The sequence below is a fragment of the Macaca nemestrina genome, chromosome 1 (genome assembly GCF_043159975.1).
Source record: "Macaca nemestrina isolate mMacNem1 chromosome 1, mMacNem.hap1, whole genome shotgun sequence".
In the NCBI taxonomy this organism is placed as follows: Eukaryota; Metazoa; Chordata; class Mammalia; order Primates; family Cercopithecidae; genus Macaca; species Macaca nemestrina.
Window position 1 is genome coordinate 154,117,003 of NC_092125.1, and position 72,089 is coordinate 154,189,091.

At 35.8% G+C, this 72,089-nt stretch overlaps 2 long non-coding RNA genes and 1 pseudogene across 3 annotated transcripts; all 3 read right to left on the reverse strand.

Moving 5' to 3' along the window:
* Positions 1-4,873: 4,873 nt before the first annotated feature.
* Positions 4,874-8,139, reverse strand: LOC105482705 (uncharacterized). The gene is made up of 3 exons (XR_987792.2): positions 8,015-8,139; positions 7,062-7,278; positions 4,874-5,774 (listed from the first exon to the last, which is right to left on the reverse strand). It is a non-coding gene; the product is annotated as an uncharacterized lncRNA (long non-coding RNA).
* A 1,970-nt stretch (positions 8,140-10,109) lies between these two features.
* LOC105482703 (uncharacterized) lies at positions 10,110-14,368 on the reverse strand. 2 transcript variants are annotated; one of them, XR_987791.2, is made up of 3 exons: positions 14,220-14,368; positions 13,765-13,888; positions 10,110-10,220 (listed from the first exon to the last, which is right to left on the reverse strand). It is a non-coding gene; the product is annotated as an uncharacterized lncRNA (long non-coding RNA). The 2 variants fall into 2 exon arrangements; XR_987790.3 differs by lacking the exon at positions 10,110-10,220 and adding an exon at positions 10,456-11,033.
* A 2,716-nt stretch (positions 14,369-17,084) lies between these two features.
* LOC112426879 (cytochrome c oxidase subunit 7C, mitochondrial-like) lies at positions 17,085-17,541 on the reverse strand (annotated as a pseudogene).
* Positions 17,542-72,089: the final 54,548 nt, after the last annotated feature.

A 72,089-nucleotide genomic window follows, 5' to 3' on the forward strand; every position in this document is an offset into this window, starting at 1 on the left:
CATGACCACATATAGCTGTATGAAAAATTAAGAAATGTAATCTTTTTGGATAGACTAGTGCCCAAATAAAACTGGGATTCCATTACCAATGAATAAAGAAAGATTTATATTAAAAATTACTCTTTTCCATTTTGGAAGTCATACAAACTTATCATTGAATAATACCGGACCAAGAGGTTTTGGAAAACAGTATCCACTGAGTTTCATCTAGCCTCAAGCAGTATTGCATATTGAGAAGAATGTAGTAGCACACTTATGGGGACTCAAGAGACCTTGAACGTATTTCGTGAAATTTTCTTGATCTCAGGTTTCTTATCTGTAATGCAAGAGCAATACAGAACTCAGCAAATTGTCCATTAAACAAATACATATTGTTTACTGTGTTGTCTCTGCTTCCTAAAAACTCTGTATATTGCAAGTATCTCTATTTGTGCCAAATTATAAGTCTAAATATTGCAGTAGAGATGGAGAATCTGTAGGATCAATAATCATTTATTCTTATTAGTCAGAAATTAAGAAAAAAAAACATTCAATTTAATGTAGCTCCAGAAGGATGTTAGAACTCAGCATAGGCTCTTAAGTTCTTAAATTGAAGAGAGTACACGACTCTACTGGAAAAGCAAAACTCCTCCCAATTAACTTTGATGTCACTCAAAGTTGTTTTGCCGACTTCAAACCTGAGTTAGGCTTATTTGGAGGAAGGACCCAGGTTCATCTTATTTTTATTTTAATTTAAATAGTTTTGTGGTTCTCAGGATAAGTGTCATCGCCTTTGTAGTTTTTCTGTGTTGGATTGCCAGTGCAGGCTGGATAAATTTCCTCCTTTTAAGCATTAGTGCTTAAAAAGGAGTTGGAAGCCTTTTGGTTAATACACTGAAAAAGAAAATGTGAAGCCTGGTATTAACATAAACTCTCTGATCATAAGAGACATTGATCATTTGAAATAAAATTAACAGAGTTCAACATTTCAGTGTTGTTTTCCCTTGACTATAATGATAGTGTTTTAAATAATGTCATTTAGTAGAGTAATATTATAGTGCTTTCAGATTTTAATTTTACTTAGTAATTAACAATCATCTAGCCTAGTGCTCTGGATTACTATTAATTTTCCTATTATTAATATAGAGTGGTTCCATATTCAGAGAGGAAATAAAATAATTGCCTTGGTGCTGTGCTAAATTCTACTTTAGCTCTTTAAAAATATATACTGCTATGGATTTTTAATAATTATTTAATATGTATTTATTCAGATTTTTCAAACATGTAAAATTATTTTTGATACCATACGGAGATATTGAATAAACAGCTGCTTTATGATATTGTGGTATTTCCATAGTTGTGTATTTTATTCATATAGTATTATAGAAACTCAAATACCTGGAATTCATTCCTTATATGTATTTTATTTTATATTATGTTTTTCTTAACTATTTTAAGGGTGTTTGAAAATAAGAATGAAAAGACTAAATCTGTAAGTGTCCATCTAAATTTTTATTCCAAATATATATGAGATATAGTCCTTGGAAGAAAATTGCACAATTTTAACAATTCATTCAAAAGTAAATTAGGTTCTGTTATTGTTATCATTTGTCTGTTCTCTATATCTCTATGCTATGCTATGGTAAAAAATGTTGTGGTGAAAAACCAGGGTAAAACCCAGGTAAAAGAGAATTAGGACCAACAGTTATCACCCCTATACCCCCCAAATTTTGTTCATTTATAAAATGAACAGAAAAATTAAAAATCCCCAACAGCAATCCAAGGAACTCTTGCTTTTAGGATTATAAATATCATGTAAAAATGTGTTTCATGGTGAAATAAATCTCAGATTTAGAATTAAAGTTAATTTTCAAAAAAAAAGCAGAAAGTCTTAGAATCCTTATGCTAATATGAATGAGAAATCTCTGAGATGATGTTGTAATAGCATGCGGAATTTTGTAAACATATTGTATTAGTTTCCTAGGACTGCTGTAACAAAATACGACAAACTGGTTGCCTAAAAGAACAGAAACTTATCCCACAGTCCTGGAGTCCAGAAGTCTAAAATGAAGATATTGGCAGGGCCATGCTCCTTCCATACCCTCTAGGGGAGGGTGCAGGCTTTGCTTCTTCCAGCTTCTGGTAGCATTAGGCATTCCTTAGCTGCGGCAGCATAACTCCAGTCTCTGTCTCCATCTTTCCATGACCATCTTCCCCTGCATCTGCGTCATGGCATTCTCCTCTATTTGTCTTTGTCCAAATTTCTCTCCTCTTGTGAGAACACCAGTCGTGTTGGATTAGGACCCACGCTAATGGCATCATTTCAACTTGATTATATATCCAAACATCTTATTTTCAAGTAAAGTCACATTCATAGGTACCTGGAGTTAAAACTTCAACATATCTTTTAGGGGAACACAATTCAACCCATGATACTTGTTCAACCATAAAATATTTATTTTTGACGACTATCCTGAGCCCTATGTTCCACAGATCACACCTTTGAAATTGCCAGACTGGGTCAGTGTCTTTCAAACTGGTTCACAGACTGGTGCCTGTTCCTGAACTATTTCACTCATCCACAATCCACAATGTAATCTTTTCTGAATAAGATAAATTTTTATAAAAATGTGTCCTACTATTCTAATTTGATTCTATTAGTACATAGTTACCCTAGATAGCCTGCTTATGTCAGGATAATCAAAAGTGATAGTTCCCTGGTTATACAGTGGCCCACAAGTAGCTTATAGCAGAAAACACTGAACAAACTTACACAGGTGAGTAAACAGTGTGTATGCAAAAGTTTTTAGTTGAAAAATTTGCATACGGACACAGGCTGTTTTGCAGGATTCATTTCCAGTTTCCTGCTAGAAAGAGAAAATAGAAACTCTCAGCTCCTGTCTGCATAATAAGAGAAAGACCCAGTAGAGAGTTGGATTTTCAAAGCCCAGATTAGGCTGGAAAGATCTTTATTCTTAATGTACCAAGAGAGTATAGTGATAATAATAAATTATCGATGTGGATGACAAAGTAGCATTTAATTCTGGGAGGTATGAGGCAATTAGATTCTGACATCTTCATGAAACAGCTTTCAGTAAAGGCAGTCGAGAGAGTGACAAAAATGAAGACTGCCTGACAGAGAGAAAAATAGAAGGAAGTTTCTCTGATAGCTCTCTGTTTTTGTGGTTTGAGTTTCTCCTTAAGACTTGTCTGAATTCCTTCTCTGGAGGTTCATGAGACATGCTTCCATTCTAATAATAAAGCCTCCTTTTGGCATAAGATGGCTTCTGTCACAGGCAATGAAGGAACCTTGACTAAAAGAATACTTTCCATGTGTCACTCCATTCTCAAAACCTCCAAGAAGCGATCACTGCCTACAGCAGGGGTTCTCAATTTCAGCTAATGTTATTTGACACTGTGGACTGCATAATTATTTGTTGTAAAGGGCTGCGTCCTGTGCATTGTAGGATCTTTAGCAGCACCTCTGGCCTCCACCTTCCCAGTACCAGAAGCAACTCTGAGGTGTGACAGTCAAAGAAACCTTCCAGACATTACCAGAAAGACCTTCCACCCCTCAGGGAGCCAAAATTGCCCCCAGTTAAGAATCACTGGACTAAAGGATAAGCCTAATGCTAACTAACAGCGACCATGGAAGACTCCAATCACATATCCTTCTGGCATTTTTTTTTTCTATAATTTATTATTCTGCAAAGTTGAAGCCTCCTTATTGAGCTCATTCAAAGCCATGGAACTCAAAATACTGTCAGTTGCAAACCACGTATTCACTCAGTTTTGCTGGTTGCCTTCTCTGTCGACAGTCCTCTCAAAACAATGAGCCCACAGACCCTTCCTTGATACTTATACTTGATTCCCTGTTTTATGCTTTAGCTCTATATGTTCTTCTGCTTTTGATTTTTCACCTTGTTCATAATTAGGCTGGGAAAACTTTCATTCAACCATCACTTCCATGGAGACTCACAGGCACATATGCAGATAGTTCTTGTAATAGTGAACACTAAATTTGCACTCCATACTCTCCAAGGTTATTTCTAAAGGCTCTAGATCTCTTACAGGTATAGTTGTACGACTTAATCAATGGGCATTCGCATATGGCCCCAACTGGACTATCTTATTCACCTTTGGCTCTGCCCGAATGGCTGCAAAGAAATTAGATTAATTTCTTTAGATGAAACAGGTTCTAAAATTCTCCAGCTTATAAGACAGAACATATGCATTAAAAAGTAAGGTGCCACACGTGGTGACTCACACCTGTAATCCTAGAATTTTGGGGGCCAAGGCAGGAGAACCCCTTGAGCCCAGGAGTTCAAGACTAGCCTGAGCAATGTAGTAAGATCATGCCCAGCTAATCTGTATTTGTTTATTAATATTTTGTAGTCCCAACTGCTTGGAGGCTGAGGTGGGAAGATTGTCTGAGCCAGAGAAGTCACACCACTGTACTCCAGGCTGGGTGAAAGAGCAAGATCTTTTCTCCAAAAAAAATTATAAAATAAAGAAATAAAAAATAAGAAGAGAAATTTTTTTTTTCTGGTAAATAAAAGATGTGAAAGTAGAACCATGCAGGAGATCTATAAATAGTAATTCTTGGCCGGGGTGGTGGCTCACGCCTGTGGTCTCAGCACTTTGGGAGGCTGAGGCAGGTGGATCACCAGGTCAGGAGTTTAAGAATAGCCTGGCCAGGATAGTGAAACCCCATCTCTACTAAAAATCCAAAAAATTAGCTGGGCATACTGGCAGGCGCCTGTAATCCCAGCTACTCGGGAGGCTGAGGCAGAGAACTGCTTGAACCTGGGAGTTGGAGGTTGCAGTGAGCCCAGATCACGGTACTGCATTCCAGCCTGAGCGAAAGAATGAGAAACCATTTCAAAAAAAAAAAAAAAAAAAAAGGTAGTAATTCTTCCTGACCTCAGCAGGCTTTGCACTAAAAGGGTATCAGAAACACTTGGGATAATGTCTCCGGAACATCCACTCACTTATTTATTCAGCAAATATTTATTGGACATATGCTATGTGATAGATAGCATTCTAGGAATTGAAAATACAGAGTTGAAAACAAAAAAGAAAGACAAAGTTCTTGACTTTACAGAACTTAAATCCTCTAAAGAGAGTCATATATAAAATTTGCCAGCATATAAATAAATAACGAACCCCACCAAAACCCGTGAGTGGAGCTGGAAACATGCTGTTTGTATTTTAGATAGCGTAACCTTGGAGGGAGTTTTTGAAGAGGCAACAACTGAACTGAATCTCGATGTTGAGAAGCAGGTAGCCACGTGAAGATCTGAAAAAAGACCATATCAGGAAAACAGAACTACAATGCAAAATCCCTGATGTGTTTTCAATGTGGCTGGAGACTAGTAAATGAGGGACAGAGTAATAAGAAATGAGCTTGATGAGGCAGACAGGAGCCAGACCATGTGAGAAATTTGGGATTTATTCTGATTTCAATGAAAAGACATTAGAGGATTTTAAATATGTGATTGATAGAATTAGAACCACATTTTGAAACAGTTAATTTAGTTATGACTGATTTTCCAGAGATGAACTCACACACACACACACACACACACACACACACACACACAGAAGCTACATTTCTGTGTCCTTTCCTGACACATTTGTCCCCACTGAAATATTTGAGCAGCTGGTGTCATTCAGAAATCTCCTGTGTTCCCAACAGAGGTAGATCCTTGTTTGCAGAATCAGAATATCATGTCAACGTTGACTTTCCTGGATGAGACACTAGTTAAGCTATATTTGAAATCTCTTACATGCACCTGAATATGTTGTGAAAAAAAAATATGAGAAACTGGTTGACTTTTGTACCATAAAATTGAGGAGAAATAGATAAGAACAGCAAATTGGACCACAGTTCCTTAGCTGGTTTTACAGTCTAGTATTAGCAGTTTTGTCTTTTCTTTCTGTCAATAAAACAGTCTAGATATCTTGTTAGTATCAATTAGCTTTTCATTTCAAAGCACTGTATTTTTTAGGTAAAACAAATGCGCATAGCTAACAACACTTTATTTCTATTTTTGAAAATTTATAATATACAGAAAAGTGTCTAGCACTTCAATTCTTACAAATATTGTCAGACTAGGTATCCTGAAAATCATCCTAATACAAAATCTCTAATAATGATGATATATTTTAAGTGTATAGCTGAGCTCATATGACGACAAAGGTCGAAACCAAAAAGGGAGATCAAAACCAAGTAATACCATCATTGATGCTATGGCTGAACTAATCCTGGCAATCCAGAGCTAGAATTGTATTAGACATGAGGAAAGGATGTAAGTTTTGGCTCCTGCAATTTAGATTTGGATCAGATTCAAGCATGAATTTCAAACAGTTTAATGACAACACCATCAGAGACGATGTTCAGAAAAACCAAGCAGTCCAGCAAAAGAGATAATAAGGAAACAAATCTGTTTTGACCTTTGCTCTGAGTAGGAAAAAATGATTTGTTTGCAAATCTGTAATATCAAATCTGCCTTCATAGGAGTTTGGGGTCTAAGTCTTTGAGAAAACACACATACAATGGCATACACAGCAGTCCATGATCAGGAAATTACCATAAAGCCTTCTTTGATAGTTAGTCCCCATGAACCAGGGATATACAGTAAAAGCAAAGCATATCTCTTCTCGGGTCTCATTGAAGGACTTCAGAGAAAGCCCAATAAATACAAGTTTATAATCCAAATTGATATCTAGCTTATCTACTATTTTTTGGAATGTATCAATAAAGTGAAAAAAGAGAGACTATAATGGGGAAGCAAAAAAAGAAAGAAAAATAAGAAAGAAAAAAAGGAAGGAAGGAAGGGAAGGAAGAAAGGAGGAAGGAAGGGAGAGAGGGAGGGAGGAAAGAAGGAAGGAAGGAAGGAGGGAGGGAGGGAGGGAGGGAGGGAGGGAGGGAGAGAGGGAGGGAGGGAAAGACAGCAGGAGTTTATATTCAGACAGCTCATAGTAATATTGAAGAACTTCAGTGACAATGAGAAAACATTAAACTAGAGCATTAATAAGAAAAATTTGACAGAATTTATCAAAATTTAAATTGTACACACTTCTTTGTCTAAAAATAGTACCATCCTCAATTTTCTCTTTTTCTTATTGCACTTTTTTTTCTTTATAGCACTTATCAGCAGGCATATTATTTAAGCATAAACTTGTTTACTGAGTTTTGAAACCACTAAAATCTCAATTCCATGTTTGTTTATTTGTTTATTATTTTATTTCTGTTTCCATAGTACGTGGCACCTAGTATATTTTCGCAGTACAAATCTGTGTTGGAAATAGGTAGATGATAGATATACATAAGCATATATACATACATAAGCATATATGCACGTTTGTAAATATATATGTAACATATAGCCATACAACATATACTCACAACTATACTTCATATATTGGTAAGTATATAATATATAATATTCATAATATATGCAGTATATATTTTTAAATTTTTATTTTTATTTCAGTAGCTTTTGGGGAACAGGTGGTGTTTGGTTAGTGATTATTTCTGAGATTTTGGTGCACTCATCACATCAGCAGTGTACCCTGTAGCCAGTATGTAGTCCTTTATCCCTCACACACTTGCCAACCTTTATCCTTGAGTCCCCAAAGCCCATTATATTAGTCTTATTCCTTTGAATCCTCATAGCTTAGCTCCCACTTATAAGTGAGAACATAAATATTTGGTTTTCCATTCCTGAGTTACTTCTCTTAGGATCTCCAGCTCCATCCAAGTTGCTGCAAAATACATTATTTTGTTTCTTTTTATGACTGAGTAGTACCCCATGATGTATACATACCACATTTTCTTTATCCATTCATTGGTTGATGGTCACTTAAGTTGGTTCCGTATCTTATCAGTTATAAATTGTGCTAAATGCAGTATAGTTTTATACCACAAGTATTAAAAATATTTTAATCTAATATTTTTGCTACAGATGAATGTAGAATAACATACCTGTCTACAAATGGGAATTAAAGCATTGTGGTCATACTATTTTACCTGACACATTAGCTGGGTGTGGTGGCACACTCCTGTAATCCCAGCTACTCGGAAGGCTGAGGAAGGAGAATCACTTGAACCTGTGAGGCGGAGGTTGCAGTGAGCCAATATTGCACCATTGCACTGGACAACAAGAGTGAAATTTCGTCTAAAAAAATAAAAAATAAAAATTGATTCAAGATAACGCTGTCTGGGTAGAGACACGGGATCTGAAATTTATGGATGTTTTTCAGATACCTATCTTTGTAAACTTTGAGAACCACCATTCTATTAAAAATATGGAAGTTTTAATCCAGATTAGGGAAATGTCATATTTTTGTACCAAATGGAGCCTTCCTTGTGGTTCTTCAATGAAGTATCAGTTATCTCTAACTAAATATCTGCTACTATCAAAATATCCCAGTTTTCAAAAAATCCCCAGGGTTAATCCTTCACTTCAGTCCTGAGGCTCTAGGTTTCCAAATTTAAGTCCTTACTGTCAGCTCTGACAGTAAGGAGTGGCCTCAATGCTGAGTCTTAGACAATGAGAAGTCCTCTTAAAGTTCTGCATACTCTCAGCTGAAAAGTTCCAACATTAAACTTTATTTTCTCTAGACATTATCTTCATTTGAGTTCTTAGTACTATTGCTTACTACTTTTTAAAACACCTTGACATTTTGATCTAACTTATTATCATCATCTAGCCTTCTGTGATCACTTTTTCCTCCCTTCTCATAGACAAAAAAGGTTAAGAAAAGAAAAAAGTCTCATTCTTTTGATTTGTGTGCATTTTATATAAAACCCTGAGTTATATTCCTCAAAATGGAAAAAGAGAAAAAGGTGAACAGATTAGTATTTGAGCCCATGGCAATATCTTCTCTTTATTAACAGACTAATTAACTGAACAAATATTTCTTGAGTGTCCATGATTTGTCAGGTTCTGTGCTAGGTGTTGGGACACAACAGTGAATACGTCAAACCAAAGCTTCACCTTCAGGTGGTGGACATTCTTGGGAAGAAGAACGAACACATCAACCCTGAACGTGGTTCTCCCTGTCCACCTTGTGATAAGGCAGCTTCTCGGGAATGGCTTTGTTTTCATTGCTGTGTCTCCTAAGACTCTTGTGTTAGCTGCTTCTCTCTAAATTAAAAGCCGATAAACCAAAAAATGGGCATATATTAAATTAAATAGCATGTTCTTCTCTTAGAAAACAGCTTTATATTTCTCTTTTAGACATTTCCATTTTTTTAATTGTAGTAAAATATACATCACATAAAATTAACCATCTTAACTATTTTTTAAATGCACAGTTCCGTAGTGCTAAGATGATTCTCTTTGTAGTGTGACCAATCTCAGCATTTTGTTCAACGTCATTTTATTATAATGTAGATGAGAATACAAAAATCTATTCCTTGCCAGGGCCATGTGGAGTTTGCATGTTCCCTCCATGTCTGCATGGGTTTTTTTTCTCAGGTACTCTGGGTTCCTCTCACATCCCAAAGCTATGAACATTAGGTTCATTGGTGCATCTACGTGGTCTCAGCGTGAGTGAGTGTGGGTGTGTGTAATAGTGCACCCTAGGAGGCAATGGCCTCCTGTCAAGAGCGCGTTCCTGCCTTGGTCTCCGAGCCTCGGGGACTCATGATACCGAACTGAACCCATGACACTGAACTGAAATAAGTGGGTAAATAATGACCTTACTTGTTTGTACTAATGTCTTAAATGCATGTATAGCCCACATTTCATTCCAGTGTTTAATGTGAGAAGTGTTTGGGGACTTTATTGAGAAGTTTCATAATATTTCTGTGACCAGAAATATGCTGTAGGAAAGTCACCCCTTGTTTATATCTGTTAGCCCGTAGTAAAATTAGTTTCATTATCTTGTTTTGTGCCAAGTCACAGTTTCCAAGAACAATCTACGATGGTAAGTGAGGACTTACTGTGCAAGGGTTCCAACCTCTTTCTCTCCTTTTCAACATGTTATTTTCTATTTTATTGTTAGTAGTCATTCTGAGTATGAGGTAGCCTTCTCAATTTTTTATATATAGGTCTAAATACATATTAAACATACAATTAGTTCGAACAATATATTGAACATATTTCAATTATCTTTTACCTAGCTGTCCTTTTGCTTCGGGGAAGCTTTCATCTCAGTTTGCTGGACTGTGTCCTTCTCCGTCATTTTCATCACAGCTTAAACGAAAGACTCTCCTGAAGAGACCTTTCCTGCTTGGTGTAATATACAACAATTACTATTTAAACATCACCTTATCTTAATTATCTGCATAGCACTGACCTACTGTCAGAGTTTTGTTTATGTAAGTACTAGTGTGTATGAATTTTGTTTGCCTAGTTCAAATTTATTTTTAACTTAAAAACTATTACATTTAGATTTAAACTTAAATCCTCAATTACAATGTAAAATCATGAATGCAAAGGCTATGTGTCTTTTATTTATTGCCATATCCTCAGGGTCAAATGTTTGATAAATATTTTTTGAATTTGATTAATTATACCAGGGAGAAAATTTGAATAAATGGAGAGAAAACATTCCGATAATAGTATCAAAGTTTACACTTTGCTTTTGTAGTCATAGCTTTCGTACTTGAGGTTTTAAAATGGCACCATAGTTATTCTACAATTCCCAAAAAATTAAATCTCTAGATGCAGAAAAATAAAGGCCACAGTGAAAGTAATGGGTCATGTCCACTTTTAATAGAAATTATTTAATGTGTCCACCCCGTGATGGTTTTTATCTCTCTTTATAGTTAGAAAATACATAGAGTGTTACAATAAAGTAAGAAATGATTTAAATTGTCGAGTTAAAGGCTAGCTTTTTACTCTGCGAGTCTTTATTTTGTCACAATGACACAACATAAAGTTCAAAGCATATAATGGGGTGAGAAGAAGAAAGTCTTCCAAATACCTGAAAGGCATATCTTTCAATTTAATTCACCTGTCAGCCCAGGCAATGGTGAGTGAACCAATTATTGGCAGTCTTGTACCATAGTTACTTTCAGATTCTTACTCTCTTCCTGTCTACATAGAATAAGTCACCAAATCAGTCTCCACTCCGTCTCCTTGGAATTCTTTTTGAGATTTTTATAGTAAAAATCTCGATCAGAACAAAGTGGTGTGTCACTTTTCTCCCCTTTTGATAAGGAAGGATATTTAATCTTTGTAGCATTGAAAAATAAGCTTTTTAGCTTAAATACTTTATCAATTTTATTATAAATGAGAGGCAATCTACCTATGCTTGTATCATTCATCATAATGAAATAATCATCTCATTTATCTTACTTCATAAGACAGAAAGCAAGCAAGCAAAGAAGAAAGAACAAAAGAGGCTGAGAGGTTTACAGGAAACGAATTATTTTTCTGAGTCAGCCATTTTTCTTTCTCTGTGTGGGATAATGTGTTTGCTCTTTCTACTGTCTACCACAGCACCTGACATGGGCAAGCTCAAGTAGAGGCTCAGCTCATTAAAGATGTGTGCATCGAACATGTCCAAAGGTAGATACAACCAGAAGTGAGACTTGAGTGTTAAAGGGTAATTTTCTTTTTTTTTTTCTTTTTTTTTGAGACGGAGTCTCGCTCTGTCGCCCAAGCTGGAGTGCAGTGGCTGGATCTCAGCTCACTGCAAGCTCCGCCGCCCGAGTTTACGCCATTCTCCTGCCTCAGCCTCCCGAGTAGCTGGGACTACAGGCGCCTGCCACCTCGCCCGGCTAGTTTTTTTTTTATTTTTTAGTAGAGACGGGGTTTCACTGTGTTAGCCAGGATGGTCTTGATCTCCTGACCTCGTGATCCGCCCGTCTCGGCCTCCCAAAGTGCTGGGATTACAGGCTTGAGCCACCGCGCCCGGACTAAAGGGTAATTTTCGAACAAGGTAAGAGTCATGACTTTCATACCGATATAAAAATAATCAAATATTAAAGATATTTAAATAACTCACTAATGAGGCAACTGGTGAGGTGTTATAACCAGTTCAAAGGAGACTCCAAGGACAGACACACTTATAGACAGGAGTACTAAAATGAGTGTACAAATGGAGACAAGGATGGTAGTTCCTGGGGTGAGGGTTTCTTCTCTCCACTGGCCAGTATTCATTTGCATATACACATACACACACTATTTTGCATGGCTATCAGTTATATATAACTTTCAGAGTTGTAAAATGGCTACCATATAATTAGGATCAGATAAGCCAGAAAGGTGTGCTATAGACATTGCACCAATGTTTTTCTTCATAGATAAAATGTGTGTGTGTACTTTCCCTCGTCAGTACTACTCGCCCCTTTTTTGGTTCTTCTTTCTGCCCCTCTAATATTATCACCCCAGGAAACTATGTTCATAGAGAGTTATAAATTAAAGTGTCATAATTATCTGGGGGCAAAGAAACATTCTAATATGTGTTTATGAGAAGATTTGAAAGGGAAAATATTTTTAAGCAAAAATTATTCTTTTATTATGGTCTCATTTGGGTAACGGAAGAAATGCTCTGAGCTGAAGGCATTAACTTGCATTCCTCAATTCTTAATATATAAAAGTTTAGGTCTATAAGATAAAAAATAGTATTTCCCTTTACAGGTAAGGAAGTAGGAGTGTGAAAAAGGTTAAGAAACAGGTCATACACTAGTTGGTGGTAAACTCAGTTCCCCTGAGTTTACTTTTCCCTTTCTGTGAAAGAGATACATGCATGAGCACTGTTCCACAGGAGAATTCAGCCATGGTGATAATCGCTATGACTGCGATCCAGGAGGGAACAAGTGTTTATCTTGTACCTCACCCTGACTGGAAGCTTTCTTAGGGATGATGACATCAGGTGCAGACTAGGAGAGAGAAATAACAACTTTAAGCCTTATGGGAAGCTGACACAGCGTTCTTGCCAGTGTTACTTAAGATAATTCATAGAAAGTGCTTAGTATAGTGCTTGACACATAGTGAACATTCAACTGATATTAGTTAATATAGTGAAGATAATGAGTATCACCAGTATTGTAAAATATAATGAGAAAGAACACTATGCTGAAACTTTTTTCACAGGTTTCCCAATTTTTACATGACCTGGTGTGGCACCTTCAGGATGTGAGGCAGGGTATGGACTACATATCTTCACCTTACTCTAATCATGTTTTGCTTCTTATATTATATGGTTTAATTGTGCACTTCCTACACATGGAAGTCTACAGGTTGGCTGATTGCACACAAAGGAGGGCTTTGAATGTCCCTGGAAACACGTCAGAATTTCCCCAGAGAGGTTGTGATAGTCAGCCGGAAGTCAGATGTTTCCAGTGATCAGTGATGTCACACTCTCCTACCTGGTGAATAGGAACCTTCTTTCAGTAACCTCATCAGGGCATGGAGCAAGAGCAATGATGAAAACACACATAATCATTGTCTAATTCGACCATAAATACAGATCATCCATTCTGCCAAAGAATATCTATTCTGATTGCTATGAATGATACTGAAAATTAGTTTCTTAACAGAGAGTTATAAACTGTCAGAGGCACAATCCATCTGTAGCATTCAGCAGGAAAAACAAAAACAAAAACAAAACATATATATGCTTGTTTTTAACTTGTTATAATCAGAACCCCAAAGACCAGAGCTATTGAAATTAATAGGTCCGAACTTTCTACCGAGTCTACAAAATGGGCTTTAACCAAAAAGGAGATTTCTATATTCCTATGAAAATAAGAAAACAACAACACTTCAAAAGCGTTTTTGTTGTTGTTGTTGTTGTTCAAATATAAAGGAACGCTATGACCTATTCTGTTGTTAGGTTCTCCCACTTCTTTTCTTCTTTTTAATGAAATGTTACTCTGATTCTAATGTCATGCCGAAATTGGGTCCACTGAGGTATAAAATTCCGACCTCTCTTTGCTTGAGCTCTAAAGAAAAAAGCAGATATTTTAGTTCGTTCTTCAAACTTGTAAATGACACAACCACAAGCAAAAAATATCATTTATCCATTTGACAAAACTTTTCATTGTTCTTATGGAGAAAATACAAATTTCTCTTTCCTAGGATGATCCTGATAGATGCAGGAGGCAGATAAGCGAGGGTCTCGGGAGAATCTCTGATCCGCCCCGCAAGGGTTCCCATTAGATGCTCTTGTGCGGATAAGGGAACCTGCCCAGGACCTTGTTTCTGAGCGCCCACAAAGGGCTGGAGGCCCGCCAGCCCGTTGGGAGAGTTGGTGGAGGCACCGGGAATTCTCACCTAGTATAGCAGGGAGGAGCCTGGACGCTTCAGCTGTGTGTGGTCGCCTAGTATTCAATCTGTGAGGCGGGAGCCTGTTGGCCCGTTCCACTCTCTTTACCTTTCAATATTTCCGGGTGCCTGCCTAATTTTTCCGGGTCGTGTGACAAGAACCCGGATTTTAGCTGAACTAAGGAACAAAAAAAATCCTGCATCATTATCTCAAATCTTGCTAGATTTCCTTATGAATTTGCTCGCTGTGTCAAAAAGTCATTTTCATGATGCTCTTTGAAAGTATCAATTTTCCAGACCTCACTATTCCCATATATTGAAATTCGTTTCAATATAGATAACATAATTTTTTTTAGAAATAATATTTACAACATTAATTTTTCTTTAGTCCCATGAATAGTTATTACACAATTATACTGTGTTAGACAAAATATGGTCTCATTAATCCTAAGAGATTTTTATTTTAAATTAAATAAAAACACCTCTTCTTATCTGGTGTCTCCCCGCTGCCCAAACAAGGTAATAGGGAAATATTTTGTAGGGTAAGCTACATTGGGAGATTAAAGGAAAAGATTAAAATGAGAGCACAAACATCCAATCAGAGCACAAAGAGCTTTCTGAAGCATAAACATGATCTCATCTACTTAAGGACAGAGAAGCTTCAATAAATAAGATGAGGAAGATCGTTTGTGGAATACAAGCAGAGGAAACAAGACATCTTATACACTGAGTAGATCCAGAAAGATTATGAAGTTCGTTTCCAATACCACACCCACCACGCATGTGGGATTGGTTGGTGAGAAAGAAAAGGAAAGCTTTCAGAATAAGATAATCTTGTGCAACCAACAAACAGAAAGTTTAAAAATAAAAATAAAAAGTCAACTATGAGAGTACAAACTTCTTAAAAGCAGAAATGATTTCGGAAACAAAAAATAATTATTCGTGGTTATATTATGTTGCTGGTCCAAGGATAATGAAAGCTCCTTAATTGAAATATATATAAAGAAATGTTTATAGCAGATGTTGCTTTATTCGATCATCATATGTACCTCTACTCCCTACTCCTTAGAACAGAAACCAATTTTATTTTTTCCTGAGAGAATTAGGATGAGGTGTAGAGATGAAAAAGATTATATACTTTTCTGTCATTATGATAAACTTTGTAATTAAACTTAATTAAAGCTCATTAGCCACCAAGAGAGAATAAGAAATAAGTTTACAAAATACAAACTTTTCTTTAGACATATTTTAGAACCAAAGGACATATTTTCATTAAAAACTAATCTGCTTTATCAAGTTAATAGAAATGTCCTTAAAAATAATGTTGCATTGTTTGTGAAAATGCCATAAGGTATTAAACAAAGCTGTTCATCATCTGAAATTACCCAAGAATTACAAAAAGCACTAAACAAAAAACAACATTTTTATCTTCTTAAAACAATGTTTTTTTCTTGCTGATTTCCATGATATGCAGTAAAATAAATGTCAAGCTCTTCGTTTTTTAACTTCATTTAAGTACATTAACATTAATGTTTGACAAATTGTACAAGTGTATCTACTGTGTAAACATTGTGCTAATCAATATACAGAATATTTCTGTCATCCCAAAAATTTCCCTCATGCCTCTTCTCAATCCAAATGACTCCTATTCCTCTCTCCAAGCAAACATTGATTTGATTTCCATCACTTTAAATTAATTGTACTTGTTTAGTAATTCATATAATGAAATTTACAGTAGATAATCTTATGTATCTGGCTACTTTCACTTGGAATGTTTTTGTGATTCTTCCATGTTGCTGTATATCTTGGTAACTGATATAATTTCATAGATAAGTAGTGACCCATTATATGAACATACTAAAGTTTATCCATACTACAGTTTATCTTGTTGACATGTGAGTTCCTTTTTCCCCAAACCTCTATGAACATTTGTATACAAGGTTTTTTTTTTTAAATGGATAAATGTGTTTCTTTCTCTTGGGTAAATAACTACTTGTATAATTTCTTGGTCCTATGGTATGTGTAGGTTGAACTTTATAAACTACAGCTAAACAACTCTTCAGAGTAGGCAAAATTTTATACTGCCTTCAACAATGAGTTTCATTAATTCAGTTTTGGCAGCACTTAATAGTGATTGAACACTGTTCATCTTTTTGATTATTCCAGTGGATATGTAGTGGGATCTCACTGTGATTTGAATTTACTAAATTCGTTGAACATATTGCATATGCTTACCAGTCATCCATATATCTTCTTTCGTGAAGTATTTTCTTAATCTTTGGCTTATTGTTCATTGTATTTTTTGTCTTCTTATTTTTAAATTTTTATACTTCTTTGTTTATTCTAAATATAAAAATACTGAGATATACGTACTGAAAAATTCTCTCCCAGAAAGTAACTTACTATCAGTTTCTTAGTGACGTTTGTTGAAGAGAAAAAAAAAGGTTAATATATCTATTTTTTGTCTTTGCTACTTTTCTCTATTGCTTATCTATTCTCTATTTCATTGCTTTATGATCTTCTTTAATACCTTCATTCTACTTATTTTGATTTATTTTTCTTTTGCTAGCTTCCAATATTGAGAATTAAAATCATTGATGTGAAATTTTTCTTTATTTTAATATAAGCATTCAAAGTCACAAACTTCCCCCAAGCTCTGCTTATCTTCATCACACAAATTTTGATACTTTTTGCTTTTATTTCTATTCAATGCTGAAATATTTTCTAATTTCCCTTCTAATTATTTATAAATGTGTTGGTTTATTTTTAACTATTTAGAAATGTTTAGATTTTTTTTATTTGTATTTCCCTTTTATTGTATAAATTACCAACAAAATCCTGACCTGGGAATCAAAAATTTAATATAACCTCAGTTTAACACCATTAAATAAGCTAAATCACAGAGTAATACTGGGATGTTACCCAAATTAATAAAGTAGGCAAATGGCCAAGTATTACATTCCCTATTTCAAAAAAGAGGCATTAAGCATTCATGTCATAAGTTTATTGACAAACATATCTAGTATGCCATGAGTTAGAGTTTGATCCATTTCCAGAGGCTGTATCTCTTAAAATGCTCCTCATATCTGTTAAATGGACGAACTGAAACATCCTTATGATTTAAGCAGTTGGTGTCTTACTATAAGGAAGGGTGCAGCAAATGCAGATCCAAAGTACAAACACATCTTAACTAGCAACGCCCACTTGTTTTCACTGAAAATGGCAAATTCTTCCCAGGGCCCTCCTCACAGTGGCTCCTACGGACCACAGAGGTTGTGAACCTCCGGATGCTGTGGCCCAACATAGCGCTGCTGGAAGCTCTGCGACAGGCGCAGAGACCGAGGACGGATGAAATGGCGGCACCTCACCAAGACCTTGTTTTGACGACCTAGATATTTTTAAGTAATTGATTTTATATTTAATTCCTGGATAGTATATTCTGTATGATTTCTATCTTTTAAAATTCACTAAAGCCTTTTACACTTCAAGGAAAAGATATTTTAAGTGGCTTTATCATTACCAAAATCACCATTAATCTCAAACTTTTCTGTGAATATTCTCTTCAGCTTTGTTCCCTGACGTTTTGTTCTTCTCTAATGATGCACTTGTCTATAGATCCCTCTCAAATGGTAGCTGTTTTCTCTTTCAAATCTCTCAGAACATGTTTTCTGGAGATAGGGTATATTTCTTTCATACTCCATGTTGCCACTTCCAGATCATTTTCCTCATGTATTAAAAAAAAAAAAAGTCTCTGTTTGCAATGTCATTATAGACCAGATCACCCACTGTCTTCTATGTTGTAGCCATCTATCAATCTCGCAGGTACTAACAAGACTCACTTCCCAAATATTTTAACACCAGGTTGATTGATAACTCTCTCCAACACTATTCTTTGGTTTTGATGATCATAGTATTTACATAGATTATTTCTTCATCCGTAGTGCCTTAGTTCCCTGTCTCCTTCAACTAACTTGCTCTCTACACAATTTCAGTCCCCTCAGTCCCACAGTCATCCTGTTACCTTATTATTGTTAAGAGTGGCACCCCTCCACAGTACAATTTCAAACATCCTGCCCTGTGCCATCTTCTAGACTCTTCTGTGTTTATTTCCTATGTTATTTCAACTCCAACAATGCTCCACTCCCATGTGTACCTTAAATCCCTTGATTCTACCATACTTTCACCATTTCTCATACCATTTATGTCCTCTTTTCTTCTTATGTAAGTCACATTTCATAAAGGTCATTATTACTGTACCTTGCTTTTAACCTCACCTCTTTTTACTTTATCTATTATTTTAATATATTCCCTTGATAAAACAACCCTTATTACATGTGACTGTAGTTCTTTATGTCTGTACTTGTGCAGCCAGCTGAGGTTGGAAGGAGAAAACACACAGTAGACAAACTTTAAATTGATGATCACTTAACACATGTAGATCCTCAGTACTACTTGCGAATCACACTGTATTTTCCTTACAGCTCCTCTCTTCTGTTGTCCTAAAAAACTATTTTATACTTATCTTTCTCTCCTCAGATCTCTAACGTCTTTCTTTATTCTCACTCTCAGCTGACTTCCTTCCTTCTTACTTCATAAATAAAAGGACAAATGTGGATGTGTTGGTTAACTCTCGCAGTACTTTTTTTTTCTCTTGTGGCGAATCCAGACAGATAGTGTCAGAAGTCTTACAGCACTTTGAATGTCAGGACCCACATACTACAACTTTTAGTGTGTTACTACGACTGATCCTGTGCTGCTAGTTAAGGCCAGTGCCTCTACTGTATACCGGCTCTGAGACCATTTCTACTGGAAAACATTGTTCCAGCAACTATTCCCTCTTCCTCTCCTGCTTCATCGCCTTTCTCCTCTGTTCTTCATCAGTGTAACTAATACACAGTCATGCTGTTAACCCTCTTTTCTCTCTCTCACCTAATTCATTCTTTGTTTGCTCTAGAGCAAAGTTCTTTGGCAGAGTTATTGAACACTCACCAATTTCTCTTGGAAATTTTAAATAAATTCACTCCAGTCCAAATTTCCTTCTACCACTATACTAAAATTGTCTTCTCAGACATCAAAGACTTGCCTATTGCTATCTCTAGTAGCTATTTTCCAGTCTTTACCTTACTTGACCTGTCAGCAGCTGTTTACAAGATTTATCACTCTCTGTTCCCAACAATTCCTTATTTATCTTGCTTCCAAGATTCCATACTTCCCTGATTTTTATTTTAATTCTCTGATGACTTCCTAGTTTCTTTTCCTGGTTCCTTTATTACTCCTCAACCAAAATTGACTAAATGATTTGTGGAACACAGTGCAAAATGAAGATGTGGGGCTCCTTAGTCCAAAATCAAGAATTTCAAGGCAAAGAACAGAAATTTAAAACAAACTGGAGCAACTACACAATTATCAAGACCAGGAAGCCAACTTTGCCCAACCTCTAAATTTAGAGTGCCTAAAAGCCCTAAATATGAAACATTAGCAATGTTCTCTTTTCTCTTTACATCTAATCCCTAGGTGACCTCATCCAATCTCTTGGATTTAAATCATTATATGCTGGTGATTTCTGAATTTATATCTTCATATTGTAACTCGAATCTGATTTCCATTTTTATGACTAATAGGAATTCCAAACTCAATGCACCCCAAACTATGCCCTGAATCTTCCTTTCAAAACCAGCTGTACTCATAGTCTTCTCCAATTCAGTTAATGAAAGCTCTATTCCTTTCATTTCTCAGTTTCAAATCATGGCGTCGTCCTTGATACTTCTCATTTTTGGCCAATTCTACCTTCAAAATCTATCCAGAATATGATAACTTATCTGAGCAACCACTGCTATCATCTAATATAGTCTATCATAATTCCTCATGTGCCTTATGGCAATACCCTTCTGGTTGATCTCCTGCTTCTACTATTGACCTCTTTCAGACTATTCTTAACCTAGCATCCAGAGTGATCCCCATTAAACATTAGACAGATAAAGTCACTTTTCCCTCAAAACCATCTAATGTGTCCCTATGTCATTCAACATGTAAGACAAAGCTCCTCCTATGTGATGTATTGTCACATCCTAGACATTCTATGTAACTCCCACAAAAATTGTCACCCATGTGACCTCACTACTCTCTCTTGCAGCTTTCTTCTTGTTCCTGAAACATATTAGGAATACTCCTAATCAATAACTTTGTGTTTATTTTTTCCTTTCCCTAGAAAGGTCTTCCCCTGGATATATTGCATAGCTAGGCCCCTTGTTCTCTCAGGTCTTTACTGAAATTTTACCTTCTGTGGCAGATTGAATACATACCACCCACCTCCATAATATGTTGGCAACATCCTAATCACTAGAACCTATGATCATTTTACCTTATTTGGTAATAAAATTTTTGTAGATGCGATTAAGTTAAAGATCTTGAGATGGGATTTTATTCTGGATTATCCAGTCAAGCCCAAATTACTCACAGGGGTTCTTACAAGAAGGAGCCAGGAGGGTCACAGTGAGTAGTAGAAGATGAGCAACAAGGTAGAATGACTTGAGGAAGAAACCATAAGCCCAGAAGGCAACTTCTAGAAACTGGAAAAGACAAACTAATTCTCCTAAGATGGAACGCAATCCTGCCAACACATTGATTTTAGACTTTTCCCCCTAGAACAATATTCATACATTTGTATTGTCTTAAGTCACTAAGTTTGTGCTCATTTGTTATAAATCAATAGAAAACCAATACATCTTCTCAATGAAGTCTACAATGACCATCTTGTTTAAATTTAGTCCTCCTATTTATTTTTATTCTTACCCTTATCTTGTATGCCTCATACTGTACGTCATCCAGCTGATTTTATTTAAGTACTACTATGTTGTCAATTCCTTCCACTGAAATATGAGTTCCATAAGTGCAGAATTTGGGGTCTGCTTTTTGTTCAGTGCCCTATTTGTAGTACCTAGAACATGCCAGGGGCACATTAGGTGTTCAATAAATACTTGCTAAAAATGAGTAAATAAATAAGCTCAGACTTTCGTTTCTCAGTGATTTTTATGCATTCTACAATAGTGCTCATGAATCTTCTGGCATAGTATAATGTGCTTTAAAAGCAAATGTGTGTGTGTGTGTGTGTATGCACAATATAGTAGCTTATTTATATGTAACTGGAAACAGCAGGATACATGCATAGGATCATATTGTGATCTTAATGTGTAATCAATAGGATTGACATGACCAGACCAAGCATTTCGCATCTCATGGCTGCTTATTTCTGTATTGGAAATGAATAAAGTCGTCCATGATGTTTTTAATTAAAACAACATAAACAACAGAAAAACAGTGTCAACAATTAGCAATAGATGGCATTGCTTTTTATTTTAATATATCACTTCTTAGAAAGGGTGAACGATATAGTAAAGAAAATCCAATGCCTCTTTCCCTTTCCATGTATATTCATTACTTTTAGCACATAACCATAGCATTTCCCAGTAGCACATGGCCTCAAATACACCATAACTATTACAAAAGAATGTATCACCTCTTAAGCATCATAGTAGAATGTCAATGTTAGATTTTGACCTTAAGAAAAACTTAAAATCATATACTCTATTTTCATTTATGTCTACAGAACGTCAGGTTAGAGGAGCAAAGCAGTCTTTGAAATAAAGCCGACACCATACATAAAAGCTGACTGCATTTTAAGTTTTAGTTTTTACAAAGAAAATACAAAGGAAGTAAACTATAATTGCGTATTATTTCCATATAAAGAAGTCCTTAAAAATCATACTATTCAAGCTTAATAAACTGGAATCCTCAATTAGCTTGTTGCTTATGCAGTGTCTGTAGCATATCCAAGCTCTTTATGCCATGCCACAGGGAGTACATCATTCTGACAAAGATATTTCCTTAGTGATATTTTTATTTATGGCCTATAATACAGGAATCGATTGGGGGAAATGTTCTGTCTTATTACAGAAATAGAGATTTTTACAATTGTTTTTCATTTTCCCCTCTAGGGTTGACTTGGCAGTGTAAATTTATATTTAAAGTATATTGATAATTCTCAGAAAGTATGTTTAATCCTATTAATTGAGGTCTCCAAGAGGACTCAGTGAGGTTAAAATAAAAAGCTACTGTGAATCTCTAGTATTTCTGGTATTGCTGACTGTTTTTAATGTCAGTGGACAAAAGAAAAACACTGCTTCCTTGTCATTATAATTTCACAGAGCAGGTGTGACATTGAGTCATGGAGTGGGAAAAAGGTAGACCCTTGACACAATTTGGCCCCAAGGGTTTATATATCACACCAGCAGTAGAAGAAAGCTCTGCTGCTGATAAAAAATTACTTATCATTGACAGAGCCATATTCAGGGTGAGGGGGAAAAGAAGAAGAAGAATATGCATTTCTTAAACTTTTCATGGGAAAAGTCCATATGTGTTCATTAAAATTAGCTTATGCAAATGTACCAGAGGACATGTGGAACCAAACACTCATACACAACCCAGGCATATTCCCTTATCATATAGCTAGTTCTCCTCACAAGCTACTCCACTTGAAATGTGCAAAGTCAGCATATACAAAAATGCTTTTAAGTATTATTAACACATATATAAATGTCAACTTTGACCAAGTAACTCAAGTCATGTTACAGAGAATCCTTCTTTAAGTAACTAGCTTCACTATAGAGGTAAGGAAACTGATGAACAAAGTAAATGAATTACTTATCCAAGGTCTATTTCATAGGTCAGGAACAGAGCCAGTACTAGATCTTATCCATGAGAACAGTTCAACTCCCTCTCCTAAAGCTGGCATATTACACTGAAGGTAACATCATAGGAGTATCTAATAAAGACTTTAAGCTATTATAGTAGAGTGGCTTCAGACAAAATTCGAATTGATTGAAACTTTCCTCTGAAACTTGAATCAAAGCAAACCCCATCTTTTTTTTTCTGTACCTCTTCTCTTGTAGTGAAGGATCCAAAGATAGCACACAAATGGATGTTTCTCTGATACCTGTGGCTTATCAGTAAGAATAGAAGTAATGGAAATCTCATGGGAAAGCCTGCTCTTAAAAGATTTCCAATCCAATCTTTGAGCTCAAAAGGCTTGATTTAGTTTCAGATTAACATCCAAGTCTTTCAAAGGACATCTCCCAAAATTCAGTTGTCAGGAGGACATTGGACACCAGAATTTAGGTTCGATTTTTTTGTGTCAAGAAGAGAGAAATTGGCAAATATTCAAGTTTTCTTTCTTTTTTTTCACTTATGCTTCCTTTTTTTAAAAAAAAAAAATTCTTTTTATCTCTTTTCTACATGTAGTTTGTTTTCTCATTTAAACTTTCATTACCTTCTTGTAAAATAATTACCCACATTCATGCATGTATACACATACAACTGTATGTATGCCATGCAATGTGTCTTAATGTTTGGCTAAGGCAATAGTAACTCAACAGACCATCTTACCTCCCTTTATGTGTGATACTGCATGGCTACTAAACCTAGAAGAATTAGAGTTCAAAGATGTTCAGTTTCAGTGTCCTTCATATGAATTTCAGTGGAGGGAATCCCATTCCATGCATAGTGCTCCCAATAAGTGTCACTTCCATCTTTTTTCCTGCTCTGATCCTCAGGTTTTCCTCATTGCAGACGTAGTTGGGTTGACTGCCAAACTTTTTTTCAAATTTTTTCTTTGAGTCAGTTGATACTGATGTATAATCTCTATAAGACCAGCAAGTGGTAAGGCTATTACAGAGACACATTCACCTCAGTCTTCCCATGATAACTTGAAGCAAGAAGATTTATAATACAGAGAGAAAGCCTTTGGGGGATGCATACATTACCAATGTGACCAAATATGCTGATGTTTATTAATTAGAGAGAAAAATCTATTCTTTTTAAAGAGGCCACAGAAGGATACTATTAAGAATTCCATTCTAATCTACTTTCAGCAAACTATTCTTCTGTGTCCTCTTCCAAACCTTCCTTCTGAGGACAGCTCTCCTGCTGAGGTCTGGTACCTGTAGAGGGTGAGCACTACCTTGAAGTTTCACACTGTATCCCTGAGTGCTTTGTCAAATTCTAAAGAAGAAAGAACTTCACATCTCACATTACAAATTGGGGCAAATGCTAATACCCTCTTATGTACACACGTTTATTTTTATAAAACTAATATTTAATTTGTTTTAATTAAAGTCAAGCACATATTATTTGCCTACAGATTGTATATATTTGAAAGCTGATGGCCACTATATGAGGGAAAAAATAAAAACCCGTAGGTTTTCTGCAATGCTGAGTCAAGTGCAGTGCAAACTGAGGCAGGTCCCTGCTGGGTAGTTGCGCATGCTTCTACTCTGGGTAAGTCTAATGTCAATGTTAGAGGAAAGAAAGGGTCACAGTAAGGATACATGTTTCTTTAGCTTATGCCTTTCTCCCTAAGTGACTTTAATGTAGCATGTCTTCAAAGCTGATACAAACTGCAACTTTCCTTATAAGGTCTCCCCACAAAAATGTTTATTTTCCTGAAATTCTGGTTGATAATAATATAATTGTGAAAACCTTTGTTTTACCTCAAGGCATGAAGAGTAAATTTCAGATTGTAAACATACAGTCCAACACAGAGGAAGAGTCTATTGTATATAGCTTCACATTTTCTATAGTAATTACATGGCACTAACATCCCATGAAACCTCTCCTTATTTCTTCTGAAGGTTAACCAATATTCGTGTCCAATTGTAATGCTAAGTAAAAGCTACAGGGAAGAATTGCCTCATCCTTCCCCCACAGCTCTCTTATTTTCCAGAATTCTTCTGCTTGTTTTGCTTTTTCTCTTGGTGTTTTTCTTTCTTAAACTTATCACTCTGCAACAATTACCTCCTCGAATACAAAGTGTTCCTATTTTAATTCCTGTAGTGGGTTGAATGGGAGCCCTCCTAAAAGATGTTTCCATACCTCAATCCCCAGAATCTGTGAATGTCATCTTAATTGGAAAAAGAGTCTTTGAAGATGCAATTAAGTTAAGGCTCTTGAAAGGAGATCATCTTAGACAATCTAGACTAGCCCTAAATCCAATGATAATTGTTCTTATAAGAGGAGAAGACACAGAGACAAAGAGGAGAAAGCCATGGGAAGATACAAGAAGTGATATATGGAGTGATACAATCGCAAACCAAGGAATACCTAGAGCCACCAGAACATGGAACAGGCAAAGAAGGAGTGTCTCCTAGAGTCTTTAGAGGGAATAAGTCACTGCTGACAACTTGATTTCAGACTTCTAGTTCCCAGAACTGTGAGATAATTCATTTCTGTTGTTTTAAGCTGCTACATTTGTGGTAATTTACTAAGGCAGTTCTAGAAAACGGAATCAGCCCTTTCTTCTTTACCCATCTAGCCCAATTTTCACCTATTTCACGCATTATAAAACTTTTTCTGCCTTTCACTATGTTTCTTCTTTGTCATCTCTTCAGATATTTATATACTATGAACAGAACATGACCCCCAAAATATGCTTCTTTAGCATAAGTATTGTTGAGCTACAGGCAATTAAGAAGAATCAAGTGCAAGAAAGTGCTTTGCTCTCCCTCTATTTGCCTAAGAATCAAGACACGGATTTACAAAGAGAGAAGGTATCCTGCTCCCGCCACCCTGTTTCTATCAGGGAGAACCAAAGAGAAGTATTCTTAATACATCTATGGAGAAAATAGAAATTATAACTAGATTTAGATTCCTTAAACTCTGGGACTCCGTACTGTATTGTCAACCTGAGACCATTCACATCTAGCATAAATACAGACACATGTATTGTTTAATAAATATTTTTAATTAATAACTTCTCAAGTTAGCTAAAAATGAAACATCAATCATTTCACCCTCTGAAGTCTTGAGTTGAAAATGTTTCAAACTTAAAATCTACTTAAATTTGCCAAGATATTTTCATCTATCTCCTCATCCTCTTCAAATTCAATGTGGGTCCTCAAACACCAGTGATCCATATGAGTAAATAATAATAATAATAATAATAAACAAGTGACAGTAACTCAGGGTCCATTGGTGTCAGAGTCCAAGTCATGTCATGACATGATATCTAATTGTGTCAGTGTCTAATGAGGGCATGTCAAAACAAATATTTAGTTTCATTTAACAAAAATATATTTTTTAGAATTTTATCAGAGAACCTAAATACTATTTAATATACTGTTTACATTAAAACATATATTCCTCATCCCAAGCAATGTTTTGCAAAGTAATTCCTGGAACACAGAATATTTATGAGATAGAAGCCGTCCTGTTCTATTCTTGATAATCCCAACCCCATATTGGCATGTTTGTGACATTGGGATGCTTGGAAGAACAGAACATTCCCCCTCAAAATGTGCTTCTTCAGCATAAGGATTGTTGAGCTGAAGGCAATTAAGAAAAAGCTAGTGCAAGGAAGTGCTCTGCCCTTCCTCTATTTGCCTAAAAATCAGGATATATATTTATTAATACAAAGAGAGAAGGTATCCTGCCTCCCCCACCCTCTTTCTATCAGGGACAGCAAAGGTTGAGCACTGAAGACTTTAGCCCTTAACGGTCCAGAGATGGCACCAGAGGAATTGACAGTCACCAATTTATGCCTTAGCCTTTATCTGCCAGTTATTTGTCTTCCTACAAGTTGCCACCCCTAGAAACTCAAAGTCCTTGTCCTGTGTCTTGTCAATTCTCTAAAAATTTACTGTTCTTTGTTGAAAATGCTACATTAACTGAAATTTAAAACCACCTCCTTGACAAGTACTCATTTTCTGGGTATCTCCCATGTGTATATGAAAAATCTGTTGTTTTAAATTTTGTTAATGTCTTTTGTTAAAGGAGTTTATTTCAACCAAGAATTTATGAGGTTTGAGAAAAAATATACTTTTCTCCTCTAAACTAGATATATGCATTTATTGTCATCTCTAAGTAACAGTGGTGGGAACTTGTAATAATAAAAAGAATCTTCTATTAATAGCATCATTATCAGCAGCTTTGTGACTACCATCCATCTTCCCTTCTCATTTGCAATGTTATATTGTAAAAGTAATTCCTGTCTTTCATCTAATCTGAGACAGGGATCTCTGAGACTTCCAGAAAAGTCTCAATACTTGTCCTTAATTTCCTCTGCCTTTGCTTCATGAGTCACCTCATTTTGTTTCATGACCCTGTGTTTTCTATTGAAAGGCAACAGGTACCTAACTTCACCTTGATAGTCTCCTTAACATTCACTGCTCTTCTTTATTGCTGTTGTTTAGACTACCCTTCCCTGCTCTATCTTTTGTTCTTTTATCTTATTTTGATTTCTAAAGCAAGGTAGAATAGTCCCCTCTTATCTGCAGTTTCGCATTCTGCAGTTGCAGTTACCCACAGTCAATCACCATTCCAAAGTATGTGACTACAGTATAGTAAGATCTTTTGAAAGAGAGAGAACCACACTCACATAATTTTTATTAAAGTGTATTGTTATAATTGTTTTAATTTATTATTAATTATTGTTTTTAGTCTCTTCCCGTGCCTAATTTATGAGCTTTATCATAGGTATATGCGGGAAATATGTAGTATATATTATAGGGAATTAAGTACTATCTGCAGGTTCAGACATCCACTGGGGGTCTTGGAACTTATCATCAGGGATAAAGGAGGGACTACTGTAGTTGTGTTTTCTTTTTAAAGCCTCCTGCTGTTTAACTTTCTCTTCATGTTATTTCCTTGGCTCCCATTCTCCCTTACTACAACTCACTGCTACAGCTTCCTGCTGCTCAGATTGTGTTAGTTTTAAAATCTACAGAAGAGTTTTCTTTCTGACATTTACTAGCCAAGTTTCTTACTACAGTCCTCCTGCCTGTGATTTTGTGTACTCTCTGAATACTCAATAAGTTACAAACTGTAAAAACCCATTTATTGACAATTTCTAGATAAAAAGAGAGAGCTGAGATGTTGGGAAAACTTGGATGGCAGTAGTTTCCCAGGTTTGAATGGCAATGGGACTCTGATCAAGTCCTGTGTACTAATGTGAGTTGATTTTGCTCATCTAGAAAATGAATGATAATGCCTCTTACAGAGGTCACATGTGAAGATGCATTAAAAGAATGAGAGTGAAAAATATTTAGAAAAAACAACCAAGATATTCAATATCTTGAAGGTTAGTATCAAAGAGAATGTGGAGAATTTAGGTGATAAATAAAAGGAGAAACCTACTGAGTGTTAATGAGATTATTCTGTAGTCCTTATATAGTTTTTTTGGTGAATTTTCTCCTTTCTTGTGGCTGGTATTAAAATATGGCAGGTCATCACAGAAATTTACCTGGGTACTTGGTCATTCTTTTGCTTCTCACCATTTGATCAACAACATTTATTACATTTGATGTGCTCTGTGCTTGAAATAGTATGACAAAAAAATGCACATATAGAAAAAATTATATATTATTTCTGCCCTCATAGAGAAAAGGGTAGCATGACTGGAGTTGTAATAAAAAAGTGTAAACCTGGCTATAATGTTGTGTAAGTTTATTTTATGTGTCAACTTGGCTGGGCCATAGAGACCAGATATTTTGGCCAGACAGTATTCCAAATGTTTCTGTGCAGGCATCTTTGGATGAGAGTAACATTTAAGCTGGTGGACCTCAAGTAAAGTAGATTGCCCTCCATAATATAAGTGAGCCTAGTCTACTTAATGGAAGGCTTGAATAGAACAAAAGGCCTGATCTCCCTTGAGCAAGAAGAAATTCTACCAACAAGCAGTCTTCAGACTTGAATTGCACATCAGCTCTCTTTTGAGTCTCCAGCCCACTATGGAGATTTTGGACTTGGCTGCCTTCATAATCACATGAGACAACACCTGAAAATAAATATATTTATGTTTATAATTAAAATATATTTATTAATGTACTATTTATTATAACACAAACATACATGTATCCATATATAACTATATATGTGTGTGTATATATACATATATGTAACTATCTTATTGATTATGTTTTTCTGGAGAAGCCTAATACAAATTTGAATATTTGGTTGTGGGTCAAGAAGAATGTTGGCTATTATAGTATTTCAGGTGTGGGTTCACAATGTCATGTTTTAGTGGAATAGTGCTGGAGGTTGAGGGAAGTGGATTGAAGAGCCAATTAAGATCCAAAATATGCAGGGCTTGGTGTTGCACTGGATATTACAGGCACAAGAGAAAGACAAAACAGACTCCTGAATTTCTGACTTGCCCATCTAGATGCATGATAGTGCTGATCACTGACTGGTATCGCCCTGGAAGAGGACTAGTTTGGAAAGAAGGAGTAAGTTTGAACACATTGAGTAATGTGTTTTTGATAGATCCAAACATGGTACGTTAGTGTCTCCATATAAAGTCTAGATAACAATGAAGATTTAGAGTACATGTAAATTTGAGAATCATCTTTTTATAAGTGGTAATTGAAAACGTGGACATAGATGAAAATACATAATATAGAGAAGAAGAAAGCTAGGACCAAGTCTTGAAAAACTGCAACGTTAAATGATAGGATGGAAGACAAGAAATGTGTTGACATTTTAAATAAATCTTAAGGTTTTACAGTTTTAAATTTTAATGCAACATACCGGGCTAATGTGTTTGAAGGTCTTTGTAAAGTGTCATAGGAGCAAGGCAAGATCTAATTCTTGATTTGATTCTTCTTCCTTCATTCTTCAAGGGAAAAATTGGTCATTTGCATTATTTCCTTACTTTTTCATTAATCAAGAAACCAGGACAGAGTGTTGTGTAAGTGTCACAATAGTACTTGCATTCAGGTCCTAATTTATTATTTAAAAATCTTCTTTGCGTAGCATTTCCTGAGCATAATGCATGAGCAAGTTAGAGGCTTTTCCACATTTATCAAGTACCCACCCTTGAGCTAATTTTATAGGATGTTTTGAAAGTTATTTTTGTGGTTTCTTATGTAAGTGCTTCAGGAACAAAATCACAAAGCATTCATCCTGCAGCTGAAAATATTAATTTATAAAGTTTGTAGAGTTTTCCAGATATACAAGTTCTGTGAATACACAGGTGTCTTGAAGTTTATCAGACATATTGACTAATATTGGGCTTGAATATTATTGGATTTATGATTTTGTATTGATACATAAAATTACACACAAATAATTGCTATTTGATCTGAACTCAATGCTGACTTATTTATTCAACAAGCTATTTATAATCTAAAATATTCTGGGTACCTTATGAGACAATAGCATGCAAATATAATTAAGACATAGTTCCTGTGCCATTAAGAAGCTCACAGTCTGGTGGATATATATATATGTATATATATACATGTTTAATGGAATGTGTTGTAATATGCAATAATGATAGTTTATTCTCAGAAAAAAGAAGAGGAGATAATCTGTCTTGCAATGGGATAGAGCCAAGAGTGAGGGAATTTTTAAAGGATTAGAAAATATTAACCAGACCAAGGGGGAATGATAGAAACTGCATTCCAGGCAGAATAGACAGCATTATCAAAAGCACAAAGGCATGACATATTCTGGTTCTTATCAAGATTGCAGTTGCATAAAATGAAGGCAAAAAATGGAAAGATATAAATGGTAAAATCCACATTATGAAGTCAATTAAATGGCAGACTAGGGAATTGGTAATTATCCTGATGGCAACAAAGAGCTGCAGGATAGGCTTAAGTAGTAAAGTTATAATAATTAGATTTCCATAGTAGAAAATATTGATATTCATGAATCTAAGTTAACACAACTGCTCGCATGTGGTATTCATATTGCAATCCTTTTCCATGGCTAGTTTTGTGGGTTTGTTTTGTTTTGTTTTGCCTTGCTTTGTTTTTTTGAGACATAGTTTCCCTCTGTAGGCCAGGCTGGAGTGCAATGGTGCAATCTTGGCAAACTGAAACCTCTGCCTCCTGGGCTCAAGCGATTCTCGTGCCTCAGCCTACCAAGTAGTTGGGATTACAGTCATGCACTACCATGCCCGGCTAATTTTTGTATTTTTAGTAGAAATGGAGTTTTGCCATGTTGGCCAGGCTGATGTCAAGCTCCTGGCCTCAAGTGATCACCTGTCTCGGCCTCAAAAAGTGCTGGGATTATAGGAATGAGCCACCATGCCCGGCCTGTTGTTTTAAAATTCATGATTATTAAGGGAATATGATGCATTATTTTGCTGTTCACCAAAAATCCTACTCAGTGGTTCATGGGAATAATTATGTGACTTTCTTTGGCTAAAAAAAAAAAAAAGAAAAGAAAAAGAAAAAAGAAAAAGAAAAGAAATAAAGTACTTCCAGACACAGAACGTAAATTTTAAGAATTAATATGTGGCATACCTAATCTCATTCTCCTTTACCGTAAATGGCAATGTGATGGTAAATTACTAAAGTGCTTGGATTGTTTGTTACTGACTGCAGCAATCTAGGAAATCCTGACTGATATAGGAGGTTATGTCATTGTGGTGATGCTTCCTTTCAGACTGGGAATTTTTTAGTAGCTTGCTTGACCTCACTAATCAGATAGCAATATAGTCCATGTTATGTTGTTTCTCCCAAATAAGCTAAATGATAAAGAGTAGCAATTAAAGACAAATGAGATTTTCACCATCAGTTACATTGTTATTCATGATGATGAGAAATTGATTTGTGTTCTGTATTTCTACAGAACACTTGAATACAATGGAATATGTTTATTCATTTACAGTCAATTCTCTTTATTCAATGTAGGTATGTTTATAAAGTCACCACAATCACTGAATTAGTGAGCACAGAACTATGGTTCTAAGGAGCACTAGAGAATTAGATGCCTGGAAGACAATGGTCACAACACTTCATCAACCAAAACACTGTTTGAGCTATATGGGTCGTTCATTAATGTTAAACAAGCCAGTCTCATCAGCATTGAAAACCCGCTCTTCCACATAATACTTTTCCTATATAACAGTATTTTCTAAATTCCTTTTCAGCCCCCTGATCCGTAGAACCTACATTACCCATACTTTCAGTATTTTTCATACCATAGCACCTTTTGAAACATGAGAGCCAGTTGGCACTACTAGAGAAAGGTTTAATATTTTCCTGATACTGGATAACATGATCATAAATTTATTTGGCTTTCAGCATCATAATGCTACCCACTGTAGTTTTTTTTTAATCAGTTGAATTGAAAAATTAAACCTTTTTAAATCTTTACCATAGCTTCATCACATACTGTAGAAGTCACTTTAGCATTTTCTGGAGCATTCTCATGTACAGATTGGTAAATTTCTTCTTCCTTTTTATGGATACACTCTACTGCTGATTCATTAACATTGAACTCATGGCCAACAGCACTATAACTCATGTCTGAATAAAACTTACCTAAAACAAATTCTCCCCATGTGGCACAGAACTGCCTTCCTGCATTTAGCAACATTAGACAGCACTTCAGCACTATGCTTGGAGGCTATTTAAACAGCAAACATTACCTAAAAACATCACAAAAATACAAAAAATGTGCCACTACATAGGCCTCAAAACGAACACTTGTTTGCCATATGACCAAGACCTGAAACAAGAAGGCAGATTCACTTTGTTCAACCTCAGCTGGGAACACACCCAAGAGCCTCAAATTTTTGGCTATTCTGTACATGTCTGCAAATGACCCAAAAGCCCACAAGTATTAATTTTGGGTCTGCAAAGACATTTTAACCAGTAGACAAAATTACAAATTCAGAATACAGAACCTGTGAATAGTGAGAATTTTTGTTTCTTTATTAAGTATATTGACTTGCCTTTTTTGAACAAGACTAAATCAATACTATGGAAGTACTGTGGAAAATAGAGGCACAACCTGAGGAAGGTCTGGCCACCTAAATTCTAGAGCTCACATTTACTACAAAGGGAAAAAATCATGATGTCAAATTAGGTTTATTAAATTAGGCTAATGTTTATTAGCTACCAAGTAATTAGAAATAACTAGATGTAGTTCTGTTGGTGTTTAATAAAATAAATGCATTAACTATAGCATACTTTCCAGGCAGAATCAGCGTCACAAACTCTCATTACATATAGAAAAGGCATCCAATCTACTAACAAAGATTCATCAAAGTTTGGCAACAAGCAAATATACATAGGGTAAATTATATAATTAATATATTACATGTGTGGTGTGAGAAACTAAGTTAAATTTGTGGCTGTGCATCTGATCCTAGCATCTGACTGAGAAATGCAGAAAGCTAACCAAAGAAGTCTCTTTTTTTTTTTTTTTGAGACGGAGTCTCGCTCTGTCGCCCAGGCTGGAGTGCAGTGGCCGGATCTCAGCTCACTGCAAGCTCCGCCTCCCGGGTTCACGCCATTCTCCTGCCTCAGCCTCCCGAGTAGCTGGGACTACAGGCGCCCGCCACCTCGCCCGGCTAGTTTTTTTTTTTGTATTTTTTAGTAGAGACGGGGTTTCACCGTGTTAGCCAGGATGGTCTCGATCTCCTGACCTCGTGATCCGCCCGTCTTGGCCTCCCAAAGTGCTGGGATTACAGGCTTGAGCCACCGCGCCCGGCCAGAAGTCTCTTTTTAATATTGCTTACAGAAAGGATTGTGGGGAGTTATTTCAGGTCCAAAAGATAGCAAGCACAAAATTAAAGCAAAAGTATGGGACCACGATGGAATTAAGATGAATGTATCGCACTAAACAGGTGTTTACTTACTTACTTGTCAATTACAGGCATGTGATAATTGACAATAAAATTGTGTCTCCACGCTGCGTGAGTTCTTATACAAAATGTCAAATTTCTTAAGTTATGAAGAATTTGGTGCCAATCAATCTGAAGAAAAAGCACCGTTGATTTTGATCGACAACTAACTGATTTTAACAGAGTATGATATCTAACTTGTCACGTCACAGATCAGATGAATGATTAATTTTGCCTTCCCAAATACAAAAAGATAAAACTCAATGAAGTATGTTTTCTGCACCATTATAAAAAACACTGGCATCGTTAGGATGACATCGATTGTGAAATTAAGGACTTTCTTCACTTTCTGCTGGTAGCAGGACTGAACCTGCATTTTCCAAGATCAACTCTTCAGCATCAGAAGCTTTGACAGCTCTGAAGGGAGAAAAAAAAAGCATTTGTATTTTCAATAGAAAGTACAATTGCAGGTATTGATGCAGTTATAGCTTGAAAGCATGTTCTTATGCATTGAAAATGACTCGGTAGGATAATGGCGTGGGTTTAAGTTTTAATAATGCCACAGTAAAGAACAGAATAAGAAACTTAAATTAGATGCACCTCAGGAAGGTAAGATTCTACATTTACTTTGCAACTCTTGACAGGTAGAGCCTTATTTGACCATTGGTTGACAAGTACAACTCCCACAACATTGGCTAGATTACAGTCTACTTGTTGGAAATTGCACTTCTAGCCATGGTTAGCAGCATTCAAGAACCATGTGAGAGGTTATACGACACAAAAAGAAGACGTCTTCCTCTAAGTCATTTTTAAAGAAATTGTCCCGGCATTTTTATTCTCTTTGCCTCTACACTCTCCTTTGCTATAAGCTCCATGCTCTATATGATTTTCATTCCGTGCTTGTCCAAGCCAAAGATTCAAGGAAGGGAGAAAACAACAACAAAAAGTAGCCAGTACCTTCCCGCAATGTTTTTACAGCTGGCAGAAAAAAAGATGAGATGCTGGATTTTTTTCCCAGAGGATTCAGAGATCAATTCTTGGCCTCACACATGGAATTTGGTAAATACAAACCAACTAGTATAGTGGTCACTACTGGTTGTTTTCATAAAAGTATCTGTGAATTGTTATCATTTGATTTAAACTCCCTTTCTAGAGTCATACAACCACAACGAGAATCATGTTGGTGAGTTTTGACAGCACACCAGCAGTCACGGTTTCTCCCAGGAGGTCCTGGGAAGGCAGGTCAGAGACTTCATTCTTCTTGCATCAGTGAAAGTCAGCAATGGAGAGCTGGAGAGAGGACTTGCCCTTCTTCAGACCAAGATGAAGTTTAGGATTGAACAGATCTTTGGGAAAATCCAGATAGCAGAAAACAATGAAATCCCTAGAAAAAATAACAGCCTGCTTGCCATTTATGATCCAGAGAGAACCACCCCTGACCTGCAGGATAACGTCAGGGTTAAGCTACATCTCAGTTCACCAGCTGAGAAAGGGCTTTGATTTACACACAAGAAAATCAGGCCGCATCAAGATTCTTTCCCATTCCTCAGCAGAAGGGTAATTTTCTCCAGTTTGTCACCAACTAAATTGCAAGAAGAGAAATTTCTATGCCTTTATTCCAAAATTTACCTGCTGTTTTATAGAAATATATGGTTGCTGACAAAACGTTAAAAGGTAAAATAATATATTATTTTAAAAGACTGAGGGAAAATCAAGTTTAATTTTAAATAGTAGAAATGAAAATACACATGGAGAAGCAATTAGAGCACAAAAATGTACTCAACAACACATATTATATAAATTTTGAGTGAAAAACTCTAGACAGAAATTGGAAATTAGAAGGATCACTGTCAAGGTGAGATCTTGTAATCTTGAAGATCAAGTAGAAAACAAAATTTTACAACACTAAAATAAAAATTAATTTTACAGCACTAATAAAAAGGAACGCAGCTGAGCACAATGGCTCATGCATGTAATCCCAGCACTTTGGGAGGCCCAGGCAGGAGGATCACTTGAGGCCAGGAGTTTGAGACTAGCCTGGGAAACATAGTGAGACCCTCGTCTCTACCAAAAAAAAAAAAAAAAAAAAGTTAATTAGCCAGGCATAGTGACACTTGCCTGCAGTCCTCATTCCTCAGTAAGCTGAGGTTGAAGAACCACTTGAGCCCAGGAGTATGAGGTTTTAGAGTGATCTGTGATCATGATTGTGTCTCTGCACTCCAGCCTGGGCAACACAGTGAGACCCTGCCTCAAAAAATAAATAAATACAAAGGAACGTAAGTCTTGAAGGAAAAGCTACAAGGTAAGAAAGGTATATCTAGGGACTTACAATAGGAATGCCAAAAGGAGAAAAAAAGAAACAAGTGGAAAATTAACAATTTCACAATGAAAGAAAAAAAAAAGTCCTGAGCTGAAGTTTGAAATTGCATGTGGAAAAGACTCACAAACTTTCAGGCAGAATTAATAGAAATTTCTAAGTTCCACATTAAAAGACAAAACCTCACCCCCTAAGATGAGGGGAAAGTAGTTTTATATTACAATATGCAAATCAGATTAGTGCTACAATTTTCATCTGAAGCATTGGGAAGCTATGAAACAACAACTAAAGACTATTGAGCAGAGATGCTATAATTCCATAATCTTGTATCTGATCAGGTCAAAAACTAATAGAATTAATAAAATAATTTGGTATAATGGCTAAAAAGATCAAAAATACATATTAATAGGCTTTTCTAGAACAGATATAGCTACTTAAAATTGAAAATAGTCCATTTAAATTACATTGAAACTATAAAAAGTTTTGGAGCAAACTATACAGTAGAAGGCCAGAGTCCCTTTAGAGAGAGCTTTAAATGCATAAGGGCATGAAATAGATCCTAAGTAAATGGAAAAACACATTGTCTTCCTGCATGGCAAAACTTAGTATCATGAAAATGACATTTCTTCTATGTGTATGTGTTTTATCATTCATTAATTCAATGAATATTCATTTTTATTACTTTGTATATTGAGAATGCAGTGATAGAAGTGGGATGCAGAAAATAAAATAAACACATTATATGCTAAACAGAGTAAAATGCTATGAAGAAAAATAAACCAGTAAAAGCAAACTGAAATTGTTATAGAGATAGAAGTTTCTCATAGGGTAGTCAGAAAAGGCTTCAGTGAGAACATGACATTTGAATGCAGACCTAAAGGAGATAGGAGAGCAAGTCATGTGGCATCTGATTAAAGACCCTCCCAGGCAGAGGAGGAAAGTACAATGTATCTGAGTTGAGAGTATGCAGGACACTAATACAGATGAAGTGGAGTAAGCAAAGGGTAGAGTAGTGAGAGAGAACCAGCTCATATCGTTGTAAGTATTTTTTTCATTCTGAGTAGGATAGAAAGTCACTGGAGGGCCTTAAGCAGACAGAAACATGCTCTGAGTTTTTGACAGGAAAACTCTTGTCGTCCAATTCACCATACCAAGGAGAGCAAGGCAGAACAGGAAGAATAGTTTCTTGCAACTGTCCCCGTGAGAAATAAAGGTGGCATAGGCCAGGTTGTAGCCACAGATTTTTAGAGATGTGATCATATCCTGGATATGTATGAAAGCTATAGCCCTGATACTGACTGTTTGGTATGAAGGAAAGAGTGAAATGAATGATGAGATCAAGATTTTTGGCTCGTGTATACATAGGATTACCATTAACTGAGAAGGGAAAGGTTGCAACAGAAACTCAATGTTGGGCATGTTAAATGTGGGCTGTATATTTGAAATATCCAAATGAAAATATAGCCGGTTATACTTGAGTCTGGAGCTTAGGGGCAAAGATCCAAGCAATTACTATATAATCCAATTATCATTCAAATGAAGGATATTTTGGAACTTTATAAAATTGATTTTAATTAATTTAAAATTTCAGTTGAAAGAAAAATGTCTGTGAAAAAATATAGGAATATTATGATAAAAAAAGACTGTACAGAAATATTTGCCTTGCCAAATAGCAAAACTTAAAATAAGCTCAATATAATAAAAATTGTATGATGTTGTCAAAGGAACAAAATTGTATCTGTATTAAAGAACATACAGAAATAAAAATTTATGTACATAAGAAAATATACAAATATAACAATGTTACACAAATTGTATAATTTTATACAAATATAACATTGCCTTTCAGTAAAAAATGAGTTATTTAGTAAATATTGATAGCATGTCAAAGAAAACTATTCGTTATACCCATAAACAGAAATGATTATATTATAATTATTACTTTCAACATAGAAATGTAAATATTATATATTTGTTTTAATCAAGTTTAGCAAAGTTTCTCATTCCAAATTTGAGGAAAATTGATTATTTAGAAATTAAAATTTAGAAAAATTAAGAACTTGCCCAAATTAACATAGCGATTTGATCTATATTAGACCACCATTAAGTGGTAAACTAGAATGTGAATCAGTCATGTTCCAAAGCATATCCTTTTATCCCCATGCTAAATGATGGGTCTGGTCTTTCGTGTTTGTAAGATACCATTTGATGATTTTGCAGAAGATGCAAGATGAGGTTCTACTCAAATTTTTGACTCCCAGTCTTTGTATTAAGACCATGCTGCCTTTACAGTTGGATGCAGTGATGTTCTTTGATCTGTGTTAGACCACCACAGGAGGCTCCAAGTTATCAGAAAGGAATCTTCGAGCTGGAGCTTAAATTTGAGGTTCTCAGCAGACAAGAGGGAGTCCCAGGTCCCTTGATCTCACTTACATTTCTATGATTTTTCACAATTGACCATTCTGAGTCCTGAAACTTACTGAAATGTTTGTCTCTACACTAGCCTACCTCTTTCCAAATCAACCCCTATGATACCCATTCAATCACTTTCTTTTTCCCTATATAAAGAACACCTATTCAGACTGACTTGCTAAAGCAATTAGGTCCCCTCCCTTATATCTGAAAGCTCCCTTTCATCATACTTCTGAGGAGTGCTAGGAAAGCTATAAGACAGTGAGAAGTAACAAGACTCAGTGTGACAATGGGAGATCACTGCCCCTAAAAATCTCATTTATGATCTTCATGTCAAACATTCTCCTATGTAATAAAAAGGTATAAATTCTATGTCTAGAGATTAATTTCTCTCCTTTAGGCAAAAATATTTCACACAATTCCCCGAAGATCACTTCCAACATTCCATAGCCTATGTTTTAAAAAAATAAGACATAATGCTTCCCAAAACAGATAACATCATTAATAAAATAAGCTATTCTCAGTACAGTCTTGGTCAGTTAAAATTTAATAAATTTCCAAATAGTTGAATGGATTACTTTTTCTTCAGTAGACTAGAAATATGAATTTTGCCTATGATTGTTTTGTAATTTTTAATGCACATTACGAGAATGAGTGTGGACGTTAAATAAGCCTTTATTTATTTATTTATGTACTTATTTAGACATGGAGTTTTGTTCTGTTACCCAGGCTCGAATGCAGTAGCACCATCTCAGCGCCATCTTTGCCTCCCAGGCTCAAGCAATCCTCCCACATGAGCCTCCTTAGTAGCTGGGACTACAGGCATGCGCCACCACACCGTTATTTCTTCTTCTTATTTTTAGTAGATACTAGGTTTCATCATGTTGCTCAGGCTGGTTTCAAACTCCTGGACTCAAGTGATCTACCTACCTCAGCCATCCTAAAGTGTTGAGATTACAGATGTGAACCACCACAACTGTCGTCTAAGAAGCCTAGGTTTAATGCAAGCATAGGATTATAAGACTGGAAATAAAATTGTATTATGGTCTGAAAGATTCATACTCTGCAACTGAGCAGAGTGTGAACACATTCCAGACTCAGGTTGATTCAACTTCCACATCTACTTTAGTCCCTGGGTGTAATTGATAGGTGGATTGTGACTTCTCCAATGCACACATACTTGCCTCTCTTAACCATATGAATTTTATAAACTCCCAATACAATATAACTCCCTCTATTGTCATTAAATCACAAAACCACAATGTAAATAGAAGAAAAAAACAGACACTCCTAAATATGATCTTTAAAACACTAGCTCCAGATATACAAAACAGAAAAATGCATCCCCTCACAACAAACCACACATAAACTCAAAGCTGCATAAAAGTGCAGTAGTAAAAAATGACAGAAACTATAAAGGTTTGGACCATAAAATATCCTCGTTTCATGTTTCATATTTCTTTGAGATAACCTGCAACCTTCACTAGTAATATGCCTATAAAAACCGGAAGTGAGTTATTTGAACTTATTTTACTGGATGCAGCTTAAAAATCACTGCTAAAGGAATTCTGACATTTCCCACAAGGAATTCTGGAATGTAATGACATAGGAGAATCTCAATTGCAAGCTCTAGTTATATAGGGAAACCAGAGCCACATGTCATAACGACATTGACAAATCTCCCAGCTGAAATTAGACTCGTCCATCCATATTATTTTGTATATCTGCTTAACATTATGGAGCCACCTTGGTGTATGCCCCACTTGAATCCCCTTTACTGGCTGATACTCTCATCCCCTGTTGAATGCACACACAACCTTTTCTGAAGCCTTGCCCTGGACTAACAGGGTCAACGCCTCTCCACAGGTCTGAAGGGCTGCATCCCCGGAACTACTCCCCCTGGCTGCAAGGCGGAATTCCTGCACAACGCAATTCACACTCCAGAGTACTCCCACGATAAGGCTAAGGACAAGTGCATTCTGGTCAGCTCCTTCCTCTTCCTCACTTTTTTCCCCCTCACTCATGCCCCAGATATTTCTTGAAAGAGCATTATTTCAATAAATTTAGGAATCCAAATTCCTATTTTAGGCTCAACTTCTAGAAAATACAACCTAAGATACACAATATGTTTTTTCTTCATAATTAAACTATTAATATACATGTCTATTTTGCCATGGGTTTAAACTCCGAAAGAAAGGAATAAACCACATATCCATCTTGTGAAAATAAATTTCTTATTTGTCCTTCTAATATCTACTTTGCAACCATCCAATCATCCCATCTTTCCTTTTCTATTTAGTTTTAAATCCAGAAGTGGCCTAGATTAGGAAGAACATTCACTTACGTCATCTTCGTTTACTTAAAAATGAGCATGCTTGAACGGGAGTGGCGGCTCACGCCTGTAATACCAGCAATTTGGGAGGCCAGGGCAAGCAGATCACGATGTCAGGAGAAGATCCAGACCATCCTGGCCAACACGGTGAAATCACGTCTCTACTAAAATACAAAAATTAGCTGGTCATGGTGCCGCGTGCCTGTAATCTCAGCTACTCAGGAGGCTGAGGAAGAAGAATTGCTTGAACCAGGGTGTCTGGGGTTGTAGTGAGCTGAGATCACACCACTGCACTCCAGCCTGGTGACAGAAAGAGACTCAGTCTAAGAAACAAACAAACAAAAACTTTTTGTGTGTTTTTTACTGCTTATCTCATGTTTTTATCTGTTATTTTTTACTGCTTATCTCATGTCTTTATCTGTCATTGTTTTCTTACTTGGCCATTTCCACCTCCCCTAATAGCCCTCCTATACTAAAAATGAATAAAATAATGTAGAATTGGATAAACAGTATGTTGATTGTGTATGTATCTATTCATGTACAAGCATAAATACCTCTATCCACTTAGAAAATAAGTATATGTCAATCTTGACTTCGTTAAGTTTACATTGAAAAAGAAAACCAGGAACTGTATTTATCTTCTTTTCAAAATCTATGGTTTTGTAACAACTAGAAAACATTGTACATGAACTTATACATAAGCTATAATATGGTTTGGATCTGTGTCCCTATTCAAACCTCGTATCAAATTATAATTCCCAACGTTGGAGTTGGAGCCTAGTGAGAAGTAATTGGATAATGCGGGTGGATTTCTCCATTGCTGCTGTTTTTGTGATAGTGAGTTCTCATGAGATTTGGTTGTTTAAAAGTGTGTGGCATCCCCTCCTCTCTCTTGCTGCTCCAGCTATGTGACATGCTGGCTTCCCCTTCATCTTCCACCATGATTTTAAGTTTCCGGATTCCTCCCCAGAGGCCCAGCAGATGCCAGAATTATGTTTCCTGTACAGCTTGTGGAACCTTGAGCCAATTAAACCTCTTTATAAATTATCCAGTCTTCGGTATTTCTTTGTAGCAGTGCGAGAACATACGAATACAAGCTCCAACCTTCTAGAGATTTGCCGTAATAGAACAACTTTATCTAGAAATAAAAGAATAGAAAGACCATGGTAATACAACTTTTTATTGTCTCAATAATATTACTTCACTTAACGGACTGACTTTACAGGTCATTTTAGTAATTTGAATTAATCATTACCTGCTGTTTTATGTTTTATGTCTGTCTCCTTTATTGATTATATCTTTTAGTGCTACTCTTACTTCTGGCACTGAAGCAAATTATTGACATTCAGTGAATGATTACTCAGTGTAAATTTATTGCATTATTGTTCAGTTTGTCTAACTCTAAACCACGTTCAGTTGTTATGTAGACAAAGACTGTTCCTCACATTCAGTCCACCAAGGTAAAAAAGGAAAAACACATATGGAAAAATTTTGTTTCTAACCAAATCTATGAGGAAAGGATTCTTCTTTCCCCATACAGGATTTCCTAAAAAAGGAGGACAAGGAAGCAAAAATAAAAGCAAAGTTTTTAACAGCAATAGCATATTAAGTTTAACAGTTCTCAAAACTTAAAAACTAGATTTTTCTATTGAATCTAGATATCTTGAAAAGTGATCTAAAATAGTGTGTTACTAACATGTAATTTAAAAAGTATAGAAAATTACATCAATTTCTTACTAAAATCTTTCTTTAGTCTGCTTTTTAAAATTTCCATTCCAACTTTTCACAAGTTTGCTAAACCTGTGAAAAGTTTAGGCACTGTGAAAAGTCCAGGCACTATTTCTAGATTTTTTTTCTCATTTTTTAATCTTCATCTAGTTTATAAACATATTATCTGTCAAGAAAAAAAGAAGTTCTCCTCTGATGGACTTCTCCCTCTACTAACCAGCAGAAAAAAACAACTTGACTGTAAATTCAAAGGACTGATATGATTTCCCCACAAAAGTTAATATAGGAACCCGTATTTTCAAGCACAGAAGAAATCTACAAATCTGTTTTGTCCACTTTTAAGCATTATTTAAAATTGTTTTATTTACCTGTTCTGAGCTACATATTGCATCTGTTCAGGATGCAAATTACTAGTTTTATTAAGTGTATATATGTATCACATGTTCTGGTAAATAAATAAGGAAACAAATAAATGCATTAAGAAAGAAAAAAATTAATTTTAATAAAATTGATATTTCAGGTTATTTTTTACTAACACTACTAAACTATAATATGGCCACAGAGAATTGCATCATTGTTGCAAGCATATGTAATAACAATATAATTTTTTAAAGTCTATCAATCTGTTTCTCTTTTCCCTGACTTATGCATTTCATCTACTCCAGCCATTGGCCATTATATAAATGCTGACTATATGGATCAGATGACATTTTGATATTTTGTAATAGTTACTGAAATATGTTTTGCACTCATAATTGGTTTTCTTTCTTAAAATTTATTTCACCATATTGGAAAATAATGTTGAAAACAATCAGCTATTCTATTAAGATTTTTTTGCATGTGTGTATATAGGTACACACACACACACACACACACACATATCTCCTACATATTAGATGCCTCCTTAACATTTTAATATAAAATTCATATGGTTAAATTAGTAACATTCTGAAATACTTCATGATTTGTTATTTTAACAAAAAATTACTGATGAATGGGCTATGGATTTTTGTTGTTGTGTTAATGCACTTAATTTTGTAGAGAAGTTTTAGGTTCACAGCAAAATTGAGAGGAAAGTACAGAGAGTTCCCATATGCACATGCACAGCCTCCCCTATTCTTAAAACATCCCCCTCCCAAGTGGTACATTTGCTACAACTGATGAGTCTACACTGACACATCATTATCAACAAAGTCTATAGTTTACATTAGTGCTTACTCTTGATGTTGTACATTCTATGGGTTTGAACAAATGTATAATGACTTTTAGTCACAATTATAGTGTCAGAGTTTCAGTGCTCTAAAAATAATCTCTGCTCCACCTATTCATTACTCCCTGTTAAACTTTAACAATCACAGATATTTTTACTGTTTCCATAGTTTTGCTTTTTCTACAATGTCAAATAGTTGGAATGATAAAGTATTTAGTCTTTTCAGACTGGCTCCTATCACTTAGCAGTATGCACTCAAATTTCTTATTTATATTTAATTTGTTTTATTTTACATTTCCTTGAAAAACATATGATATGTAACATCATTTTATATACTTATTTACATCTGTATACCTTCTTTCATGATATGTCCAGATCTTTTGCCCATTTTTCAATTGAGTTGTTCACTTTTGTATTGTTGAGTTTTAAGTGTTTTTTTTTTTTTTTTTTTTTTTTTTTTTTTTTTTTTTTTTTTTTTTGAGACAGAGTCTCGCTCTGCCGCCCAGGCTGGAGTGCAGTGGCCAGATCTCAGCTCACTGCAAGCTCCGCCTCCCGGGTTCACGCCATTCTCCTGCCTCAGCCTCCCGAGGAGCTGGGACTACAGGCGCCCGCCACCTCTCCCGGCTAGTTTTTTGTATTTTTTAGTAGAGACGGGGTTTCACCGGGTTAGCCAGGATGGTCTCGATCTCCTGACCTTGTGATCCGCCCGTCTCGGCCTCCCAAAGTGCTGGGATTACAGGCTTGAGCCACCGCGCCCGGCCTAAGTGTTTTTTTAATATTTTGGTTAACAGTCCTTTATCAGATACATCTGTTGCAAATATTTCCTACCAGTCTGTGGCTAGTCTTTTCACTTTCTTTATAGTGTCTTTCACAGAGCAAACAATTTTAATTCTAATAAAATCCAGTTTTATCAATTATTTCTTTCACTGATTGTGCCTTTGGTGTTGTATCTGAAAAGTCATTGTCAAACCCAAGATTTTCTTCTACGTTATCTTTTGAAGTTTTATATAGTATTGTGTTTTACCTTTAGATCTGCGACTCATTTTGAGTTAATGTGCATGAAAGGTATAAGGTCTATGTCTGGATTCATTTTTTTTACATATGAATGTGCAGTTGCTCCAGCACCACTTATTAAAAAGACCCATATTTTTAATAAATGGTGCTGAAACAACTGGACATTTTGATCTCTTGTCAAAAATCTGTTAACAAAATTCATGTGGTTCTACTTCTGGGCTCTCTGTCCTGTTACGTTAATCTGTGTTTATTCTTTCACCAGTGGCACACTGTCTTGATTATAGTAAGTCTTAAAGTCAGGTAATATCAGTCATCCAACTTCGTTCTTCATCTTCAATTGGACTATGTTTTTTGAATGATAACTATACGTCAAACTACAACCTCTCATTTAAAAATTTGCTCAAAATTACTTTATTAATTAAGGTGTATATGGTGACATATGACACAGTCTAAACAGCGCCATCCATGCATTAATCATAGTATCAATCATTAAGCTTTAACATGTCCATTAAAGCTATAATGGAACATGTCATATAATTCAGTCCCAAACAATTTTAATGACTATTTGAAGACATAAAATTAGAATAAGTTTCTCAGAAATGAGTGTGCATACACTACTAAGGAATTCATGTATAAATTAATCTGATTGCTTCTTTAAAATATAGAGATTGATGTGTTTTAAAGGCTCAAGATTGATTTATTCATTGCAATTCAGTTGGCCAGAGATCAATTTGATCTAGTATTTTTAGTCACATTCAAAATTAAACAAATTACTTAATTGACCAAGAAATCATGCTCTCTTATTAAAACTTAAAGGCAGAGAACTAGGTCAGGCACAGTGGCTCATGCCTGTAATCCCAGCACTTTTGGAGGCCAGGATGGGTGGATCACCTGAGGTCTCGAGTTCGAGACCAGCCTAGTGAACACAGTGAAACTTTATCTTTAGTAAACATACAAAAATTAGCTGGGTATGGTGACAGGCACCTATAATCCTAGTTACTTGGGAGGTTGACGCAAGAGAATCGCTGGAACCCGGGTGGCGGTTGCAGTAAGCCGAGATTGTGCTGAACCAAGGTTGTGCCACTGCACTCCAGGCCGGGTGACACAGCAAGACTCTGTCTTAAAAGAAAGAAAGAAAGAAACAAAGAAAGAAAGAAAAAAGACAGAGAACTAGATACTTCCTTTTGAGGTATGGATCAGAGAGCATTTGCTTTTTACTATAAATCTTTGAACTAATTATTTTTATGCTGTGTTTATGAATTTCAATATATAGTTTTTAAAGAAATTCTTAAAGCCCACCTCAAACTCAGAATTCAGTTTACATATGTTTGATATGCATACACATGTATATATGTGTATATATGTGTATATGTAGTTTTATACAAATTACAGGTGCTACATATATATTTGTATGTGTGCATGTGCATGTGTGGTGTATGTGTGAGTATGACTGTTGTCTAGGGATTCTGTGACAGTTGATCTTCAAACAGGCCTTTAAGAACTACTGACATATAAAACAGCAGGTGTGAATTATGAGAGAAACGTGAATACTTGTTATTCCATTGTTTTTAATGAGATGTAACTGGTTTAGGACAGAATTGCTAAATCAAAGTTGAGAGACATAATACCAAAGATTTTTAATTAATACTTGCATGTACCTATGAGGCCACTGAATGTAAGTTTTGTGTTTGAGAAATATGATTTGCTATTACATAGAATAATAGTTGGAAAAAGCACACACTATAACAAATATGTTCTAATTGGTGGTGGCAGGTTGACATGACTCCTACTTCTCTGACACAGTTCACTTTTGATGATAAGGATTAGTTATTCTCTGTAAAATTAGATCTCAAAAAGTCATTACAATGGAGAAGGCAGTGGTGCAGATAACGCAAAACATCGTAATTTTCAAACATAATTTGTTCCTATCTTTGAAACAGTTCTCTTTCTACTTATATTTGTTTGGCAATGCCTAAATTAGCTTGTATTTCCTAGATACATAGCCACTGACAAGGAATTTGGGTATATGTTGCTAGACCAGTCTCTGCTTGACTGAATAGGGGAATAATTCATTAAGTTAATCTATGTAGGAACAAGAATATGTTGGCCATATTTTTCTTCAGAGCCCTTAATTTTGTACAGATATCATAAAATGTGAGCTGTTACTGATTTTGTAACACTTTCTTCCAAAGAGATCAAGGTTAGTAATACATGTCACAGAAATAATAGGCTGGTAATTAATCTCTAATAGTGAAGAAAAAGCAGTGGTATTCCTGTAATATGATCTAGGGACACAAAAATGGATCATATAGCTGTTCCCTCCAGCAACTCATGACTGCACTCCTAGTTTAAACAAAACAAAAGAAAACAAAACAAAATGTAAGACGATGACAGAACAATATGAGTCCATGTTGAATAATTGTTAAGGTCAAGGGCTTTGGACAGGTTTTAGCTTAAATAAATTACCTTATCTCTCTAAACCCCAGTTTCCATACTGGAGAAAATAATTATGATTTTACTTATTCTACGTAGCTATTTTGAGGATTAACACAGATGAGCCTGTAAAACATACAGCATTGTACCTGTCACATAGTAAGTGCCCGGTAAATGTTGTACATATTATTATTCATGGTTGTATAAGAGCTCTGAAGATGTAAGGGAGTGATTTATGTTGTCTAGGCAAATTGTAACAGAAAATATGATATGAGAGTTACGTTTAGAATGATAAATAGGATATTTGCAAGTGAAGATGAAAGAAAGGGCTTTGCTTTTCTTTTTTCTTTTTTTTTTTTTTTTTTTTGAGACAGAGTCTTGCTCTGTCATCCAGGCTGGAGTGCAGTGATGCGATCTTGGCTCACTGCAAGCTCTGCCTCCTGGGTTCACAACATTCTCCTGCCTCAGCCTCCCAAGTAGCTGGGACTACAGGTGCCTGCCACCACACCTGGCTAATTTTTTTATATTATTTTAGTAGAGATGGGGTTTCACCATGTTAACCAGGATGGTCTCAATCTCCTGACCTCATTATCCGCCTGCCTAGGTCTCCCAAATTGCTGAGATTACAGGCGTGAACCACCGCGCCCGGCCAGAAAGGGCATTTTTCATGAGAACACATGGGCACAAAGAAACAACAGACACGGGGGCTACTGGAGGGTGGAGGATGGGAGGAGGGAGAAGATCAGGAAAGTAACTACTGGGTACCAGGCTTCATACCTGGGTGATGAAATAATCTGTACAACAAACCCCTATGACATGAGCCTACCTATATAACCACCCCCCACAAGTCTACCTGTATAACAAACCTGCACGTGTACATCTGAACTTAATGTAATAGTTTAAAAAGGGAATTTTTATGGCAAAAAAAGATTATGTAAAATGTGTGACAACTTCATGTTGAGAAAAGTAGGTAGTCTGTTGTGGTTAGAGTGAGAATATATTCATTAGGGAAGGGTTAACAAGAAATGAAGCTGCCTTCCAGAGATTAATGCAGAAAAAAACATGCAGAGTATAAAGAGTGTGTATGCCAGCAAAATACATCTGTGTGATTGTGTGGACCTGAATAGTATTAATTTGTATTGTGGCAAGAAAAGAATGTTACATGTTTACAATACCGTGATTACTATCCGTAGTGCAATCACATTTTTCAGCCTCTCTTCCAGGTGGATTGAGGCTATGTGACAGTTCTGTGGATGAAATTGATGCAACATCATCCAGTCATAACCTGTAAAAACATCTCTCAAAATTTTCTAGTTTTCTTTTCCCCTACCTCTGTAGCCTTTGAGGCCAAAATTGGCAGAGATTAAGGCTGAAAGAGGGTCAATCAACCTCTCCATCCTGTAACATTATAGGCTGAAAAAAAAAAAGAAAACAGAAATAAAACAAAACAAGACACCTTTTATTACAGAAAGCCACATAGTGCTTGAGGATTGTCATTTGTGACAGCTAGCTTACTATACACAAACACACACACATGCACGCATACACATATATACCCACAACCCGTACTTACAAAAACTTTAAAAATTTTCCTAGGTTAATAAAATGTCCTAATAATCCACAGTTTAACAAGACAAAGGACGCTCACTATTACCACTGCTCATCAACTTTGTACTGGAAGTTCTTGCCAGAGCAACTGAATAAGAAAAAGCAATAAGAGGCAAATAAACTAGAATAAAACTATTTCTATTCACATGTGATATGGTCTTATATATGTCTTATATGTAGAAAATTATAAATAATCCACAAGTAAGCTGCTAGAACTATTAAATAAATTGAGCAAAGTTTTAGAGTACAAGATCAGCATGCAAAAATGACTAGTCTCTCCCCACCAGCAATGACTAATTCATAAAGAAAATTAAGAAAGCACTTTCATTTACAATAGCACCTAAAAGAATAAAAACCTAGAAATAAATTTACCAAAAAAGGGAAAAGCTCATGTGCTGAAAACTACATGATATTGCTGAAATAAATAAAAAGATACCTAAATATTAATAAATAGAAACATAGTTTATACTTATGGATAAGAAGGCTTAATATTGCTAAGATATCAGTAATACCCAAAGCCATATACAATGGCAGTGCAATCTCCCTCCAAATTCTAGCAGACTTTTCTGCATAAATGGAAAAACTGATCTTCAAATTCACATAGAATGGTGAGGGGTTCCAAATAGATAAAACAATCTTGAAAAAGAAAAGCTAAATTGTGGGACTTAGGCTTCTTGATTTCAAACCTGACTACAAAGGTATGGTAATTAAAATAGGGAAGTACTGCTATAACAATAGACATATGAACCAAAAAAAAAAAAAAAAGAGAGAGAGAAAAAATTGAGAGTCCAAAATAAACCTGTGTATCTATAGACAATGGATTTTGTTTTTCACTCAATGGGGAAAAAATAGTCTCTTCAACAGCTGGTCTGAGATGACTGGATTTCCATACATAAAAGAATGAAGTGGAACCTTATCTTGGCCTACGTAAAAAATTAATTCAAATAGGTCAATGACCTAAATATACGAATTAAACCATAAAAGTCTTAGAAGAAAACACTGGAGTAATCTTCATGATCTTGAATTTGGCAATGAATTCTTCAACATGACAACAAAGACATGAGCAACAACAGGAAAAAATAGACTGGACTTCATCAAAATTAAAAACATTGGCATATCAAACAACATTATCAAAAAAGTGAGAAAACAATTCACAGAATAGAAAAAATATTTTAAAATTGTACGTCTGATAAGGTTTTACATTTAGAATATATAAAGAATTCTCACAACTCAACAACAAAAAGCCAAACAATTCAACTTAAAAATGGGCAAAAGCACTGAATACACATTTCTCCAAAGAAGCATAAAAATGGCCAGTAAGAATATTAAAAATGCTCAATATGATCGTCATTAGGGAAATACAAGTCAAAACCACAATAAAATATCACACATACACTAGAAAGGCTGTAATTAAAAAAAAAAATCAGAAATTAACAAGTGCTGGATTCACGTTATCAGAACAGTGAGCCGGTCTATCCCACTGAAACACACCAAATTCTTTGTTTTGACTAATCCTTGAGTAACGCGAGCAAACATAATTTTTCATGCTCTTTTGTGTGCTTTTGTTTACGAGCTTCATAAGAGGAGAAATCAAGCCTGCTTTTATTTCTCACGAATATCCGGCATCTAGCACAGTGCCTGGAGCAAATAGACTCTTAGTAATAAGTTTTTTAATGAATGCATTAAAACATATTTGGAAATTGTCTAAATCTTCTACACTGAAAAAAACATTGTATTTAATGTAAATGTTAAGCTACCTGTAAAAATCATTTCTTTCCAAAAAATTGTAATAGACACTGAAATTTCAGACCAAAAAAAAAAAAAAAAACCTACAAAAACAAAACCCATTTGCAGGATTCCTATGGCTATTAGTGTTTATATTTTAATGTTCTCATACTGTCATGTTTCCAGGCTTCAAAAAATTTTTAGTATTTTTTACCTCCATTTGAAGTAAGATACTTAGTATGTTTTATTATATAATTTTAAACTAGTTTATGTCTCTATATAAGTATGCGTCTAATACGGTATGGATATGTGTCCCTAACAAATCTCATGTCAAATTGTAATTCTTAATGTTGGAGGTGAGGCCTGGTGGGAGACAATTCGATCATGCGGCAGTTTCTCTAGAATGGTTTAGCACCATCCCCCTTGGTACTGCTGTTGCGATAGTGAGTGAGTTCTCACAAGATTTGGTTAAAACCGTGTAGCACCACCCCCCTTGTTGCTCCCGCCATGTTAGATGCTTCACTCTCTCTTTGCCTTTTGCCATGGTTGGAAGTTTCCTGAGACCTCCCCAGAAGCAGAAGCTGCTATGCTTCCTGTATAGTCTGCAGAACCATGAGACAATTAAACCTCTTTATACAATACGCCATCTCAGGTATTTCTTTATAGCAGTGCAAGAATAGCCTAGCACAGTATTTCTGAAGCAATTGTCCTTACTTATGTATGTCATTAAATATAGAGAAGCAGTTCATTCATGGGTCTGTGATTTCACAGTTTGAGGCAAAAGCTGAAGGTCTTAGCCATAATAACTTTTTTTTTTTCAATATATTTTCAGCTATTCCTTTTCCAAATCCTCTTTTGAGGGCTTTTAAGAATATAGGTTATAAAAGTAATAAAATTCTACAACCGTATTTTTGAGTCTTTAGAAAGGATATTCCATCCAATTTTTGTAGTTCACATAATTTTCCCTGTTCTGATATGAGACTTTTTGCCCATATTTTTTTTTACGGCTTAAAAAGAAAATGTTACCCCCACTGAATGTAGTGACAAGTTTTCTCTCTTTCCTCCACCAGCATTTCTATCTCTATCTCTCCATAAAACTATAAAAAATCTGTCTCTATAAATTACATTACAGGCCTGTTCTTACTATTGCCTTATAATCTTACATGTCCCAAGTCCACTGTCATCACACTGTCTCCCTCACTCCCTAATAACTATTTCACATTTCTTCTTACCCTCAAACTCATACACTTCATTCCACATTCTGTTTCTCCGTTGATGATCTGGTTGGCAATTTCACTGAGAAAACACCAGCAAACAGAAAAGAATTCCGAAATCTCCTATCACCTTGGTTATCCTCCAATCTCCATCAAAGTCCCTATTTCCTGCCTGCCTTCTTGTTATTTTGCGTGAACTTTTCACACTGCAAATCCAAGGTCATTCTTCCATTAGTGTCCTCTCATCTACTTAAGGACAGAGGACCAACAACTCCGCTTGACCTATTTGGATCCTAAATTTTTCTCTCTGCATTGTATCGTTTCTGTTAGCATATAAACATACTTTTATGAAGAAAAGCTCATCTTTTGACTTCCTGATCCCCTCAACCAAATACTTCTCTTTGCTTCTGCCTTGTAATATAAACATTTTTTAAAAAGATAGCTAGACTGACTACCTCTAACTCTTCTCATCAAAGTGGCTCATAAAAGCATCCCAATGACTCCACTGAAGTCTTCCTCATGACTCCACTGAAGCTATACTGATGGCTTTCATGTTGAGGTGGCCAATTCTCATCTGACAACTTCTTGCACTATCAGCAACATTTGCCATCATTGGTAACATCCTCCTTGTGGCTTTGGAAACCAGGCACTACACTCTCCTGTTTTGTTTTGTTTTGTTTTCTCCTATTTCTCTGGCCTTTCTTTCTCATCTTCTTTGCTTGTTTCTTCTTCTTCCCCAACCTGTAAATCAAAGTATCTCAGGGCTCCCTCCATTTGGAATATTATTCTTTTCTCTGTATTACCACCTTATTGATTTCATCATGTTTTATGACTGAATGCCATCCATATGTTTTATGACACTCAATCTGTTTATCATGTTATAGTAGCTAACCTTTAAAAATGACCTTTTGTGAGCCACATCTACTGATATTCTCATTCTTGCATAACTCCCCATGTATCTGGGGTGACCCTGGAAATTACTCTCAACCAGTAGAATACAGCAGATGTGAGACTGTGTAACTTCCAAAGTTAGGCTATAGGAAGTGTTACAGCTTGCATTTGGATCAATCCCTTGCTCCTGGGATCTCTTTCTTGGAACCCAGCCTCCTTGCAAACCAAAGCCACAAGGAAAGATCACATGTAGATGCTCTATAAACAGCCCTGGCTGAATCCTAGCTTACAGCTAGCATGGACTGCACACCATGTGAATGGGTCCTTCACTACCTAGTCAAGCCTTCAAATGACTCCAGTCTCTGCCTTCATTTAACTGCAGCTATGAAAGACTCAAAACAAGAACCACTAAGCTGAGCACAATCTACAGAATTGTGAGAAATAGTAATAAACTATTATTGGAAGCCACTAAATTTAGGGTAGTTTGTTATTCAGCAATAGACAACATGGGTCACCTGAACTCCCCACTCAGATATCCAACTACTCATCTGGTATCTCTACTTGATGTCTAATAGACATGCCAAAATCAGCATTTCTAATATAAACTCTTGATCTTCCACCAACAGACATAAGTATCTTACAATTTTCCCCATCCAACTGAATGGCCACTCCATAATTACAGGTACTTAGGTCAAAAATTTCAGTTTCATCATTGATTCCTCTTTCCTTCACGTGGTTAACCCAATCTGGTGATAAATTCTGTTTGTTTTCCTTTCAAAATATAATGAGAATCTAGCCATATTTCATCCCTGCCCTTGCAACCTCATCTAATATTATAACAACCTCCTCCTTGCCTACCTCATTCCAGATACCTTGGAATATTCCATATACTCTCATGCTTTAAAGCTTTTGAACTTGTATTTCCCCACATTTAAGCACACCCACTCTCTCAGCTACATTATGTCTTTGCTCAAATGCCATTTTGTTTTCAATGAAGCTTTTCCTAAACAATCAATTTAAAATTACAAACCCCTCTCTTCCCAAAATATTGCCATTTCACCATCCCATCCTTTTTTCATCATAGTATTTCCTCCAAGCTGACATACTATACATTTGCATTCATTACTCAGTATGTCACTGTTTATTATCTGGCTTCTCATAAGCCCCATGAGGACAGGGATTTTAAATGCTGCATCTCCACCACTTACAATAGTGTCAGCAATGTAGAAGGTTCTCAATAAATGCCAGTGCAGTGGGGGAATAAATAAGATTCTTCTTCTTATTTTAATGTATACAGTTAAAGAAAATTATGTTTTGGTTTAAATCTTTTTTTGTAATTCATAAGTTAAAATTATTGACCGAATTAATTACAGTAATGAGAGAAAAGAATGTTTGACAAAGATTGGTAGAGATGAAGCCAATTTTCTGCAACTTCTATCCTCAGTGTTGTGTCATACTTTTCAAAGACATTTAAATGTATGTTAGAAGTAATTAAATTAATTTTTAACCAACCAACCCAACACATGCTTGCCGGGAGTTATAAAATTTAAAGCAAATTTTCATGTTAATCCAGCCTGTGGCTTTTGCATTTACATGCATGTCTTATTTCTTTTACGCTTCTATTCTGAGTCCCTAATCTTCATCTTGATGTAATATTTCATCTTTAATAATCGATTGCTAGGACAGCATACACATACACACATACACTCACTCACACACTCACAGGTTTAGGAAATATCTTCAGTGGTGGGAAACTGAAATTTGGAATAAAAAATTAAATGTTGAAATATATTCATGAAATTTAACTGAATAAAATATGTGGAAGAATATAAAATATTGAATAACTGCTAATACTTTAAAGCTAGGAAAGATGACAAATAAGTCCATATTAGACTCCTAATACAGTGACTTTAACCCAACAAAATGAAGCATAATAAGGACAAATATCAAGTGATGGCATTCGGTTTAGTAAAAACAATTCTACAAGTATGAGAAGGGAAAGTGTGGCTTAGCAACCGTCTAAGGCATATGGGTTTAAAATACCACCAACACAAGAGAAATGTTCTGTTACTGCACATGAAATTGTAAACTTACTCCTAAGCTATATTAATGAAAGAGATTGAGGGAGGTGACCATGATACTCTGCTCTGTTCTTGTCAGGACCTACTTACAGTATGTTCCTCAGTTATTGAAATATAGACGGTGCCAACGGAAATGCGCTCAGAGGTAATAGTTCAGTATGTTAAGTGGACTTGAAATAATGTCAAATGGGAAATTTTGAACAGGTCAGGAGGATGCCTAACACACACACACACGCAAAGATATAAAGCGTTCAATCTCAGTAGCTACGTTCAAGTACATAAAGGGCTGTGCGGTCTAGAGAAGAAGGAACGGTTATTTTAAGAACACCTGTGTGTAGAAAGAGTATTAATGATTCCATATGACACCATTATGGTAGATAAATCATTTGAAAAATCTTCCATTTCCAAAACGTTTAGATACTGGTAAATTATAATGAACTTTCTTTAAATGTGCTAATGTCAAAATAAGAAAATTAATTTCTTGGGGACTAAAAATAAAAAAAAAAATAAGCAGAATTCTGAAGCCAGAGTTTTAAATAAACATGGAAGGTGTGGTATCCCTGGGTGAAAATGGATACTGAGAGCCACAGTTTTGTGTTAAGTTTAACACTTGGGAAAAATTAAATGAGCCTCTGATTCCCAAAAGGTAGGGGAAGGAGATGAAGGAGAGGATTCCTTTCACCACACAAAGTTAGATACCTCAATAGTGTTCCACTCTCATTGAAGATGAGGATGCTATATATATTCTGTTTGTAGCAAGGAGAACTAAAGAGAAACCATGTCAGTTGCCAAGGTATAGCTGGGAAATTAATCATAGAAATGGCAGTAATAGCCTGCTCTGAGAATTATGATTATAGACCTAATCTCATGTGAGTCCGTTTATTGTGGTGACCACTAAAAGACTATAGTCTAAGAAAATCCAAGATAATAAATTGAATTAAAAACATACTGTTTCAATGGAAACAAACACATTTACACTCAAGAGGGAAGCCTGTCAATTTAGGCTCCATGGGATTTTTATGGATGAAGTCCAGGTAAGTATGAACTCACAATAGAAAGAAAAATATCAAGTACACAAGGAAATAAATCACCATGAGTGAGAAAAATATTAAAAGCAGAAACAATAAATACTATATTTAGATCCCCAAGGGCTTCAGATATTAGAATCATCAAACACAAAAAAAGTATTTATAAAAATATTCAAAGAAATAAATGATGGAGTCCAAAACATGAGCAAGGAACCAGAGACTATCGGAAATGCTTAAGCAGATTTGAAAAAAAAGATTAAATAAAACTACTGGAAATAAATTTCACAATCATTGAGGTTAGAAACATTGATTAAGATTTAAGAACCAGATTGGACACAGCTGTCTAGAGAATTTGTGACTATCATATGTGCAGAATAAACTAGCAATGCAGTAGAAGGAATCAGATGTATGAAAAACATAAAAAAGAGATTACAGAAGTAACAGGAAGCAAAGAGAGGAGTCCAAAGACGCAATTTATTTGTAATCAAAGTCACAGAAGAATAGAAAAGAGAAAGAGAATGGAGAAAAGGCAATGTCCAGAAAGTTAAGGGATGAGAATTTTTCAGAATCAATTAAGAAATAAACTTTCAATTTCAAAAATTCCAATGAATTCTAAGTGCAGTAAGGAAAAACAAATTCGAATCAATACTCATTCCCAATAAACTTCAGAGTAGCTCCCTGCTCCCATTCTCAAATGTTTAAAATCCTCCGGAGAGTGAGGCATGGTGGCTCAAGCTTGCCATTCCAACACTTTGGGAGGCTGAAGCAGGAGAACCACTGGAGCCCAGGAGTTCGAGACCAGCCTGGGTAACATGGAGAGACCCTGTTTCTGCAAAAATTTAAAAAAATAGCCATGTATGGTGACGTGAACCAGTTATCACAGCTACTGGGGAGGCTGAGGTGGGAGGATTGCTTGAGCCCAGGAGGTTGAGGCTGCAGTGAGCCATGTGCATGCCACTGCACCCCAACCTGGGCAACAGAGTAAGACCATCTCTCAAAAATAAATAGATTATTAAATAAATAAAATCTCTTTGAGAATGATGAGTAAAAAACTAGAATTTCAACAGCTATAATACAAGTAACCAATAAGCATCAGAGCAATGTCTTTAAAGTGGCAAGGAAGAATTAAAAAGTCATTCTAACACTGTGTACTCAGAATTCTATTTCAGCAATAAAGATAAAGAAAACACACTGCCTGGTTTTTTAAAGAGTGTTATTGCTAAAATATCTCCCTAAAATACTTTGGGAAAGAGTTATTGGAGAATATGTAGGATCAATAATCTAAGAATATCCAAAATCTGGAGATACTGAGTCCGGGATCAGTGGGTCTAGTTCAGGAATGCTATGAAATTGAGGCATGAGAATAGTAGCTATGCACTAAACCTGGAAATCAATCATTTTGTATAGAAAACATACACTCAAGGGACTCTGAGAAGAATGTCTTCGGGAAATAAGTAGATTTTCAATTAAAGGTGAATAGTCTTGAAGCTTTGGGGAAGACTTGTGTTCATTATATAAATACAGAAAACAAAAGGGAGGCCGGGTGCGATGGCTCACGCCTGTAATCCCAGCACTTTGGGAGGCCGAGGCAGGCGGATCACGAAGACAAGAGATCGCGACCACTGTGAAACCCCGTCTCCACCAAAAATTACAAAAAAATTAGACTGGCGCGGTGGCGGGCGCCTGTAGTCCCAGCTACTCAGGAGGCTGAGGCAGGAGAATGGCGTGAACCCGGGAGGCAGAGCTTGCAGTGAGCCGAGATCGCGCCACTGCACTCCAGTCTGGGTGACAGAGCGAGACTTCGTCTCAAAAAAAAAAAAAAAAAAAAGAAAAAAGGAAACCATTAGAAGTTCCAGTGTTTTTTTTTTTTTAAGGATTTACTAAACAACCATTGTTTACATATGAAACTAACTATAATTTTGCATCATATGAAGCAATTCAGTAGAAGTAAAAATTGTGTAAGGCTTTAATAGTTGAAACAGTCTCTTTCATGTTGCCTAAGATGAGTAATATTCAACTCATAGACTAAACTAAAATCTGGTCACACTATTTTACTATTTATTTGCATAGTAAATAATTTTTCATGACTATACTAATTGTATTAATCATTAGACGTTAGTTTATAGTCCTCCGCAGAAACAATCCAATAGGGCAACAGGGTGTGTGTGTGTGTGTGTGTGTGTGTGTAATAGGGAATTGGTTCACATGATTACAGAGGCTGAGAACCCCCAAGATTTTAATTTGGCAAACTGGAGACAAGGAAGAGCTAATATGTAGTTCTAGTCTGAGACCAAAGATTTCAGAACCAGAAGAACTGATAGTATAAATTGGTTTGGAAACTGAAAGACTTGAGACCCAAGAAGAATTGTTTTGGTTTAAATCAGAAGACCTATGTTCCAACTCAAAGTAATCAGGCAGGAGGAGTTCCCTCCTACTCAGGCTTTTTGTTCTCTTCAGGTTTTCACCTGATTGAATGGGGCCCATCCACATCGGTGAGGACAATCTGCATTACTCAGTCCATAGAGTCAACTTTTAATCTGCAGCTTCACAGATACATCCAGAATGATGTTTGGCCAAATGTCTGGGCACCCCATGGCCCAGTCAAGTTGACACATAAAACTAATCACCACCACAACAAAAATGGCTTTATTTTTTAAATCACTGAATAAAACCCAGAAGACTTAATTGTGGTTACAGAATATAATATTCATGCTACGCACAAAATACTTAAGCATCTGCATTACACTACTCTTAAAGAAAATTCTTTATAAGTGTCTTTAACTTAAAATGGGAGAAAAAAGATTTGACTTGAGTGCTATCCTTAAACTCTCCTAATATTTCTCTGAAGCTTTCTTCTGGGGTTGTTTTCTGTGTCTCAGAACGTAACATTCACTCCGGGTAGAACAGCTAGGATTGAAAACCATCTATGTGCTTATCCACCAGTGTTTTTCTACATATAATGCTCACTTATGCGGCTTCCTATGTTCTGATAAAGATATATGTGAAAGGATATGGCTCAGTCCTTCAAAGAGTAACGTCATACTTCGATATGTGAATGAACAGTCTAAACACAAGAGACTGGGTGCTTGTGTGTGTAGATGTACAGAATTCCTTTTTCAAATATACATTTGAATATTATTTGCCTTTAATTTCATTTTAAATAAATTTAAGCTCAACAAACACATACCCAGTGTGAAAATACATCCAAATGAAAAATAATTGTTATTCAAAGTTGCATTACCTAAGTTCAACAACACATTATTTGAAAACATTTATTTGTAGATCTCCTTCTTGCCTACAAGAATATTTGGAGTATTTTAAAAACAGTTTAATTATACTATATTTACAAGTTGGCATCATAATTTTTATGGAAAATAATAATCCTCTGTGATTTTAAAATACACTTAAGCTCAGATCCCAGTCGAAACCAATTAAAGCAGAATCCCTGGAGGTGGCGCTAGTCATATTTATTCTTTTAAGTGCACCCTAGATGACTGTAAAGTGTAGCCAGGGTTAAGAATCACTGAAGGAACATATAAGCTTTGTCCGTGTTATTAAACAGTTTTCATAAACATCACTTTAAATGAGTCCTCATACTGCATAGGCATACCAAAATTTATTTTAAATTCCCTTAGTTTGAATATTTAGGTTATTTTCTGTCATATTTTTACATGTGGATAGATCCAATTATATATAAAAAAAAACTAATCTTCCTGGGTACTGATTATCATATAAAGATACATATGTCTTGGTCTTCTACGCCGGAGTTAAATTATGAAAGAAAGCAAATACCCTGAGGTGACACGTATTGTTCTTTGAGTTCTTTTGGCCCTTGATTAACTGACAGCAGCTGGGGGCTACAAAGTGAAAAAAAAAAAAAAAAAATAGAAGAACTGAACATCATTGCTAGATTTTATAATTTTTTTTGCTAAACATTTAAAGTCAATTCATTATACCTTTAAGAAGGCTTCACGATCTGTTTTATGTTTATTGTTTTGTATATTATGTATATGAATATATATGTAAATAAAGTAAATTTTAATTGAGTAGGATTTGGGTGTGGGGGAGTTGGAGATTTTTTTAAACTTAGTATTTCAGAATTTTGAAGACTATTAACTACATACAACTCATGGAAGAATAATTTAAGAAATAGAAAAAAAAATCACATTGTATTTGATTGGAGGGGTTGTGATGAAGAGAGGTATTTTGTCAAAATCCAGTTCAGACTTCCCTATGGAAAATCAAGACAGCTGGGATTAGATAGTATCCACTTATCCAATTTCTGCCTCACTGTGTCTTTTTTATTTGAATTAATCTGGGTAATGAACACCCAAACCAAATTATTGTGGGTTGATTACCCATGAAAAGTGGGTTAATTGTTTAATAGCCATGGGTGCAAGTGGGTATAGGTATTTTAATATACATACACTTCTAGTTGGCATATATGAGAGTAGCATAAAATACATATGCAATGAAATCAACATTGCAGTTTCATATTAAAAGTTGATTAATCTTCTTGTTAGAGTAATTTAATTATCTGTGAAATTGGTCGCTAAACACTGGAAAAAGTAGTCATCTATTATCATTGTTTCTGTTTTAAAAAAAGAAAGATAAATGTTTTTTGAGTTCTAAACAAATAAATCTTAATTTGGGGAAAACATTGAAAGAAAAGAGACATTTAGTGCTATTTACAATCAAAGGCAAACGTAACAAATGGTTGCTTCCATCATAAGCTCAGCTTATTATCAGACTGCTTACAGTTAGATGCAGTCATCCACATTCCTGTGCAGTTTAAAGTGAAAGCTACGTAAAAAGTTTCCATTTCTGGGGAAGAAGGTGGCATCTAATTGAGGCAATGCTGCCTAGCATCTACATCCTTTGGGCAAGAAAAATGTATCCGATCAAGAAACACCAACTGCAGCCATGTTTTCTAATTTACTTTCTAAGGCCATTAAGGGGAAGACCTTATTAGAAAATAGCTGCCAGAGCCATTATCTTTTTTTCGCTTTCAGTAAAGGCGCACACGATTTCGATGAAAAATGTCAGCATTCAGCTTTTCTTTCCTGGTAGAAGCAATGGACCCAATTAAAAAATTTGGTGAATGGATCCATTACATGATGCCTCTTCGGGAGGAAAAAACCAACACAAGGGAATTACAAAATAACAACCACCACCAAAAAGAATAGAGACCACAAGAGTAAGCATGCTGTACCAGCAGGGAAGCTGCAAATGTGGGCAAAATGTTATTATAAAGTTCACAAAGTTAACAATGAGGCCAACCAAAAGACTCTACTTGATTGTGAAATCATCATTAATTCTCTATTTCTTTCCTTGTCTTATTATCTTCCTTTATTCAGCTAATACTTCAGCTGATTCCTTTTGCTTCTTGTGGAAATCTGGGCTACAGCCTAGGGTTGCTTTTTGCATTCTTAAAAAAGGAAGAAAGAATGATATATTTTCCTTTAAAATTAATTTCAGAGGGCAAATCCTGGTAATTCCTAACTGAGAGGCAACATTTTGACATCCATCATTTTTACACAGCCCAACACGGTCCTTTAGCTGAAAGGTATTGAAAAACAACAATATGTCAGAAATCTTGATAAGCCCAATTTTTGGTGAAAACCAGAAAGAACCTACTTGCCATGCATGGGGTGCCTGTTTCTTTTGTAAGAATCAACAATGTTTTAGCTCAGTCTCACAACTCAGCAGCCTTTAGATGATACTTGGTCCTGTGGCACACAAAGATTTAATTGCAGCTTATTTGCCATTACATCCTCCCCAGTGCATTAAAATATAAGGTGCACAGCAAAGCCACCTTTCTGCAATATGCCTGGGAAAGAGCCAGACCTGAGAACCCTTCACAACTGGTCATGAAGCTAAAATAGAAACAATAAGAGCAAACAATTACCTACAAATGCTCACACCTAAAAGAAGCCAGAGACTTTTAAGAAGATGAAAGAGGTGGTCATTGGGGAGTTTCAGAAACATTTCACCGAGGAAAACAGAAAACAAAGCATCAGAAAGAGTAGGACTGGGCAGACTGTGCATGGGATTTCATCAACCTTACCCAAGATAGTGGTCCGGTCAGAAGAGGGCCCGGACTGCTCAGCTCAGCTTCTCTCTGCATACTAGACAGATGACACTCTTTCATAACAAGATGTATTCCCAATTGTATATATTAATTTTGATGCTTGCCTGGAGCCACAATTTCTCATTCTCTGTCAACCAGTGTGGTTAATTATGCACTGTAATATTTAAATTACAATTCTGATTATTTTTGAAAGATAATTAGACTAAGAAAAAGAAGGAGACTGAGTTGCAAGGAAGGTTGCTTCAAAGGTTCTTGTTATGTAGGAAGACAATATATTTTCCCAGAAGTGAGAATCATTTGTGGTACAACTGGGCCTTGGGGAGACTGCAATGAACGCTTTGGAACCATGCACTCATTTTAATTAAGGTGGGGCCATCTGGTTCAGGTAAAAAAAAAAAAAAAAAAAAAAAAAGATAAATTCTATTAGATGGCTTGTCAACTCTTGAGTTACATATACACTTCCCAAATAAATTTTCTTCTATATTTTTGTCTTTTTGTTCAGAACTTCCATTATGCCCAAAACCTAAAAAGACTTCTTACCTTGTTCATATTCTTCATTCACTCAGATTCTGAAATGCATTTGATGCAAAATCATATTGTTAATATTCAGATATTTCATTGCTTCAGTGTCTCTACTGATTCTCCTTCAGAATTACTGTAAAGTATTAGATAAGACATGTTGTGGACATTTGGTTAATTGTTTTCCAAACAATAGAGCTATTCATATAAATTTAACACATGCATTCACATAATTATTGAACCTATTAGTAGATGGATTTGTGCCAACCAGGGAATAAACTTTCAATTAAAAGAAATTAGCTCTTAATGTGTTTCTTTGTCAATACCAAATACATATTTGGCATGAGTCAATAGCTTATTTTTATTTTAAAATCTGTTTTCACTCATTTTTGCAAACATGCAATAGTAGAGGCAAATGGCCATAAACATTCAAGTCATATATTCGAAGAATGACCTCAAGAATTAAAACATGTGCTAGGGTGCAGCAATATCTCCAAAACTCATCTGCTTTCTTTCCTCATTCTCTTTCTCTTTCAATCTCCTTCCTTCCTTCCTTCCTTCCTTCCTTCCTTCCTTCCTTCCTTCCTTCCTTCTTTCCTTCCTTCCTTCCTTCTTTGCTTCCTTCCTTTTTTCTTTCCTTCCTTTATTCCTTTTTTCCTTCCTGCCTTCCTTCCTTCCTTTTTCTATAAACACATCACACGTTTTGTATTATTTCAGTTCAAGTTTATTATTAAAGAAACAAACAAAAAACACATAGTAACAGGAGAAGCAAGTAACTGTGGTTTCACTCATTGTGATAAATACTATTTCACATGGATATTTTTCTAATGAGCTGGAAATTATCATTGGAAAATACAATTAAGTAGTTTAGCTGTTCAATGTTTCAAGAAAGCTGGATAAAGGCCAGATTCCTGTAAGACACTGAGTAACACACCAGGAAGTGACTTTCAACAACTTTTATTGTCATGTAAAAGCAACTATATTTTCAGAAGACCAAATGTATTTTAAAGTATTGGAAATAGTATAGCATAGTGGTTAAAGTATTGGCTTTGTCTTCAGACAGATTCCAGTTTTAATATGAGGGTCAACACTTAATAGTGGTGTGATTTTGCATAAATTACTTAATTGTGTCCATTTTTTAATCAGCAAAGTGGTATATAAACTGCTTTGTTCTGAGGACTAAATGCATAATGTATACAAAAAGCTCACTATAAGGCCTGGCTCATTTAATCAATAACTATATTATTATTTATTTTATCATTATTATCTCAAAATTGACACAACTATTCTGCTTATTCAAAAATCATAGGTAATTCTTCCATGTGCATAAATAACTACCCAATGATGATTTTTTTCAATATAATCCAATCCAATATAACTTAAGGGAGATAGACCCATCTGTTTTCTTAATTCTCAATAAGACACTCTGGATTTCTTTAAATGCAGGATTTGGGAATACAGTAATGCCTTTAATGGTTAAATAGACTCTTGACTAAATCAATACTAATGCAAAAGAAATGGGGTGTGTGACTAGAGGCAGAAATGTAATCTTTACATCCCATTGATTATAACTGATTTCACAAAGAGCAAGAAACTGTTGGCTCTTTTGAAGTGGATGGGTTAGCTTCTATAACCAATAGGGGATAATCTCTTGCTCTGTTGACCTTTGTAAAATGCCTTGCCAGGAAATGCTCAAGTCCCCAGATAATGCTTACAACATGCCTGACTCTTGTCTAGAGAAGAAGATAATCAACAGTCAGAGGATTAAAAAAAAAAAAAAAAACTATAACAAATGTTTCATGATGTTTATAAAAGATGACTCCAATCAAATCATTTGATAATAAAATAAATTGTATTGGAAGCATTTAAAACAACATGCATAATAATTTATTTATTGTTGATGACCTCATGAAAATATCCTAATGCCCTTTGGGAAGTAGTTACCTTCACTGGAGTTATTATGGGGGTCAGATAGGACTCTAAACTTAACTTCATTATTCTTACCTAAAATAATCTTGTTTCCTGTTAGTTATTCAATTCCAATTTGCATTTTAAAATACCAATCTTGGATAGAAGTTTGTTTTTTGAGATATTAAAGCACTCCCCAAATAGAAAACATGGTTTCTGACAGCAAGAATCTATATATTCTACATTTATAAATTTTGCTGCTTGTTCTTACAACTCATTTGTTTAAAAGGAATCCAGCAAGATGGATTAAATTTATTAAAAAGTCTTTTAGCATTTTTAAAAATCAGAAAATAAAAAAAAAAATCAGTAGAAAACAATTCAAATTACAGATATCTCAATTCACAGTCTTTTTAACAGGAAATGCCAGATGTTAGGTAGCCCTTTCTTTTGATGAAAGGTTTAGAAATGTCAGCTGCCAACTGAAAGCCTCATCAGCCTCAGTGAAGAGAGACTATACTCATCTCATAACCAATAGTACAAAATAATAATAACAAAACACTAGTGTGGTATTCTGAAAATGGCCGAATTCAATTATTCAGTATACCAGAAGCATGTAAAACTGCTGTCAGCTTTTTGAATGAGAGAATATGTTACATTTGAAAACAGCAAACTCTCTCATTCATTGTTGCTTGGGTGAGAATCCTAGCTGCCAATTTGTCAATTGAATCACCAACCAGATAGTTTAGCCCTGTTACAGGGCTTTGCTGTGGAAGAAATTAAGTAATCCTTTTTCTAATAACAGAGATTGCACTTCTTCCCAAGAGAGGTAGTAGTAGATTAGGAGGAATTTGGAATAACATATTACAAGAAATATTATAAATATCTCACACATTTAATAAGATAATTTCTGTTGATTACAAATCAAATGAATATTAAAAACACATTTATTGAAATTCTTAACCACTACAAGTAATATAGAGTAGGTATCTATCACATTGTTTTTAACATTGTGTAAATAAGCCTGAGAAAATAAAAATTATACATTGTTATTCAATAGCAGCTATTTTTGTTTGAAAGGTTAGAATATTCAAAGCATATTAAGTGAGTTTTAGTAACCATAAATTTGATATGTGTCTATGATATAACTTCTCATCCTCAATAAATAGGTTTCTAACAAGCAGTTAGTATTTATTCAACAAAGGCAACTGTTAAAATGAATAAATTGAATGCCTATTTAAGACACTTCATCCATCATAAAAAGGTGGCACAGTATCCCCAGAAGCAGAAATGATTGTGTTAATACTGGAGAGAAGCCAGTGGTCTAACACCCTGTTGCCAGTGGGAAGCATGCCATGCTCTGCACTGCAGCATGACCAACACTGCACAGCATGAGGACTCACAGCCATGAAGAATCAATTCAGGAATTTTGACAAGCTTCTGTTGGCTGAAATCCTTGTAATTCTTAAACATCAACCCAGAATACATGAAAAAAAGAGCAAGTCTTCATTTCTCTTCAACAAGCCTGGAAGAAAAGGACTTCAATATTTGCCTTGATTTTATAGTTGTATGATCTCCAGTTATCAGATATGCCACTCAACATAGAAGGTGATTTGCCAACTCAACACTGGGTGTGTCTATGGAATTCAGTAATCTTGGGATCTGCTTTAGTAGCCCTGAAACAGGATGTTTCTGAAATTATTATGAGCTCCTTTGGTATACAGGCATACGGCAGAGATATTGCAAGTTCAGTTCCAGACCACCCCAGTGAAGAGAATATTGCAAAAAAGTGAGTCACACAAATTTTTTGGTTTCTCAGCATGTATGAGTCATGTGTACACTATACTGTGTGTTATTAAGTCTATTAAGTGTGCAATATGATTACACCTAACAAAACAATGTGTATAACTTAATTAAAATACGTTGCTGCTGCAAATGCTATCATTTGATTCTTCAGCAAGTCATAATCTTTTTGCTGGTGGAGGATCTCACCTCGATTTTGATGGCTGCTTACTGATAATGGTGGTGGTTGCTGAAGGTTGAGGTATCTGTGGCAATTTCTTAAATAAGACAATGAAGTTTGTCTCATTGATTGACTCTCCCTTTCATAAAATATTTTTCTGTAGCATGTGATACTGTTTGATACTATTTTACCCCCAGGAGAACTTCCTCCAAAATTGGAATCAATCCCCCCAAACCCTGCTGCTGCTTTATCAACTAAGTTTATGTACTGTTCTAAATTCCTTGTTGTTATTTTAACAGTGTTCAAATTGTCTTTACTAGGAAAAGATTCTAGCTCAAGAAAGCGCTTACTTTGCTCCTCTGTAAGAAGTAACTCCTCATCTTTTCAAGTTTTATCATGAGGTTGCTGCTATTCAGTCACTTCTTCAGGTTCCACTTCTAATTGTAGTTCTCTTGGTATTTCCACCACATCTGCAGTTACCTCCTCCACTGAAGTCTTGAACCTCTCACAGTCATTTAGGAGGGTTGGAATCAACTTCTTCCATACTCCTGTTACTGTTGAAATTTTGACCTCCTCCCGTGAATCGTGAATGTTCTTAATGGCACCTAGAATGGTGAAGATTTTCCAGACTGTTTTCAATTTACTCTTCCTGGATCCATCAGGGGAATCATTATTTATGGCAGCAGTAGCCTTATGAAATATATTTCTCAAATAATAAAACTTGAAAGTCAAAATTACTCCTTGATTCATAGGCCGAAGAATGGATGTTGTGTTACCAGGCATGAAAACATTTATCTCCTTATATATTATCATCAGAGCTCTTGGGTGACTGAGAGCATTGTTAATGGGCAATAATATTTTAAAAGAAATATTTTTTGCTGGGAAGTAGGCTTCAACAATGGTCTTAAAATATTCACTAAACCATGCTGTAAACAGATGCGCTGTCACCCAGGATTTGTTGTCCCATTTATAAAAGACAGTGGAGTAGATTTAGCATAATTATTAAGGGCCCTAGGATTTTCAGAATGGTAAATGAAAATTGGCTTCAACTTCAAATCCCCAGATGCAACAGCCCCTAGCAGCAGAGTCAGCCTTCACACAACTAAGGAAGCAGAGAAGGGAAGGGAAAGGGAAAGGGAAATGAAGGAGGGAAGGGAGGAGGGAGGAAGGAAGGAAAGAAGGAAGGAAGGAAGGAAGGAAGGAAGGAAGGAAGGAAGGAAGGAAGGAAGGAAGGAAGGAAGGAAGGAAGGAAGGAGAAAGAAAAAAAGACAAGAAGGGAGGGGAAGGGAGGGGAGGGGAGGGGAGGGGAGGGGAGGGAAGGGAAGGGAAGGGAAGGGAAGGGAAGGGAAGGGAAGGGAAGGGAAGGGAAGGGAAGGGAAGGGAAGGGAAGGGAAGGGAAGGGAAGGGAAGGGAAGGGAAGGGAAGGGAAAGGAAGGGCAGTCCTTTGAAGCTTTGGAGCCAAGCACTGACTTCTCTCTAGGTATGAAATCTCCAGAAAGCATCTTCTTCCATTAGAAAACTGTTTTATCTACATTGAAAATCTGTCCCTGGAGTGCAGCCATGTTCATCGAGAATCTCAGATCTTCTGAATAACTTGCTGTGGCTTTTACGTCAGCATTTGTTGCTTTATCTTGTACTTTCATCATATGGAGATGGCTTTTTTTCTTAAACTTCATGAACCAACCTCTGCTAGCTTCCAACTTTCCTTCTGCAGTTTCCTAACCTCTCTCAGCTTTCATAAACCTAAAGAAATGTATGGTCTTGTTCTGGATTAGGCTTTGGCTTAAAGAAATGCTCTGGCTGATTTGGCCTTTTATCCAGATCACTAAAAGTTTCTCCATATTAGCAATAAGGGTATTTCACTTTCTTATCATTCATGTGTTCAATTGAATAATACTTTTCATTTCAAGAACTTTGCCTTTGTATTGATAATTTAGCTAACTGTTTGTGGCAAGAGGCTTAGCTTCAGCCTATCTTGTCTTCCTACATGCCTTCCTCACTAGGCTTAATCATTTTGAGCTTTTGATTTAAGGTGAGACACACACAGCTCCTCCTTTCACATGAACACTTAGAGGTCATTATTTACTTACTAATTGGCCTAATTATAATACAATATTGTCATGTCTTGGGAAATAGGGAGGCCTGAGGAGAGGAAGAAAGAAGAAAGAATGGCTTGTCAGTGGAGCAGGCAGACACACACATTTGTTAAATTTTCTGATTTTAGCAGGCACAAATCATGGTGCTCCAAAAATTTACAATAGTAACATCAAAGATCACTATAATGAAAAAGTTTGAAATATTACGAGTATCACCAAAATGTTACAAAGAGACAGAAAGTTAGCATGTGCTGTTGAAAAAATGGTACTGATAGACTTGCTGGATGCAAGATGGCCACAAATCTTCCCTTTGTAAAAAAGCAGTATCTGCCAAGTGAAAGGCAATAAAAGAAGATATGTCCTATTTCCAGTTAATTTGCCAGAATCATTTTATTTTTTTATTTAAGTGTTTTTACAGAAAAATCATACATTTTGATCATTTACTGTCATCATCTATTATGTCATGGGCTTAAATGATGGAGTAGAATTAATTTCATTATCAAATCTCTTTCCCACCAGGAATATCCATCTTTTATAGAAGTGAATATGTTTAGATAGTTTCTCATAGGTTGTATGATTTTAGGTGAATTCATAGTTTGCATTTTATAGACAAGGATGATTCTGTTCTTATTTAAACTTTTCATAGCAAGCGTCTTACAAAACAACTTAGTGTTCACATTCAATTCAGTAATTAACATGCTGTTTTCTTCCAGTGAACAGAAAAGTCATTATAAAACAATATGTATTTCCATTCCTCATTGTCTTTTCTCACTTCTGACTAGCCACAAGGTCTTGCCAACTTTTTTTTGTATGCAAAATGAGACTGTGCTATGAACATCTCAGAGGTTTTAAGAGTATTGTACATAAGGAGCTCTAGCTACCTATGTCAGTGGTGTCAGTGTAATAAATCACGGCCTTTCCTTAACTAACCTGCCAGGCCTAAAATTGTAAATTTGTACATAGCCTAGTAGATATATATATATTTTTTAATTTAAGGTATTGCAATATAACAGATATAGAGATAATATGAGGGGACCCTTAAATCCCAGGAATTTCATTCTGAGAGTTTCTAATAATTTCTTGTAGGCAGACTGCATGTAAAGAAAGAGTCATAGTAAACATTGTAACAATCAACCTTTTGAGAAACTGTAAAATGAATCTTTGGATTTAAGGAAGAAACCAATAAAAGGAGGTATGCCTGTATTTGGGCACACCTAAAGGGGATTCTGCTACGGTTAGGGTTAGGGTTAGTGCTCCTTCGACAACCATTTGATTCTAATTCCAAGAAGAGAGAAAGAATGAAGCTGACACTATGGATAGAACAGTTACTTCATGAGTCCCCTTCGACTCCTCTCCATTCTTACCCAGCTCGGAATTTCTGCTTCAATATATTCATTAACCTTTGCAATTTTTCCTTCTTCCAATTAGAATACAAAATACGGCCGGGCGCGGTGGCTCAAGCCTGTAATCCCAGCACTTTGGGAGGCCGAGGCGGGCGGATCACAAGGTCAGGAGATCGAGACCACAGTGAAACCCCGTCTCTACTAAAAATACAAAAAATTAGCCGGGCGCGGTGGCGGGCGCCTGTAGTCCCAGCTACTCAGGAGGCTGAGGCAGGAGAATGGCGGGAACCCGGGAGGCGGAGCTTGCAGTGAGCCGAGATCGCGCCACTGCACTCCAGCCTGGGCAACAGCGTGAGACTCCGTCTCAAAAAAAAAAAAAAAAATACAAAATACAAGTCTGTGTGTGTGTATGAATACGTTATTTATATATATTCAACTTTTCTTTAGTTTTCTATCAGCAAAAAGAGGAAGATACACACATAAACAATAGAGACGAGGAAAAAAAAAAAGAAATTATCAAAGATGTTAAGGGAACCCCAGTAAACAAAATCTACTCCTCTTCCATCATTTCTAGACAATTTGAGAAATATAATAAAAAAATAAGATGGAAGCTGAAATAGTCAGAATTCTAAAGTGACCCTCAAGTTCCTCCTTACCCCAACACATACACCCAGTATACATGTACTGCATAATCTCTGGGACTATGACTATGATGAATTTTTCTCTTGTGTTTAGATTTTGTTATATGGCATAGTTGGCCTTAAGATAGGGATATTATCCAAGTGGGCTGAAATGATCACATGAGCCCTTTAAAAGCAAAGAGTGTTCTCTGACTGGTCATCAAAGTCAGATATGCAAAACAGGAGAAGGGTTTGATTTGCTATGGCTGGCATGAAGATGTAGGAGATCATGGGGTAAGAAATGTGGGCAGCCTTTAGACGCTGACTGGAGCCCCCAGATGAAAGCCAGAAAGGAAATGAAGTCTTCCAACAGCCAGTTGGCATGGGGAAGGACTCCAAGCACAGATGAGAGCTGTAACCTTAGCTAACTTCTGGATTTCAGCCTAGTGAGATCCCAAGCAGAGAAATGAGCTAGATAGCACATCGAGACTGCTCACCTACAGAAACCAGGAGAAAATAGATTTGTGTTGTTTTCTACCTTGCAATTTGTGGTGATTTCTTATGCAACCATAGAAAACTAATACAGAGGCCAAAATGGCACTTTTGTTATTGATAGAAGTTACATTAGAGAAGATTGGCTAATGTGAGAGTCAAATGAACTTGGCCACTGATTTCCAAAATTAGACTGATTAGCTCACTCCCTCATAGGGAACACAGGGTTAGAACAGGCCTTCCCAGGTGGAAGGAATTAGCACAGAAAAGATAAACAGTAAAGAAGAGAGGAGAACTGAGCTTCCAGAAGTCAGGTCCCCTCCCAAGAAGAAGAACAAAGGAAGGTGAACTGATAATATTTAGTTATTTTGTCCAAAATGACCAATTCGTTACATCATTCTTCTTACCCAGAGACAGAGTGAGTAAAATTATAGAGATATCCAGAGTTACAGTAACTGAACTCATTTCACTGGAATTAATATTAAGAATTGGAAGGAGTTTGGCATGGTGGCATGCATCTCTTAAATCCCAGGAATGTCATTCTGAGAGTTACTCAGGAGGCTAAGGCGGGAGGATCCTTGAGCCTAAGAGTTTGAGTCCACCCTAGGCAACATCCCTAAAAAAGGGGGAAAAACCTATGGAAGAATTGTGCCCCAATAAAATGAAGGAAAGAGAAAGGAAGAAAAGTTAGGTGAGAGGGGTAGGGGCCTTGGCTTAATTTTCTTTATATCTAATCTCTAGCATTGCACTAAGTTTATAATTATTGCTCAATAAAAGCTTATTGAAAGACAGATTGAATTGTTGAATGATTCACTAATGTATTCTTTTTTCACACTTAAAATAATCACCTTTATCTTGTCAACAGGGACACCAAAATAGTATAGCTAAGTATGTAAGAGCAGCATAATGCAGCAGCCAGAATACAGCTTGACACCGTACAGACCCAGATCAGAAACTAGCTAGCTAACCTCTTAAGAACTAACCTCACCTCTGGTGTTTGTCTATTAGAACTAATGCATGTCTCAGGGATAATTAGAAAGACAGAGTGAGAAAATCTATGGATAGTGCTTAGTATAGCGCTTATCTCTTGGTAAGTGATTAGTAAATGGAAGCCATGAATCATGTGTTGACTAGCTCTTCAATGTATATAGACTCAGATCTCCTCTAATAACAAGTACACAATCAGTGCAGGCCTTAACAAGTGTGAAAGTGGATGACTCCCCAAGA